The sequence below is a fragment of the Gordionus sp. m RMFG-2023 genome, chromosome 4 (genome assembly GCF_954871325.1).
Source record: "Gordionus sp. m RMFG-2023 chromosome 4, tfGorSpeb1-WG-v2, whole genome shotgun sequence".
Lineage (NCBI taxonomy): Eukaryota > Metazoa > Nematomorpha > Gordioida > Chordodea > Parachordodidae > Gordionus > Gordionus sp. m RMFG-2023.
The window spans coordinates 5,095,066-5,167,154 of NC_088778.1; the positions used below are offsets into that span (position 1 = coordinate 5,095,066).

The 72,089-nt window shown below is 26.9% G+C and overlaps 4 protein-coding genes and 1 long non-coding RNA gene across 5 annotated transcripts in view; 3 read left to right on the forward strand and 2 right to left on the reverse strand.

Moving 5' to 3' along the window:
• Window positions 1-10,048: 10,048 nt before the first annotated feature.
• Window positions 10,049-11,126, reverse strand: LOC135928262 (transcription factor SOX-2-like). The gene has a single exon (XM_065464673.1). It carries the CDS (start codon window positions 10,957-10,959, stop codon window positions 10,150-10,152), a length of 810 nt encoding a protein of 269 aa, XP_065320745.1. The 5' UTR covers window positions 10,960-11,126; the 3' UTR covers window positions 10,049-10,149.
• A 12,416-nt stretch (window positions 11,127-23,542) lies between these two features.
• Window positions 23,543-31,551, forward strand: LOC135928540 (KH domain-containing, RNA-binding, signal transduction-associated protein 3-like). Its single transcript, XM_065464996.1, has 4 exons — window positions 23,543-23,608; window positions 29,763-30,050; window positions 31,019-31,213; window positions 31,507-31,551. Exons 1-4 carry the CDS (start codon window positions 23,543-23,545, stop codon window positions 31,549-31,551), a joined length of 594 nt encoding a protein of 197 aa, XP_065321068.1.
• A 2,516-nt stretch (window positions 31,552-34,067) lies between these two features.
• Window positions 34,068-37,012, reverse strand: LOC135928336 (uncharacterized). The gene is made up of 3 exons (XR_010572295.1): window positions 36,677-37,012; window positions 36,354-36,492; window positions 34,068-34,086 (listed from the first exon to the last, which is right to left on the reverse strand). It is a non-coding gene; the product is annotated as an uncharacterized LOC135928336 (long non-coding RNA).
• Window positions 37,013-45,254: 8,242 nt separating this feature from the next.
• LOC135928541 (arylsulfatase B-like) lies at window positions 45,255-61,790 on the forward strand. The gene is made up of 15 exons (XM_065464997.1): window positions 45,255-45,331; window positions 46,618-46,729; window positions 47,199-47,250; window positions 48,102-48,205; window positions 49,041-49,147; window positions 49,432-49,523; window positions 49,887-49,988; window positions 50,747-50,813; window positions 51,651-51,748; window positions 52,457-52,596; window positions 52,888-53,082; window positions 53,148-53,248; window positions 53,312-53,446; window positions 53,746-53,809; window positions 61,568-61,790. The coding sequence occupies exons 2-15, from the start codon at window positions 46,650-46,652 to the stop codon at window positions 61,788-61,790; spliced, it is 1,560 nt and encodes a 519-aa protein (XP_065321069.1). The 5' UTR covers window positions 45,255-45,331; window positions 46,618-46,649.
• A 4,699-nt stretch (window positions 61,791-66,489) lies between these two features.
• Window positions 66,490-72,089, forward strand: part of LOC135928542 (arylsulfatase B-like) — a 15,661-nt gene continuing 10,061 nt past the window's right edge. Inside the window, exons 1-6 of the mRNA XM_065464998.1 lie at window positions 66,490-66,545; window positions 66,839-67,138; window positions 68,052-68,116; window positions 70,133-70,244; window positions 70,656-70,707; window positions 72,026-72,089. The exon at window positions 72,026-72,089 is cut by the window's right edge and continues 40 nt beyond it. Coding sequence (XP_065321070.1) covers window positions 66,490-66,545; window positions 66,839-67,138; window positions 68,052-68,116; window positions 70,133-70,244; window positions 70,656-70,707; window positions 72,026-72,089 — 649 coding nt within the window. The remainder of the gene's footprint in view (window positions 66,546-66,838; window positions 67,139-68,051; window positions 68,117-70,132; window positions 70,245-70,655; window positions 70,708-72,025) is intronic.

The following is a 72,089-nucleotide window of genomic DNA, read 5'->3' on the forward strand; positions in this document are numbered from 1 at the left end:
ATTGATAGTACAACAACTACACTTAATATTGATACTACAACCTCCACAACTATTACTGAAACCAAAGAAAATCAACTTTCTGTTACAACGGCAATACCTACTAAGGCTACCCCCCAAAAATATTCTACTACTAATATCTTTACAACTATATTTACTAATGATACGACACCAATCGCATTTAGTGCTGATATATTAGCAACAGAATCTACTATAGATATCCAACCAGATCTAATATTGGAAACTGTAACATCCAACGATTATTATATCACAGCAGCCATTAACACCTTTGATGCAATAATCATATCTAACACTGAAACTATAACATCCACATTTACTATTGATGTCACCGCAACTGCATCAACTATTGATATGATAAAGATTTCTCACAAATATATTTTATCCATATAGAGGCTAAATAAACCCAGCTGAAATCCGGTTTTAGCGGGCTGAGGGCCTGTTAAATTGGGGGTCTGGGAGGAAAAATTCCAGTAAGTTTTTAACCCCCTCCCTTGGAAATTGGCTACACCTTGTTAGGTATGTTCTTATTTTTCTTAAAGAAGAAAATATTCTTTTATTGGTGGAAGTATTAATAGTTTTATTTGCCCAAATATATAATATTTTGATATATTAGGAAAATAGTCAAAAATGTGTTAAATTAGGATAATTATACAAAGCATCATAACATTTTATCGAACATTATCAACTGTAATTAACCTTCTATACCATAGTTTGTATTTAGCTAGATGCATCATAGGATACTTTAACTACTTCACAATATATACCAAAATTTAATTTTTCCTTATCAAGATTTGAAATAGATTGGTAGAGGTTCTGCGGCAATAATATTTGCAGAATTGTCGATAATTGAAGAAAGACCTTTAGTTCTTTTGGATAATAAACTTATCCAAGAAGGGGGACACTACTGATTCTATGTAAGTTTTGAATGATAGGCTTTGCTGCGAGATGAGGTTGAAGAATATGAAATTCATCGAATTCTTCTTGCTCAACAATGACACATAGTATATGAAATTCATCATCCGCATTTGCACTAATTTCCTTAAGTGCGTAGTATCAATTTGTAATATACTAAATATCTGTTTAGAATAAAAAAAAAAAAAATAAGTGTAGTGTTATTAAACGGCTCGTTTTGAGCCGATTTTTAAAAACGGCTCACTCAGATCGATGTCATTTTTTTTCAAATATTTTACAGAAACGAGTGTTAAATTATTTTATTACATTCAAATGTAAAAAAAAAGATTTTTGTTGTAATATTTAGCCAATAATCTCTCTGCTCCTGGTGAAATCTCTTTTCCCAGACCATTGGGTTATTTCAGTAAGAACATTTATAATAAGCTCCTCAAACTCCATAATAGCTGTTATTTTTTAAGGTGAAGGTTTCATCTTATTTTTCAAGCATTTTGTAATATTTTTCCTCGTCGGTCAAAGAGTTTCAGTTATATTTCTGTTTAATATATTTTGTTTTATGGGATATCTAAAGTCTATATATTGTTTTTGAATTAATGTAATAATTATCGCGATTATCTTACTTTATTTTTATAAAAATTTTACTGAAAAATAAATCAGCTGTATTAGAAAAAATTGCATATCGGGTTTTAAACAGATAGTAAAATAGGCAATATAAGAAGGCCTCTTAAAAAGATGGATTACATAATATGTTGCATTTTATAGAAAAAAAAAATTTCGTGATAATTAAAATGATAATCTGAGTTTGAACATTGAAAATGATTACCAAACAATAAGTTCGAAGTCTGTATTAAAAATTTTATAATATTTGCCTTGTTATTTTAAATAAATAAAACTTATACCCTAATAGAATACATACTATTTCACTTAACATCAGAATGCATTCAATAATAAATTGATAATTTGAAGTATCCTTTCAAAACTAAAACTGCGATTATAAAGAAATGCACTTAAAGAAAACCGGAACATTTAACTTTAACTATCCATAGCCTATATTATATACGTTAGAGATCTGCAAATCAGGGCCAGCCCATACTCGGCCCGACCGGGTTTTAGGTCAAGCCGGATCGGGTTTCGGGACAAATAAAAAAAAGAGCTCAAGATCGGGCCGGGCTGGACAAATCTTTTAAAAAAAATTTCGGACTGGGCTTGAAAAATTGGGGCCATGCAGATCCTAGCGTATCCAAGGAAGGAGGGCAGGGAAATAAAAATTGTTTTTTTACCCGGTATACTCTCTGCTCTAGTGTTGTTAAACGGCTCATTTTGAGCCGATTTTTAAAACGGCTAACTCAATATTTTAGCCAGAAAAATATTGCTTAAGTCCTCGAGATTTCGATAATATATGCCTAGACCTTTGTTCCTTCTATTAGCAAAATCTTGAGGCTTGCGTAATATTTTTCTGGACGAAATATTGAGTTAGCCGTTTTTAAAAATCGGCTCAAAACGAGCCATTTAACAACACTACTCTGCACCCTCAGTTCCCTAAAAATAAATAAAAGATGTCAATATAAACACTAACTAACGCATTCTTTTTTAATCAAAAGCTTTTAAATAACGGGCCTAAAGCCTCCTTAGTTTCTTGTGAATTAGAATTAAACTTTCTTTCCAAAATATTTATAATAAAAAATATAAAAGATAATAAATACATCATAAATTGCAAAAAAAACAAAATACAGTAAAATCCATCTAGTATTAACGTCGTAGTTTATGAACAGGTAATTTATACCAAGATTTTTTAAAAAAAGATAAAATTATTAGAAACCCTACTGATAAACCGTAAAAAAAATGAGAAGACTTTGAGATTGAAAATACAAAGTTTAATACCCAAAATTTCTAGCAAAAAATCTTTAAAGGAAATTATCTAAAATAGGCCTTAAATGATATGTCGCATACATATTAAATAACTCTATAATTATTTTTATAACCATGACCGTTGAAAGAAAATTAGAACCTAAAATAAAAAATTAGATATTTCATAATTTTGCATTTCATTTGCTCTGTTAAAATATACATTGTTCTTCTATAAATTTAAATATGCATATTTTCTTCTTTTATTATTAGTATATTCCGCGAGTTATAAAGATTGACAGCTGGTCCTTTGAATCCAAATTCGATTTCAGGAAGTTTGAACTCTATTTAGCGGAAGTGTTATCAAAAACTTAATCGTACCCAATTTTTTTTGAAGGTGTCGATCTAGGTTATCCACTGTTTGGCCTGTGTTCTCAAATATTTCTATTAAACAATTTAAAATTTTAAACCCCCTAATTTAGGTTAATAGCAACGATTGACAGTACCATATGATTCAAATAGGATTTAAAAGATTCTCTAAAATATAATATTATCGTAATCTGGTCACTGGGTGTGAATATTTTAGATAGGTCAATTTTTTTAAAAAAGGTTTGTTTATTGATTAGTGTTGTTAAACGGCTCAATTTGAGCCGATTTTAAAAACAGATAACTCAATATTTTATCAAGAAAAATATTTTGAAAACCTAAAGATCTTGTTCTTAGATGGCACAAAGGATTGAACATCTATTGGCGAAATCTCGATGCTTAGGCAATATTTTCCTGACTATAATGTTGAGTTAGCCTTTTTAAAAATTCGGCTCAAATCGAGCCGTTTAACAACACTTTTATTGATGAAAAACATTTAGTTTATCGATAATGATATTATAAGAGTTAGAATTATTTAGCTGAAGCTGGAAGACCCGAAGACCCCCAAATATAATATTTCTTCTGTAAAAATAAGATTTAAATTTATTATCGTTTTTTTTAAAAAAATGTTATTTATATAAAATTATACAAAATGTTTTCTAAAAATAATTTTCCCATATCGGAATAAATTTAAAGTGAATGAAGTATGATGCATAGTTATTATCATTAAAACGGGATGTAATAGAATATTAGAATAAAGATTTGCATCATTATTTTTTTCCGAGGAAGGACATATGTCAGTTTTGACTGATTTTGTCACATTTCAAGATCTTGTATATGGGCTAATTAATATTATAAAAAGAATAAGAAATTTATACTCAAAATGAACATCAGATTTAAATGGTAAGACATTCTATATTCGCACTTAATTTTAACCATTTAAATTGTCTTTATGAATAATGATTGATAACTATAAAAAAAAAATTAATAACATATTTTTATTTACTACAAAACTCGAAAAAGTATACAAAAATATTAAATTATTCACGGTTAATTAAGTATTTTTTTTTATCCTTTGAAAGAATAAAATTTAATTTTTGATGTACAAAAATTAAATATTATACTTTATTTTTTTGTCTTTCTTATTATTTTTTAAAAGAAAAATTATATGGTTTTTCTTTCGCTAATCAAATGCAATTATTGAGTAAACGATTAAAAAGAGAATTATTTATAATTAGTAAGCTAAGCCACTAATTTTCACATCGTTCATCTGAACTGGAAAAAAAAAATTATTAATTTTTTTTGTATTACTACTTTTCTTTTATGAAAACTAATTTATAAATTTATAAGACTATGGAATGACACTGAATGAATATAATTTATTTAAGTCGTGATCATTATATTTTTTTAAAGTTACCAAAAAAAAGGACATATTTTTATTATAATCAAAAAATTGACAAAAATATTTTTTATTAATCATAATTATTCAACTAAATTATTAATATTTTATTTTTTTTAAAAAAAAGAAAAATTTATTAATATAAAATGCAAGAAAGGTATAATAATATGGTATATATAATGAATCTTGAATGCGATGCAGTATATTCATCCATCCTCATTTCGTATTAGAGGTCTGCAAATGGCCAAATTTTAAGCCCAGCGCAGCTGAAATTTAGTTCCTGCCCGCTAGGCCTCCAGGTTCCAATTTTTTTAATAAGGTTTCCCATCTCCCGTTATGTTAAAAATCTGGAAATATATCTTATGGCAAAATAACCTATAATGAAGAGGATGTTTCATGATTTCCTTATCATAGCATTGAACATAAAATGTAGAAAAAGTAAAAAAGATCGTATTTATGAATGAATAATTATAGTAGCAGGGCATTTAAACATATAAATTATTAACAGTTTAACAAAATTAGGCTTTAGAATAATTTTGTTTTCTTCTCCTAATATCTATTAAGCACGGGGGCATCTCTGCTTCTTGCCGCTCGGCCAGGTCTCTTATTCTTTTTGCCGGTCCCCTGCCCAAATAAATTTTTTCCAGACATTTCCCTACCAGTCCTGCTCATGGGGTGAGCATTGTAAATTATATCACATAAATTTTACAAAAATACCTGATATAAGTGAGTTATAAATTTTACGCCAAAATTATCTGATATTCAAAGGGTTATAAATAATTTAACTTTTAAATATTTGCTAAAAAATCCAGATTTGCTAAACACCTGGCGACACATATATAAACAGTAATATTTCCCTAATAAAATATAGTTATCGCCTATTATTATGGCTATATGCATGAACACGGCCACTATTAAAAACACACAATTATTGAAACAGAAACTAACGACTAAATTTTATTGAAGCTGCTCCCCCCCCCCTACTTTTTTATAGGTAATTTTAGAATGTTACCTAAAAAAAGCACAGATCCTATACCTCCTCGATTTTCTCTATTACACAAATAAGAAAGATGTTTTTTCCTTTTGAGTATAGGCCAAAATTTAAAATATCATTTTTAAAATATAATAAAGGAATCATGAGCTAGTTTCCGATCCTAAAGATTGGCTCCAGAAAAAAATCTGTTCTTTCAGGAAGATAGAAGTATAAAGTGATTCCTCAATCAAAGTGGCTATCAAACAATTTGGCGCTACCCGAAAACACTAATTTTTTTAGAATACATTATATATAATCATGTGGTAGTGTCGAATTAGAATATTAAAAATGCTGAAAAAAACCCCTTCATCCAAACTTAAAAACAGCGAGTTTTAACAATAACTCGTGACCTACGGAATATTGTAATATGTTAAAGGAAACATTAAAAAATAACATAAAGTAAAATAAAACATTTTATCAGTCGGAAAACCAACCAAAATTTGATATGATCGATATAATAAATGTTCATTTATATTTTTAAAAAAATCATCGTTTTCTAGAAGCGTGACCCTAGTCGGTTGAGCGTTTGCATCCCAATCCGATAGTTCTGGGTTCGAATCCAGCAAGGACCATATTTTTTTTTACTGAAGCTAACTAGGCGGTCCCTTCCTGGAGGGTTGATATATAAAATAATCTAAGGGAACGATTCATTTCTTACCTGATTTCGAACAAAAAAATTTATCCACAAAATTTTGAGTCATGTCTAATTTATATACTCTCATAATAATGTGAATGAAACATTGATTCAGGCAAATATAAATTAAAAATAGCTCGAAAGTTATTGAATAGTTTGTCAATTTATCAGGACATGTATATGTAATAGGAGCAATTAACCTTGAAAATAAAGGCAATTGGTAATATGAGCAATTGTATTCAACAAATGTGTATGATGATTAATTGGTATATTTATATTGATTTGTAAAAGATATATATATATAACTGAATTTTTTCATGATAGTTCAATGGCTCAGTTTACAAAAGGAAAAAAATTCAATATAAAAGAGTGCGAGATAGAAATTGTATTTATCAAAGATGGAATTCATTTTTTCAATGTCCATAATGGAGGACAGAGAAGTCGTTTTAGCAAATATTGGATTAGAAGTTTATTCAAAATTATTTACTTTCTGTTTACCTAAGACATTAGGTGAAATATCATACGAAGATATAATCAAACTTTTAAAAAATTTATTACTCGAATAAATCTAATTTTATGCTGAAGAGATATTGTTTTTTTTTAAAAAACGGAACTAGGAAAAGGAGGAATTATTACAGAATATATAAATAAAATTAAAGGTAAAAGCAAGCACGTGATTTTTAAAGTAACGTGATAAATTAGTGTCGGGAATTACGAATGAAAAAAATATTAATGAAGTTATTAATCAACGACATGGGAAAAAGGTTCAAATCACGACATACATGGAGACGTGAAAAATGATAACGTATACATAATTATCCTGCAGGAAATGAGATGAATAAAATTTCAAAAACAAGTGACAAGGGAGAAGCATGACAATTATTTGTTATTGTTGTGGATTAGAAAACTATATAAAACCAAAGTGCCCAAAATTAAATGCAATTTGTCATAACTGTGGAATAAAAGGACATTTACAGAAAGTTTGCAGAAGAAATCATGGTAAGAAAGAATATATTCTAACTATAGATATCCTAAAAAAGGGGGAAAGAAAGTTTTGAGGATTGGGATTCGGCAGAGGAGTCGCGGAAAAAATTTGAGGTGAAACTATTGATAGATAAAATATGTGTTAAATTTTTTTAAATGACACAGATTCAGCAGTCTCCATTTTGAATATAGAAGAGGATTTTACCGTTTAGATAATACCAGTAACAAAAATGGATATTTTTAAAAACTTAGAATAATTTAATGATCGATATTCAAGGTAAATGTATATTACCCGTTAATTATAAAAATAAAATTATATATCATGAATTTATAATTGTAAGCAATGATATTAATTTGATAGGTAGAAATTTAATAATAATAAATCAATGTAATACAATTAATGAGGTTGGGGGGGGGGGCATCATTATATATTAAGAAATTAGGTTTACTGAAATATTTTAAAGAAGTTTATCGGTAAAACCCAACCCCAAATTTCAAAGTCTTAAAAGCAGACCGATACCATTTTCCTGGAAGACAAAACTAGAAACGGAATTACAATGAATGGAATCCATAGGAGTTTTAGAAAATCTAAAATATTCGAATATTGCTTTTCTATCCTGCCTGTACTGAAAAAAGATGTATCCTTACGAATTTGCGGTGATTTCCGACAAACGGTTAATGCAAATATTTTAATTTATAAATATGCTATACCCAGAATTAGTGAATTATTAGTCACACTAGGTAGTGGATCCAAATACACGAAATACACGCTATTAGATTTATCAGAAGCGTATATTCAAATAGCACTAGATGAGGAGGCAAAAAATATGTTAGTGATCAACACGCCAAGTGGATTGTATCGTTACACACGACTTCCGTTTGGGGTAGCTTCAGCGCCAGCCATAACAAGCTATGGATTTGTTATCAAAAGGACTGGCGGTAAAACGATCATAGGGAAATGGTCCTCCGCAAATAAACTATGGGGAAAAATCTGTTTAAATCTTGTCGGACTAATTAACGGAGATATATATATCTAGTAATAATAGATAGTTTTAGTAAATGGCCTGAAATACAAAAACTTTCAAAAAATAGTTTTACTGAATTAAGAAAAATATTGTTAAGACTTTTTTGCTATTTTCGGTTACCCCAATATGATTTTTACGAATAATGGACCCCCATTTCAAAGTACAAAATTCAGTATATTTTGCTAACAATTAGCAATTAGAAATATATATGGTACCCCTTGCCACTCAAGAACCAAAGGAGAAGCGGAGCGGTTAGTACAAATTTTTAAGAATTTTTTAAATAAACATAATGATCCTAATAAAATACAAGATTTTCTTTTTAATTATTGAAATACTCCATAAATAACCATAAAATAATTACCAAGTTTATTTATGCTTAGATTTCAACCCATAGGAACCTTACAATTAATAAGACCAATTTATCCTCATCCATATAATTTAAATGAGAAAATATATGTAAAAGATTTCAAAAAAAAGATTAGAGATCTGCAAAGTTAGGCTCGGGGTCTAATTATATTTAAAATAATCGGGTTCGGGTCGGGCCGGGTCTAAATTTTTTTTTAAAATATATCTAAATTTTATCCATTTTATATTGAATTTTTAATGTAAAATAAAAATATATTTGATTTTATTTATTGAAACTAAACGACATATAACATTGTCTCTTATTTTGAGTAATTATAAAAATTAATTTCTATATTTAAAAAATTTCGGGCCAGGCCGTGCTTGAAAAATTAGGCCTGATGCAGATCATTAATTTGGATACCAGGTATCATTGTTAAAAGAACAGGACCAATGAAGTTTTTAGCTGAGACTAAATTATGTTTATGAAGAAGACATTAATTATTTAATTACATAGGTTCGACGATTCCAAATAAAAAAAAATAGAGGAAGGAAGAAAAGGAGAAGCTATGCAAACTATATCATGAATGAATGAAATTGATCTTATACAAAACTCGATAGCCAAAAACATTGTTCCTATAAAAATCTCGATAGCTAAAGACATTGATGTTATATAAGACTCGATAACGAAAGACACCGTCATAAATGAAAAGATTGAAATCGATAATACGGATCAACCCTCAGTGGTGAACGAAAGTACAATTAGCCGTTACCCAAAATGGGTAAGAAAACAATATACACTGTTCCAAATCGAGAGCCCAAAAAAGGAGAGAATAGATGTAACAGAATCAATTATCCTTGAAGATAAAGGGAAATTGGTAATATGAGTAATTATATTCGAATAGATTTGTTAATTGTGTTTGATGATTAATTGATGTATTTGTATTGATTTATAAAAGATATATAAACTAAAGAAGTTAATTAATAATTCATTGTTTTCGTGATGGTTCAGCTTATTACACATGCTTGGAAATGGTACAGCCTACACGTTTTTTAGGCAAAATCAAATCATCTAATTTAAAAAATGCGCTCAGAAAATTTAATTTTAAATTTTACTATCCCCTTATGAATTTCAAACAATTCAAAAAAATACAGATATTTCCTGATTATGCTTAATGTTGGTAACGTCACCCATACAGTACTTTACCCTACTACTCCCCCCTCCCAGTTAAAAATTATCCTAATGATTCATTTAATTACTAAACGAGAGAAAATTAAACTAAATTACTTTATATGTTTTAATTATTAATTAAAAAATTATTATAAAATATACAAATAATTTTATAAGCAACTTTTAAATATTACTTATAAGATAAATATTATTATATACCAAAAAAATGTATGAACCAAAAAAAAAAGCTATTAAATTTATCTTTTTTTGAAAAAAAATAATATTTTTCTTTGTCGTACGAGACGATTTTTATTTTTCCAACACACCTTATAACAATAGGTTCGTCATTTTTGTAAATTCACAATATAATGTTAAACTGCGGGTAATTAAAAAATCATTTATCTATAAAAACGGAGTATTTCTTCAAATATGTATATTGAAAGATAAATTTTTCGCGTAGATGTTATTAAATCTGGAAAAATGATCCCACATATGGTTGCCGTAATTCCCGTCGCACCCATCAAGACAACCAAAATCACTAGCGGGTTTAGAATAATTATAGAATATGGGTAACCAATTAGGTTGCATGCACTGACAGGGATTGACATGGCTGGACATGCGAAGATTGGGTGAAGGATCGCCTTTATAATTTTCTAATTTTATTCCATGTGCCGTGGTGTGATGATGATATGAACTAGCCAGAGGAAAATTCAAATTTTCGTTTTTGATTTCGTTCGATCTACGATGACGAGAATGTAAAGAAGTCGTTGTGTCAGGTTTTTCATTTTGTTTATTATTATTATTATTTTTGTTGTTGCTGCTCAACTGGGCACCGGAAAGATTTACGCGGGCCTGAATGGAAGCGTTTTTCACCAAATGGCCTCTTTGTTTGCGTTTAGGTCTGTACTTGTAATCTGGGTGTTCCTTCATGTGCAGGCACCGTAAACGCTTGGCTTCGTCGATAAAGGGCCTTTTTCCGGTTTCAGAAAGTAATTTCCATTCGATTCCAAGCTTCTTGCTAATCTCCGAGTTATGCATTTTAGGATTATCGAAGGCTATTTTCCTGCGTCTGTCTCTGGACCAAACCATGAAAGCGTTCATGGGTCTTTTAACGTGTTGACTCGATAATCCGGAATATATAGCTCCCCGAGGGCTGCTTATGATGTAATTTTCCTCTTCAACTAGAGATACCTTATCAATAATTGGCACCTTTAGAAGGTACGTTTCACCCATGAATTTATTATTTTGAAAATGTGCACTTGATAGAATTTCAGGAATGTCCAATTTGTAATGACACTTGACAATAATATTTAGATAATTAAATTATAAATTATTTTATGGGAAAAAATTTATTTTAAATATTTTTGAATTGGTAAATTTTATTTTATTTTATTTTTTTTAAAAAATATAATAAAATTGACATTATTATTATTACGATGCAATATACAGTTTTTTTTAAATATTTATATAATGTCTAAAAAAAAGGATGTGTTATTTAATTTATATTATAATTGGTTGAATATATTATTCAAGAAAATATTACATTTTTTTGGTTCAAATGTGAGTAATAAAATGTAAAAAATGATAAGTAAATATAATATAATACTTCTGTTGAATAATGATTGTCAAATTAATTATATCTTTGTTTATAAATACCTTCTTTCTTTTTTTTATACGTCAACTGTTTAATTCTAAAAAAAGCAAACTAATATATATATAACAAATAAATTTATTTTGTACATATCTCGGTACTTAATTAAAACATAATTTACAAATGATTTATTTTAGAAATTATTGCCAAAATTAAATCAAATAATATCGTTATTTTTTTTTGTTTTCGGTAACTCGTTTTAATAAAGATTTGTTTTTAAACATCATTAATATTATAATTAAAATAAGAGACAAGAAAAAAAAGGATGCTTAAAGGTCACTTGTATCAACTTCTGTCATATAGACCTTCAATAGCTCTCTTGTTATGTTGGTTATTTTAAAGAAATACTACAGTTCCATTTAAAAAGAAAGAAAATTTATGAAAATATGAGGTGAAATGTGAGGATAAAACCCCTCCAACATAAAATCTTCCTCCTGCTATACTAAATATAAAAAAAAAATTATATAATCACTTTTAATTGCGGTTTATATGCAGGGTAATAAATTTTTGAAAATAAACGAATTAAATATTCTTCATAAATCAAAATTAGTCATTTTTTATAACATTCTTTAATCTGAACAATTTACTCACAATGATATAATTATGATGTACATTATATTAACTCATATTCCAATAAATGATATTAAATTAGAACCGTACGTCTTAAAAGTTTTTTTGTTAAATTATAATTTAGAACTAATTACTCACATAGTCCTCCCTTTCACCGGTATCTCTATATTTTGAGTGATAATACATAATTACCACTTACCAGGCCTATAAGGGAACATTTTATATAAAGTATACGAAAATTTTATTTTAGAATGATAATTATACGTATATATCTAAAACGAATTATTTGTTATACAATATTCGATACGATATATGAATAAGTTCGAACCGAATATGAATAAGAAAAATATATTATTCCTTAAATTATTATTTTTTTTATCTATATTATTCGATCTACATCTTTAAAATTTTTCGTTTTATTCGAAATCAATCATTATTAAATATTTGAAATTATTCATATATATACTACTATTTTCTTTACCTATTTTTTTAAAATTTATTTCCACTTATATAAATCACTTTTATTTTGAAATATATTTAAAAACCCATTTTTCATTTTTGAAAATATTTTTTTTTTAATATTCGTACGAATACCGGTGATTCAAACAGAACCTAAACCGGTATTACCGTTATTATTTTCCGAATCTAAACGGGGTCTGAACCGTAAAAAATTTGTCACCGAAATCTGAAACGGACCTCTAAAAATGCCCGCAAAGGGGTTTGAATCTTTGATATTTTAACTCGTTTAAAGATGATTAATAATCAATTTTGACTTATAATTAGAAATTATTTTTATACTTTTTAGTAAATAGAAGTGTTCCCTAAAATCTATTCCTCCTCCTTATAAATAGAGAAGATAATATTAAAAAAAAATACTTTATTTTAATAGTACACGGTTAAATTATGTTAGATTTTAAGTGAAAAAAGTTTTAATCCTATTTTTAAAGGTTCGCCCGAATGATACTCCCCGAGAATACGGAATTATTTAACTCATATGAATGGAATAAGAATAATGCAAATATTGGATTTGAATTTTTGTAGGTATAATTATATATTAAATAATGAGGAATCGTCATATATTTTTAAAAAAAGTACACCTAATCAAAAAAAACCAAACTATCCCTTTTCTAATTTAAATATATAGCAAAGACCTGCAGAGTTGTAAGGCCCGGCCCGGATTTTTGAAAAAAAAATAAAATACGGTCCGGCCCGTGTACCTACTCCAGGCCTAGGGCCTGGCCTGCAGGTCTTTGATATATAGTATATAATTAATTATGATTTAATGTATAGAATGCTTTATAATATACGAGTCCGATATATACATGATCTGTAGATATATTATACTTAGTAATCCTTGTTGCGTGTTACATCAATTCTGATAATGGGTCTTTGCGGTGTTGGGCAGTATCGTGGATATTTTTATCTACGATACAAAATATCTTGTTACTTGTATTCAAGATTTAAATTATTTAAAAATATGTGTGTCTTAATCAAAAAAATTATATTAATTAATTTAAATAGTATAGTAAAATTTCAAAGGACATTATTTTTAAAATTTAATTGAAGAATATAATCCGATATTAAAAATTTTAAGATAGGTTAATGATATATGCCATTGATCATTATATAACAATTGGCTAAACAACTAAAATATTTTATTAAAATCGCCATAAATCCATCATAAGTCATAGTCATAAAAATTATTAACCAAGTTATCGAAGATATAAATATAGAAAGGAAAAGTGAAAAAAAATGATGCTAAATATGGAGAATACAATTACAAATATAAATTAAGCATATTAAATAGAAAATTTTTTGAAGTCACCTAACATGAATATATACCAATCATAAAATTATTGTAGAGTTTAAAGAATATTACAAATTTATAAGTGATTCTGCAGACTAGTCATCTAATTCCGCCAGTAGCGTAGGCAAGGGGGAAGGGGGGAATCCCTGCCCTCCCCCCCCCCCCCTTATGAAAAATATGGGAAGTTTTTCATTTTAATTTTACTAAATTGATAATATAAATGCTTAAAATTTAAAAAAACAATTATTTTTATGTTTATTTGATTAATTTTTATATTTTTTAAAATAAATTTAAAATTATCTCGCAAAAAACTTGTATAGTTTGTCATATTCCTTTTTTAAAAAAATCTAGTTCCTCATGAAGAAACAATCATTAATTACAAATGTTAAACACAGATATGCCACAAGTCTATTTGCCTACCATTTTATGCCCCGCTATTAAATATAAAAGTACAAAGCTACTATGACATCAAGTCTCATATAAAAGATGATAGGATTTTTTATAGTGAAAATAATAGTAAAACACTTTAGATATTTTGTTTATTAAATTTTTCTTAAATTGCTTTTATTTTTCTTGAATCTTCGTCCTATCTTGAATCCTGGTATCAATTTTAGAAATTTTCGTATTTTGGCTATAAAAAACTGATCGATGAACTAGTAAGTATGCATTGTATAGTAGTGACCCGGCCGAAGGTCGGGCAAAACGGACCCCCTATTAGGAAAATTCTGGCTACACCACCGAATTTCGCTGAGCATCTAAAATTATATAATTTTATTAAAAAATCACATTTATAAGAATATTTATTTCATATTCAATATCATGTCATTTACATGCTAAATTTAGAAGGTTTTTTAAAGATAAATTTTATAGTAATGATTGATAATGAAATAAGAATGAAAAAATATTGATAAATAAAAGAATAATAGCAAATAAATCTCTAATCTTAAATATTTTTTAACTAGTAGAGACGCCATCTAGAAACATGCAAAGATTACAAGATTCATCACGAAGTATTTCACAAACAAAAAACAAGAAGAAATTGTAAATACTTCAAAAACATTAGCTAAAAAAACCCATAAGAGTGTTCAAATAATAAAAAGAATAATCTATTAACTTTTATTGTTGAAGGAATACATTCATTATCTATAGTTTAATAAAAAGAGTTTGTAAAAATGGTTGAAGGTAAATTATCTTCTCTTATCCATATCCTCTACTTGTTTAAACTATTATATTGTATTATGGATTTCCATTATACCAATAAATATTCTCGAAGATCTTTGCAAAGAAAAATTAATGAAAGCTTCAAATATGAAATAATTTTATAACAGGTATTGAAAGCTTAGACAAAAAATAATTGTAAAAATATTGTAAAATTTTTTGAACTTTATTTTCATTATAATTATGTACAATATATCTAGAGTTAATATTAGTTTAATTGATATAAATATAAATTCTAGCTCCATATATTATAAATTTATATTAAATGCTAATTCGGATTGCAATCTCTTAGGTTTTTTGTAAAATAAGTGGTAAGATATCTGAACAAAATTATTTTTTGTACAAGATTCGGGCCCAATGGATAATGACCATGCATAATAATGACAATCTCTCATAACACAATTTTATTGTAAGATAATTAGCATGTTTGAAATATGTTTCATTTGTGGAAACTTCCACAACCTTCTTCAACTATATTATTTGCTTCTTTTTAATTAAGAAAATAATTATAAATAAAAAATATGTTAATATCATTTCATTCATGTCAAATGTATTAGAGATAATAAATATTTATTTAAATTTTTTTAATTTTAATTATGAACCTAAACGGTTTATAAATATTTGTACTGTAAATACTCTTTTTTTTTAAAAAAAAAATAAACAAAAATATATATTTGTTGTAGTTTACATATTTTTTTTTCACATATATTTTATTTGATAAAGTGATTTATTTTAACTGACGTATTAATTTCTAAATAGCGGTTACATTTAAAAAGAAATTGTAAAGAATCATTCATGAACTTTTTATATTTGAATTTATTTTAGAAAGAATAAAAGATACTAAATTTAGAAAAACGTATCCCTCATTCTCCCATGAATTCTTCATGAGTTTTCCTATCTATTAGTTTCTTTACAATTTTACAATCACAAAAATATTTTTTCGTAATTTTTTCCAAGGATGATGCAATTGCACCCTTTTTGCAACCTGCTGCGGGTGCCCATTATTGTGTCCTGGATACGGCTGGCTTCCCATAAAGATTGATCTTACCAGGTCTTTCATTTATTATAACTTACTCTCAGTTGGGGTCACATGACTCCTTGGCATACAGGCCATTCAAAGGGGAATTCGTACTACCGGGTTTTTCTTTTACATTAAATCCTGATCTTATCGACTCAATAGAAAACTTCATGATCAATAAATGTCCATAATTTTTATACAGAATTCTTCTCTAATTCATTAGGATACTTTTGGGCCATGTTTTCGAAATAAATTTCTACCTATTTGTGAATATAAATTCCTACCTATTTGAATCTATTCAAAATTATCTCATGAACATTGCCCAACACATGGGCCTAGTTAGGGGTCAAACTACATTTATTAAATTTGTTCTCTTAAATACGATTATTAATCCCTATTTTTTGAAAATAACAATATCAAGGTCTTTCTATTACTTTCTTTCTTTCTTTATAGACACTTTTCCCCTGTTCGTAATTATTCTTCACAAGGGCAAAAATTATACGATGTGTATTCAGGGTTCCCAGATCTTCCCCTCCGGTCCGCGGGAGACTCCCGCAATTTAGTTTAGATGTAAGCAACTTACTCCGGCAAAACTCACGCAATAGGAAATCACCCTAAACAATCTCCCGTAATTTTAAAATTTTTCCAGCATTAAAACCTTTAGCATTTTAATATTTTTAACTTATAAGTAATTTTGAGAAACAATATTTTATTATTTTTTTTGTTTTTTTAAACAAATTTTAATTTTAAAAAAAACATGTCTAGTTTGTTAATTTCCTTCTTCCTAATATGTTTTATCCAACAGTAACACAACATATTTACCATGTTGTTGTGTTACTTAATTTTAATAGGATATGAACATTTTATCTGGATTGAACTATATTTCTTTGATGGTTGAATTTCTTTTCTCTTAATTAAACTATCATTATGTTCATTAAAAAGCATAACACAATTATAAACTTATATCGGACTTATTTCTATAAGATATTCATTTTATTTAGTATTGTTCACTTTGAGCAAGAGCAATTCGTTATCATTATAACCAGTTATTTAAAATATAGTATTGCATAATTCCTCAATTTTTATTATGAAGAGAAAATCATTAATTAATTCCTATTTCAACAAATGTTATGCACAAAGCACCACGTATGATATGGAATGGTATGAGTTAGTAGTACGGCATGTCCCTAACAGATGATCCTTACTATTATCAGCCATTGATAGAATTTTAAAATTCTAAAAAGATGTTTTATTAATGGAAATTATAAAAGCTGTCCAAATATTTTGAAAAATTTTTTCGAAAATGAATTTGTGAAAACATATTTAGTAATCTACATGCTGTTAGTATGCAATTGCAATTAGAAGAATCTTAGTTAATAAAAATTAATAAAAATATGTTACAACTATATTAATCTAACAGTTAAAAATTGATAATGAGTTTTACGGCTCTTGAAAATGTTATTTGTTTAAATGTTGCCCTATTGATGACTTTCTAAATGAAGCAGACATTTTTACTAAAATAATTTTAGAGTATTAGGAATCATAATTTGATTTTAATAATTCATTTTACAAATGTATAAATGTTATGACCTTGGAACAAAAAACCATCAAATGATGTATTTTGTAATTTAATAAATATATTAAAAAGATAGCATATCTTGTCTGAAGAGAACGTTATGCTCTCATGATTTCCAAAATAAATGGGACAAAAATATTAGAGAAATGGGTAAAATTTTCTCGTGTCGTAACAACGATAAATCCCTCAAAATATTATCAAAATTTACTGACTTTGTTAGTATCTATATAGAGTAATTATAAGAATTAATAAAGGTGTACCAAGCCACTTCACAAACTCGGACGAAAACCAGGCCTGCAAAAAATTTTCTGCCACAATTTTCATATATCTCTTGCAAAATAAAAATTTTTACCTAATTTCTTCCTCAATTTGAAAATTCTGACCTGACAATCCTTTGTGTATTACCAAAATGTATGCTTTCTTATATTTAAATTTTTTAAGCCTAAATTTGTATTGAATAATTCTTAAATCCTAACTTATATTGATGGTTTTCACAATTAATTATCTAAGTGGATTGAAATATTATAGTTCAGTCCATCAGAGGAAGGGGGGGGGAATAAATCTATCCTTGGTAAAATCTTGGCTACACCCTAAGAGTACAAAGGAACAGAAGGTTATATAGTTATATAATGTAGTGAGTGTTAATATTTTTTAAAAAAATATATATTTAACACAAAAAAAAGAAAGAAAGAACAAACACTCTAGATTTATTATGTTTAGCATATTAACATAATATATTTTAAATTTTTATATTAATTTATAGTCGAGTTATAATGTTAACTTATAATACTTCTTATATTCATATACTAAATGTATTTTTCCCATTTCTTTTTTTTTTGAGTTTAGAAAAGATTATGTCAAATGAAGTTAAAAACAAACAAAAAAGTGAATGTATAAATAAACTAAATTTGTATAATAAATAATGTTCTGTTCATATATAAAAAAAATGACTTGATTATTCAAGAGATTTCTAGTCCATTTCCTATCCTTTAATCAAATTATAATGGATTATAGAAGAAATAGATGGTTTGAAAGAAGATTTATTATGATAAGTGTCGCAAATAAAATTGTTTTTTTTACTATGAAATTTACCAAAAAAAAATAGGTCTTAATATTGAAATTTGGTTCTTATAAAAAATGGTATATAAAAATAAAATCTATCCATTATATTATTTCATTTTTTTTCTATTATTTATTTATTTTTTTCCCCTTCGAAATTCCCTAATTTATGATAGTATATAAATCATCACTTTTTTTAAAAAAAGATATATTTTCATTATAAAAAATATATTCTTCATTGTAATATAATAATAAGGGAATTAATATTGTGATCTCGTTATAAGTTATAGAGAACTAGTAATCAGTTTTTTATAATATAAAATTTTAGGATTTTTTCCTATTTCTAACCCTTAAATCATTATATTTTTATTTTATTTTTTGAAAGAAGATGAGTTTATCTTAAAATAAGTCAATAAATGAAATGAATTTCTTTTATTTTTTTTGCAACTCTTAATTTTATTTTCAATGATTAATATCATCTTTAATTTATTCATTTTAAAAAAAAAATGATAAAATACAAAAATAATATAAAATTCTGGTTTTGCATTAATTTTTCATACAAAACAATAACTTTAAAAAATAACCAAATCTCATAAAAACAAACTAAAAAAATTACAAATTATATTGTTAAATATAATATATTAAATGTATTATTTACTTGTAAAAAAAATATTAAATTTCTTTAATTTATAATATATAATATATAATAATATTTATATTATATTAACTTTTCATAACCTCACTCACACACATTCATCATTTTAAATGTTTTTTTTAAGTTTGTATTTGACAAAATGTTTTTAATTTTCTTCCTTTTTTTAAAAAAAAAATAAAATTAATAAAATTAAATGTCATAATTCATAATTTTATTACTATTTTTATGTAATAAGTAATTCCCTTTTCTTCATACCAAAAAAAAACAAAAATTCTCAGAGATTTTTTGAAGTTAAATAATTCCATATTAAAATAATACATAGATTTATATAGTAAAAGAGAGAAAATTTAAAGGGATCTTACAATGTTGAATTAACTTTTACTTGTTTTTATTAATATTATTGTTATTTAAAAATAAAGTCATTTTCTTACTAAAAAGTGAAACTGGCGAGAACTGATAGAAGAGGGAGAATAAAAAAATTAATAGAAGATTTAAGAAATTTTCATCTTTGAAACCGTAAATATGATAATTTATATAAATATACAAGTCATATTTTAGTGTTCCTAATTCTATAAATTTTAACAAGATAGATTTTTATTTTTAAATAATGAATTATTTGTTTTTAGGGAAAATATTTGGAAGTCAAAAATGTATTAATATGTTAAAAATTGGATTTACTATACATTATGAGAGTGGCGCCAATGATGTGTGTATATATATATATGTCGTATTGGGATTCGAAATCCTTGGGGATTCGGAATCTCTTGATTTAAATCACTTACCGAGAGCGATTTAAAAAATCTTGATTTAACTGGAGATGTATTCTAGAGTGGGTAGAGTATACCCAACCTGTAAATTTCAAACAATTTTGCCATGAACTTTAGAACTACTTCTAATTTATATTAATTTTTATATGGGTTTTTCATATAAATTAAAAAATTACTAAAATGTCTATCGTTGAAATTGGCTGAAATTTATGGGGTAAATACTCTACACATGCTGGAAGAATACAATTCCTGTAAAATCAGATTTTTAAAATCCAAAAATCGCCCTTAGTAAACGATTTAAAATTGAGAGATTCCGAATCCCCACGGATTCCGAAACCCCATACGACATATATACTACTAGATTGGCTATTCATTCGTTAAATGCATTTAAAAGTGTCCATACGTAGGAATTCGTTGGACCTGCCATTTTGTGGTTAGCACGTCGATTAAATTACATTAACTTGCTCTTTTATAATGTTAAATGAAGACAATTCGTCTTAGTGCAAACCACAAAATGGCACTACACCAATCTAGAAGTATATATATACATCACTGTGTGGGGCGCACCACAACTATACTCGGATCATATCTTGTTTGAGAGGTTGCTTATATTTAGGATGTGAAAATTGTCTAACTGCAGATTGAGAAATATTGATCACCTCAAGAGGAAAAGCACGGACTAATTATTCGCATAGTAAAGACCTACACTTAAAAAGACATCTTAATAATGATCACTAGGAGTCTCAGAGTTGCCCCCATACAAAACAATCTAATACATTAATCCATAGTCAGTATAAATGGTTAATTATTTGAGTCATGAGTAAATTTATTTCTACTTCTCTTCAAAGTTGAGCTATATATTTTTTTAAAATGAGGAGATGATCTTTTTTCGCTAAAAGAACTAGAGTTTGCCGACTAGAATTAACCCCAATAAGTAGGAAGAGGACTGTAAAAGACTAATTTACTAAAATTACGTGGGTGTTAGGTGTAATATTTATCTGGAACTTCATTTATACACCCCCCCTTCCACCCCCCCCTACCCCTTCCATCAGACTTGAATATAAACCCATTAACATCGACAAAATATTTTTTTTTTAAATATATAATTAATATAGTAAAACTAAAACTTAATAACTATATTATTTTTAGGACATTTTTTCACACAGATACTTTAAAAAAAGTTTAAAAATTATTAAAGTAACCATAAAAACTTTTGCCTATAAACTAAAACTCCATATATCTCCTTAGTCAGAAAATGCAAATTAAGTATCTTTTCTTTCTTCTCTAAATTTATAATTATTATTTAACAAATAATGTTAAATTATGGGTTATTAGTTAATTTTTAGTGTCATAATTATGAAATGGTCTCTTAATAACTCTGGCAAACTGTAGATACAGACTTTAAAGTTGTCGGGAGTGATGTGGCTTCGTTTGTAGCCTTAAACTTTGGCACAGAAGGAAGCTTTGGGATTTATTAATCGGGATGGGATAAAGGTATCACATCAGAACAAACTTTGAGGAGGGAAAAGAAAGTTTATAAAAAAGTATGTTCATGGTAAGGAGATGATGATCAGAGGATATATAATAGAAAGAATGAAATATATCGGAAACTAGAAGTAATAATTTTTTTCCTCCCTAAAATATTCAAAATTAGTTAGGATATTTTTTTTTATTGCATTTAGTAACTAAAATATATATAATCATAATTTCTACTTGCATAAAATTTAAAGAATTCCTTTATTAGTTCCCCTCGGAACGCATTAAGAATATTAGCATCTAAATCAATAGGAAACTTAGGCCTAAATAGGTTCAACATGAGTCGATTTACAAATTTATTAGCCATTTTACCCAATGGCGTTTTGAAGGAGAAAAAAATAGTTCCATATGTTTATCACTTCTACAAATACTCAATTAGAGTATATCCAAAATTTCTTACGATCTCAAAAATATATACTCAATGCCATTATCTAACTTCTTTCGCCTAGACCCCCCCCCCCCCACCACCATTTAATATGAAATTTTTGTTGAATGCGTTTGCCTAACTCGGCAATTACCGGTTCAAAAGGACAAGGGGCCAGAGATAAGCATATATGAAATTTTTGAATCTAAAAAATAATATATGTAAATATTCCATTTATAAGACTTCATATATAATGATAAAAAAAAATTCAAAAAGAGGGAATATGTAAATTTTGTATATTAATCAATTTATACGAATATTCTATATAAAAATGAAATCCAGGTTTATGGCAAATGTCTGATATTCAAAGTGTTGGTACCAGAGACCTTCATGAGCCTGGCTGGCCCGTGGCCCGCAGACCCATACACGGACCATAGGCCGGATATGGGTCTAATATATTTTCTAGCGGGCTGGGCCGGGCCTGGATTTACAAAAAATTTTTTAATAGGCTTGGGTTGGGCTTGGGTCTAAAATTATTAAATTTAGATTTAGATTAAAACGACTGCTAATTTAAAGAAATATTGCCCTTTTTTTCTTCTAACAATAAATTTCAGTATTATAAACAAAATTATTGCCTGAAATATATTTAAAAATTGTTTATTTATATTGAAATTAAATTTTGGATATGGACTTGGGCCGGGTTTGGGAAATTTTTTTGAAACTTATTATGGGCTTGGGAATTTTTTTACCATTAGATATGGGCCGGGCCGGGCTTGGGCCTAAAAAAATTTACTGTGGGTCTGGGCCGGGTTTGGTCAAAAATTAAAACAAATGAAGTCTCCGGTTGGTACTACATGTAAGCTAGAATTATATTTCCGGTTGAATCTATTTTTAAAATTAAAAATTCGCTTTCAAATAATGATTTAAAAAAATTAAAAGATTTCGAATCCCCACGAATATCCATTTTCCAATATGGCATATATATCTAATCTGGAAGTTTTTTTTAATAGTAAATTTCGAAATTTGAATCATATATAATGGTGCATTGATTTAGAAGGATGGATCAGATTTTGCCAGAATCGTATTCAATCATGTATATAATATAAATCTATGAATTTCAGACAATTTTGCCATAAACCTTTAAACTACACTCTTAATTTGTATTAATGTTACATAGAAAATTTTTCATAAAAAATGGAAAAGAAAAAAAAAATTAAAAATTAAAGGCAAATGTCCTATCTTACCTCTAAACAGAAATCACTTTGAGCCTTCTATATAAATTCCTCTACTATTTAGATTTACTTACATACTTGAAAGAAAAAACAAAAATAGGGTGTTTCCATTTCGAGGAATAAGTTTCAAAAAAAGACTTACCAGGACAAAAACGACGAAATTGGCTAAAATTCACTAGAGAACGATTCTTGTTAAATTTGGATTTTTTAAAAACAGCTGTATTTGATAATTTTCTGAGTTTCTACAAGGTCGATAGCATCGACGTTAAGATAGGGTGAAGTCCCAAACCAGAAGCTGACACCTTGACCCAAGGAATTAAGGGCATTCCATCAGGACGTTCGCCATCGGTTCTTAATGGTGAAATGTCTATGAATTTAAGTGCACGCAAAATGAGTCACACTGAAAAAGGTTTCGACGCGGGAACCAATGTCTACCCTTGCTATCTACTCTAGTTTTATAATGTTTAAATCGGTAAGGTAGAACAAATTTATAGTTGAAGCCATGATCTAATAACAAATCTTAGCTCATCAGTGGAGAGCAGCAAATCGATATTGTTGCTGGTGAAAAACTGAGATTGTCATCGTGAAGGCTCGATTTTAGATAAGGAGTCCTCATTGAGTGGAAAATATCCCAATCTTTCTGTGAACAAGTGGAAGGTATATACAACATTTTTTTGGGTTAACATTTTAAAATTTTATTACGTTTTCCAATCTAAAGTTTTCGTTTTTTTTCAACAGATAAATTATTTCGCAATTATTATTTTTTATTTATGTTAGCTATCGGTTAAAAAATTTGTTATTTTATGGTCTAATTTCTTGTTAGTGAGGGGTTAAAAGAAATATTTCTTTCATCCTTCTGCGAGATTTAAAAAAATCCATACTTTTTGAAATTTTTAGGTTTAAATTGAACTCAGTATTTTTATCAGGAATCTTATTAACATTTAAATTCAATGTAAGAAAATTATTTAAGTTGTTATTTGTTTCAAATGGTATAAAGGGTTTTATTTTTTCTTTAAATAATTTTTATAAATTAAAAGAATAAATATTTATTTTCAACCAAGAATTTGGAGAGCCAGTCTGGGGCCTAAAGATATGATAAAATAAAAGTTTGTAGTGTAAATAAAAATTTTAATTCTTTTTTATCCTACATTTATTCTTTGATATTTTTTTGAAGACTTATTTAGGTAAAAAAAAATCATCAGAAGGTTAAATTCAGGAGGATATTAATATAAAATATCACCTTTTCTACACTTAGGAAAAAAGTCCAGAATTCAGCATGTAAAAATAAGTTAATTGTTATATAAATTATTTGTAAATTATGGTTATATAATTAAAAAATGTTATAAAATTTCAGAATTTTCAATACCTTATCTTGTTTTTAAAAGGTTGATATTTTTTTTAAAAAAATATTTACCATGATCATCCATATTAATTTATGATATTTAGAGCTGATGTAAAAATACAATTAAAAGAAATAATTGGAAAAACTTTCCGAATTAATCTGCTTTAAATCAGAAACCGGTCCGACCTTACAAGCCTGATCCAACTTCGATGTGACACATTTGGGGGTCTCCTTTCGATTCCTATCATCTCTCTGTCAGGAATTTTGTTTGGTTACAGCTTCAAATACCTATATTTCATTAATCTGATTGAAAAACCCTTAAAAGGCTTCTATCCTTACATGTGAAAAGTGTTACTTTTTCTTAAATTTACAGACACACCGCTATAAGTATTCTCTAAGTTAAAAAATAATAATTTTGATATCATGAATATATGGTATAAATTTATTATAAAAATTTTTCTTGTTTTCAATATTGCAGCAAAAAATACAAAAATTTAACTTTCTTGTTTATAATATTAACAAGTTTTCATATTGTTAAGAAGTTAATCCTTAAAGATTATGTATGGGTAAAATAAAAATTAAAGGCTTATTATTTTGACCTCTCATTCTTTTCGCATAATATAATAAATATATATATATATCTATTTCTATTCTATTTACAATTGAATGATTATATGATTGAACAAGATTTTGATAATACATAGCATTATTTAACTGAGGAAATGTTTTATTTTGTTATTACATATAAAAAAAAATATTATATATGCAAAGGATTCAAAAGTTATGAATTTAGATTTTAGTTTAACTTTTTATATGTTAAATTCTTCTTAATATAATCGATTTCTTACCTAATTATATCGCCGTTTATCATCAAAAAATAAAAAATATATATTATTTAAAAAAAAAAATTGATATGTCAATTAATGTTACAAAATGTTTATCATAACCAAACTTTATACTGATATTTGCAACTAGTAATAAATAATTTAATAAAAGTTGTTATCAATACAATGTATAAAATTTAGTTTTGCTATATATCCTGATTCTTAGCTAGACGGGCTTGGAATTTCTAATGATTTACCATAACTATCCCTCAAAGTCAAAGCAAACTGTTATGTATATTTTTTAAATGTTTCGCTTCATAGAAAAAAAAAATTTTTTTTTCTAAATAAATGTGGGTTATATTTAATGACGGTCAACGGTCCAATTTTTTAGGTTATGTCCAAACTTAGTCTTTGTACCCGGTATTCGGTTTTTGTAAACCGAAAATTGTATATTTTTATAATATTATTCTTATCTGAAGAATGTTAAGCTTTTATTTATCCAAGTTTCTATTCGTGCAAAATTCGACTTTATTTTATATTAAAATTTTTTCCAATGGATCTGCTGACGGGTAATTTTTAATCTTTTGTTGATTACTTTTTCAGAATCCTTCTATTCTAAAAAAAAACATTATTTTATTTTTTTAGAGTAGAATCATTCTTGACTACAGGAGTATTCCCTACGATATTGCAATCAAAATGACTGTAGCAACTCTGAAACAGTAAAAGATTTATATCGGATATTATTTAGGGAATCTTGATTTTTATTACAACAAATTATAAATTTTAATAGTTAATTATTCGAATTATTTTACAGTAAATTTCCATCAGGTCCCGCTATGAACTTATTGTTAAATTCAAATCTAATAAATGATTTAATAGATCGACTGGTTAATCTCGATCTCAAACAATTTACAGTGCTGAGCAATTCGTTGTCACTGAAGATTGCTCTATGAGGGTTAATCATAAATTACATATAAACATTAAACCAACTTGTGGTTTCATTGCTTTCTATTACTTATTTCGAAATTAAATGATAATTATTGCTATTCATTCAAAATTTAAACTTTTTTTTAAAAAAACTCTTTTATACCAAGTATAAACAAATTTTTTAAAAAATGTATCAAGATATAAATGAAAAACTTAATGAAGTGTTAATACAAATTAAATAGAAAAATTTTATATTATGGAAATTTCGCTTTTGTAATATTAAATAAAAACATTAAAAAGAGAAGTTTAGGTTAATTACCACAGAAAATTTTATTTTTTTAAAAATATATATATATATATAAATTTTTGAAAGCTTTTCAATTTAATTGCTTCAAATATTTTTGACAAAATACATAATTTCATTTTTGTTTGATAAATATTTTTTTTTACATGCAAATTATTTATTATCTATATTAATAGATCAAACAATTAAGTTTTATTTGAGCTTTAATGTGATGCTGATTTGTATAAAGTAAATTTGTAATCTTTTGTAGCGCATTATATTCGATACTGTTAACTACTAGCTAATGCAATGACTTGTCTTAATCCTATTTGCTTACCTAACTGGCATATATCTCAAGATATAATGTACACATTAATCACTACCAGCGCCTTAATCATAAATTTTATTTGGGGATGTGGAGGGGGGGGGGGGGGGGTGGCATTGGAAGAAGCAATTTATTTTGGTTATGTCAGAAATTGCATATTACATTCATATTCGACCGGAAGTGGCATGTGCTTTTGGTAATTTTTTTAAAATGAAAATTATAGAATTAGTAGGTTAAAAAATTCCATGAAGCTTATGATGATATAATAAAAGGGCTAAGATTATTGCAGGATAGTGATAATCGTATCATTTATATAATAGGTAATAAATGATAATAAAAAATGTGCATTATATTATAGGAAAATATAAATAATTATTAAATGATTAAATTAGTTCGTTTTATAAATCATGATTTATGTATTAAGTAAAAATTATCAAATAGGATAATTTATGATTTCTTGTATATTTTTTTTTTAATTACAATTCCTCTTCTAAATGTTTAGAAAATGGTTAATAAACCCCAAAATTTGCAATATTTCGTTGGGAATAGCCAAATTTTTCTTCTCCAAAGTCAATCCGTAATCTTGATAACTAACCACGAAAAGCTTTACACCCTGAGGAAATTGAGCAATATAAGCTATCTAACCTTAAAATTTAAGGATTCCACTTTTTCCCACATTTTGTAAATAAATCTATATTGAAAAAAAAAAGATCATTTTAAAGCAAAACTCTCTTCTTTTAAAGTATGATATGAATAAATAATATTCTTATCAATCATCAAATTTTTATGTCTATAAATTCTAAATTTGATTCAAATACAAGTGTCCAAAACATAAAAAAAAAATTTTAATTCAAGAACTAACTTAAATAGGGCTAAAACATATTTGTGAAATTTTCAAAAGATTTCCTTAAAGTTTTATAACTTATTTGGAATAGAAATTTATTCATATAATTCATCCAGCTTCCTGTACTACAAATTTTAATCATCATGTTGCATTTAAGTTTTGACATATCTCCAATTAATAAATAAGATATCCTACATATAATTTTCTTCAATATGCCCAATGTCATGTTTGGGTAAATAATATTTTATGGAAAAATATATAATTTAAACGGGATTAGTCGGCTCAATTGTTTTCTCTCAGCTAACTGGCAATAAAACTGTACAAAATGAAGTTAAGAATTGAGTTTAATATAATAAAAATGTATTTATTGCTCAATCCTTAATCTATAAAATAAAATTTGAATCAAAGCTCTTACATATTTCTTAAGGTAAATGAGTTTAGAGTTATTTTTTCGGGTCAATATACGTGGCATGTTTTGACTGGTCATAGAAATATTTTATTTTTTTCTTTGATAATTAGTTTCAGATATTTTTCTTTATTGTTTTCAACTTTATCATTATAAATATGAAATAGTAAGAATATGGGTATATAAAAAGCTAACTTTCATATTTTAATTAATTTAAGTATTCAAAAAACCGAATTGTAAGCTAATTTAATACTAACATCAGTTTATCACTAGACTTCATCTATTTAACGATAATATTTTTACTTCGATTATCCTAAAAGCCTTTAATATTTGTATAAAATATTAGTAATTTGAAATGAGTAATTTTTTCACCAAGCGAAAAATGAATAATGTGATTTTTCTAGGAGGTGCTAAAATCTATATCTTTTTAAAAAATATTTTTTGGATTGCTTAATGGAATAGATGAACATATGTAGAAACATCTTAACTATTTTTGAGAGCTATTGGTTCAATTAGATAAAAATATAGATGGAATGCTCAATCTATGCATATGGTCATTTACGGCACTACATCTCTTAAACTGGCTAATTAAACCTTTTAGAAATTACTAGACTGAAAACTTACATTAGTTGGAAAATATCTGAACGAGCGCTACTCACTTGCTGCCTTAAATTAAACAAATTTAATTTTTTTTTTAACCAAATTTACAATATAAAATATGTTGGGAACTGGCTCTTTTTTCTTTTTTAACCCTTTATATAACTAGCTAATTTATACAGATTAGTGAGGTAGCCAGAATTTATTTATGGGGGGTGGAGGGGGGTTGGTAAAATTTTTTAAACCCCCATTTTCCCGGACTTCTGCCAGATCCCTCCTATAAATAATTATGATTATATACTGATTTCTCCATGGTCCTCTTTATATCATAATTGGCTGAATAATTGGAAGCATTCATTCTAGACATAGGGAATATTAAATTACCAAGATTATTTTAAAAAAAAATTAATGCATATTTGTCATTCAAAAACAATTAGGCAAACTGCAAATAAAATATTTTTAGCCGGTTTGTTAGGCAGTTTGGAATACGAATAAGTGAATCCATAATTATGATAATAAATTATCATTTCAACGATCAATACTGCACTCGTTCCGTTTATCTCAGAATCTTCATATATTCTAAGTGTTGGATCTTAAAATTAACCTAAATACACTTGAATCAATCCTTAATCTTACATTTTCATTTCTCCCTTGGATACCTCAATCCCATCTAAATCCGTCCGTTCACCATTATCACTCTATATCAACTTTCCTTTCGCCTCGTGTAATATTTAATGAAACCCTGGGGGATTCTCACATTGTTAATTCTCATAAGGCCAACACGCCTGGCATCTGGAATGTAAACGCCTGCCCCAAATAGTTCATACCTTATAATTTAATCATTTTAGAAAATTATTTGTGGCGCATGGTGAAATTCTATTTTATTTTTTAAAAAATCAAGAACAAAATGGAGTTATAATAAATTCTAGAAACCTTTTTAATATAAATTGCCGCTTAATAAAATTTAAAATCTAAAAATTATATGCAAGTCAATATATAAATAATTTTACAATTTAATAAATCTAATTTTTTCAGGAAAATAGCGAATTATTAACTAATCAAATGATGGCGGAAGGCGCCAATTTGCTCCAATTAATCGAGGAAAATACTCTGTCAGTCAAACCTAACCATACTTTGAGGCTTTTAAAAGAGGCCATTGAACATGTGTCGGAAGGTAAACCCTTAGATGATAATATCGATTCGAAAGCGAAAGGTTCGATCAAATTGGTAGAAAAGATTTTGATTCCTCAGAAAGAATTTCCTTTCATAAACTTCAAAGGTCATCTACTTGGAGCTGGTGGCAAAATTTTGAGAAAGATTCAAGTTATTTCGATACTTTCTTAATGAATCCCATTTATTTTACCTACCATGAAAACGTCTTGTTCTAGAAGCCGTTAGGACTTGCTTCTTTCACTCTGCGTTTAAGACCTCATTTATAGTAAACGCGTTATGTTTAAGCGTTGCTTTATTTAAAGCAGCGTTATTACAAAATTAAGTCAATAAATCGGTTTAAATGCATAAATATGAAGCGTTATGATGATAAGGCTATGATAAAATTTTAAAACATAAGTTGCTATGCGTTGATAAAAAATAAGCGATACGTTTATAAAAATATTTATCTAGCTTAATCTTAAATTAGTTCCCAAAACTGAACCAGCTGTAAATAACGCGAAGCTTGAAGATAGCGCGTTTACCATAAATTCAGCGTAAAACCTATTTTTATATATTTTTGTAAAATTACTTTTTTTTAAAAAAATGTTTTTGCATTTTCCTGCGTTATGATTATGTGAAATAATTTAAATGTACTAAAATTATAATAATTTATAGCTTGATTCAAATTTTTACTCCTTAGAATAATATTATTAGGCTTAAAAAAACATAGAATTTTATTACCTTTAGACCTCATTTATAGTAAAAGTATGTTCAAGCGGTGGATTATTTATAAAATCAAGCCAATAAATATGTATAAATTAAATATGGAGTATGATGATGACGCTGATAAAATTTTAAAACATATGTTTCAAGGCAAATTTCATATTAACGCTATTAAGAATCAGCTCTGATTTCGATAGCGTTAAATAACGCAAGACTTGAACATAACGCTTACTAAAAATGAGGATTTAGTCACATATATAGGCAAAATAAAATTAATAGGATTATATAATATTTGCTCGAAAATCTAACAGTCTTGGCTTTTAACCGATTTGAAAGAAGTGAAAAAATTTAGCCTAGAACGAGTTTTGATGTTAAATTTCATCTGATATAAATTCATACTTTTTTAAAAAAAATAGGATGAAACGGAAAGCAAAATCATGATATTAGGCGCTGGTTCAATGAAGGATAACGCGATCGAAGAGGAATTAAAGAGGAGCGGAAATTCCATGTACAAACATTTAGAAGAGCCATTGCATATATGCGTAGTCTCGGAAGGGCCACCCATGATTGCCTTTACAAAAATGGGCTTATCTTTAAAAGAAATAACTAAAGTAATTTGGCCAATTTTATCCATTCATTAAAAATGATAGTTTTGAGCCGATTTTTCAAAAGGGTTAACTCATTATTTTAGCCAAAAAATAATGCTTAACTTGAGATTTTGATAATATATGACTAAGGCCGCATTCATAGTGGATCCGATCAGACACGATTTAACAGCTGGTCGATTTTTAAAATCGGATTATGAGAATAAATTTTTCTTTATTAAAACCAATATTTCTTAAGTAAAATTAATGTTATTTTTTTAAAAAATTGATCTCATAAACATATGTTAAAAATCGATCAGCTGTTAATTCGTGTCGGAATCGGATCCACTATGAATGCGGCCTAAACCTTTGTTCATTCTATGAGCAAATTCTTCAGGCTTGCGTAATATTTTCCTGGATGAAATATTGAGTTAGCCGTTTTTAAAAATTGTCTCAAAACGAGCCGTTTAACAACACTAGTTTGATATGTAAGTGAATATTTCATTAGAGACCTCACTTCACAACCCCAAATCCATTTCGTAAATAAAAATTGTTAAATCTGGGCCCAGAGAGATTTTATTATAACTGGAATTAAGAAATATATCTGAAACTCTATTTAGTGCCAAATCTTCTGTTTTTTTTCCATATTTTTAAATGACATTTAATTAGGAAAGAAGAATTGGGATATGTAAAAATTAATATTTTTTGGGACTAAAAAGGTTACACTAATATTTTTTTTGTGTTGAGGTCAGGGTTGCCAGATATTTGTCCCCCTAAAAGTGAGTTCTTCTTTCGCCTCCATACTCCCCAATATGCGGGTCGTCGGCCCACTTTTGCCCGGCATTCGGCCAGGTTTATCGAGATAGCATACTTATCTTACTTAATATGTTATATTTAATACATCAAGATTTTTAAGATATTAAATTTATTTTTCTTATTGTTTAACTATTAACAATTATCATGATATATAATTATCCCATGTTTAAATATAGCATAATATTAATTAATATAATTTATGGAGGATTTTGAAAGAGGCAATAACCATTTTACATTGGCGCTATGGAAATAGACTGAAAACTTTTTGAATAAATCATTAAAATTTTGTTTAATCATAAGTTCAGCTTTTACATTCTTTTCGCCAAGCAATAGTCAGTAGGCTGAATATTCTCTCTGAGCATTTGAGTCTGGAATGGAAAATTAAAAATATAAAATTGCATATTTTCTCTATTTAAGGAGTGTTATTGTTTGAAAGGACATCCATTCCATTTTTCTTGCGCATTCATGTGATTGTTTTTGGATAATTTGTCGCAGTAAAGGAATAAAAATGTGAATATTTCTCAAAAAGAATATCTGAATCCGCATTTGGTATTTTATAATTAATAATGATTTTTTGAAATTCATCTACTGCTGGAACATTTTTCTAATTAAATTATCTATAATATTAGAGCGTTTTTTTCTACTTTTTCGTGATCATTATTACACTGTAAAATGTTTATGGAAATGCAAAATTTTGTTGAATTTTTAAATTAAAAAAATTATTAAGTTTACTGACAAGTCCAGACATCTTCAGATTGTAGTTGTAAATAGGGCTGCGCCGATATTAAATATCGGATAGGCACCGATATTTTTTAAAATACCGATCATTTTTATAGTTTTGGGTTATTTTAGGATTGTATATAAATAATTATTTTGATTTAAATTATATAAATTATTTTATAATAAAAAATTAATGAAAGGAACTGAAATACTATTTATTTGTTGTAATGTTTAAAAAAGTAGTTAAAATGGTGCAATATTTTTTGTTATATTATCTGCAACAATAAAATGATTTAGTGGCTAATAAGTCACATTCATCTAGTGTTGTTAAACGGCTCGAATTTAGCCAATTTTTTAAAATGTTTAACTCAAGATTTTGGCCAAAAAGTAAATTTACTCAAGCTTATTGATTTTGCCCACATATGGCAGAAAGGTATTGGCGAAATTTCGAGGTTTAGGTAATAATATTTTAGCGAAAATATTCATTTAGCTCTTCTTAAAAATCGGTCAAATGGAGCTAAACATTGCAAGTCTTTTAAATGAGATTTAACTTTTGGAGAATAAAAAAAATAAAATACACTTAATCATTCGTGAAAGTTAGTTGGTTTTTTTTAAAATAGAACAAAAAAATATAAAAACAAACAAAAATCCCTTACTCTCAACCTTTCCTAAACTTAACCGGTAATATATAGTGCTGTAAACATTTTTAAAAAAATCGAACGCGTTCGCGTTCAACGTTCATTGACAAAAATCGAACGCGTTCACGTTCAAATTCAAAAAAAGGAACGCGTTTAAGTTCATGAACGCGTTCATGCGTTCAAAATTTTATGATAAATTTTTTTTAAAATTTAATTTAATATAAATAAATGCCTTATATTTTTCAAAACAATATATTAGCCATGATAAAAAATAATAGTTTTATTTTGATAATATAATTATAAATACAATATAATAGAGCGATAAAAAAATAAATTTATAAAAAAATTTTCTTATTAATTTTTAATAATAATTGCTTTTCAAAATTTTCAAACGCTTGGTTAATACAGCGTTAGCTATACTAAAAACTCGCTCAACAGGGGCGGATGAAGGGATTGCGGTGTTATACTTGATAAACAATTCCTTTAAAAGGGGGAATTTATTAAAAACATTTAATGTTTTATCCATTGTTTCAAAAAATTGAGCTATGTTATCATCCTCCAATCTGCCCTCTTCTTCCTCGTCAAATAAAAAGGATATCTCGGAATTGATTTTAAAACAGTGAAATATTTTTGATATTTGGGCCATGGTAATTCTAATTCATCTAATATTGAATTTTGATTTTCAGAATCTGATGATGAAATATTTATATCCATGCAAATGCTAATCTAATAAATTAAAATATAAAATATTCAAATTAATAAACTTTAATCTTATCTTCTCTAGCAGTAGCACTATAGTACGTTAATTGCAATATGAAAAAGGAAAAAGTAAAAACAGCTGATTAAAAAATATAAGACTTTTTTGTTAAAAAATTGGATTAAATATTAATTTTTCAAATAAATAAAAATATAAAACTTTTTTGTTAAAAAATGCGGATTAATATTAATTGTTCAAATAAATAAAAAGTGTTTTTTAAAATTGAACGAACATAAAATTGAACGCGTTCATCAAAGAAAAGGAACGCGTTCACGTTCAAAGTTCGTCAAAAAAAAGGAACGCCGTTCATCACCTTTTTTCAAAAAAACGAACTTCGTTCACGAACGCGTTCATTTTGAACGCGTTCGTTTACAACACTAGTAATTTATAATTGGATATTTTTATGACATGAAAAATTTGTGGATTGGCACAGCCCTAATTGTAAATTTATGTTATTTAATTAAGTGCCAACGTTAAGGATAATGCCTAAAAGCCTTTTAAATTAAAAATTTATCAATGAATAAGATTGATTGGTTGGACATTAACAAATACTATAATTTTTTTAAATATTAAATTTTATATTTGTTACTAAAAATATTTTGAAAAAATTTAAATAATTTGATAATATTTCAATTTGATCAAAAAACCTGAGTGTAAGAAAATGTGATTGGGTAAAAAATTGGGAATGAAATTGTGAGTCACGGCTATACCTAAAACGAATTATTTGTTATTCGATATTCGATTCGTATTTTACGAATACGAATAACACAATTATTCGATTCGAAAATTCGAATCGAATTCGAATAAGAAAAATATATTATTCGTTGAATAATTTTTTGATCGAATTATTCGAGATTATTCGACTAAAATAATTTATAGTATTAATATATAATGGAAAATAATCATATATAAATCATATATTATTATTAGGAATTATTTGAAATTATTTCAATTTAATAAAATCTCCTAGTGGAATTATGAAAATTGCGCCAAATTTTGAAACTCCATTTTAATTTATCTCATAATACACCATTACTTTAGAAATTTCTTTTATGATAGAGATGGACGAAGAAGGTAATTTATATAACACATAACATATACAATTATAATAAACTGTTAATCCCATCACATCAAGAATGACGGGCAAACCTGATATTTCTCTTTCATTTGATGATGGAGAAATCATAAATTTGACTTTTTGCCTAAAGTTTTTACCACTTTATTTGTAAAATATTGCTAATGCCGTGTTATCTAAAATGGCGAGGGACATATTGTCGATACAGGGATCTTCAACCCCATGTGAGTGACTCTTTTCTGTGGGAGCTCATATGGTTACAAAATACAGAATGCCGTTAAAGGAGGAAACAACCGAAAAACTTTATGTTTGAAAAATTGGCTGTTGTCAGATTTATCTTCTACATTATAGATATGAATATCATATTGATTTTTCCACATTGTATATAAATATATTATATATGTATGCTTCTATTTTGTCTCACTGATAAAATTTGTTTGTCTTTATCCTTAGTTAAATTTTACAAAATAAATTTTATAATAGATCTTTTTTAATTCATGGTAAATAAAATTCGAATTGAATCAAATAATCATTTTATTATTCATACGAATACAAATAATAAATTATTTGATTTATTCGTATTTTTGTAGGTATAGTCACGGCTAAATTGTGACATCTGACAACCCTGGTTATGACTCTATTTCTATAGTAAAATTTTATGCATTTTATAGGAATTATAAGTTAAATGGGTTCTCGTCAAAATAATTTGTTTTTGATAATATTGATGTTATATATTAATTTTTTTAAATTATAATTATGGCAAGATTCTATTTTCAGCTTTACTAGATGATATGCCCATACAAGAGAAGCCATTAGTGGAACAAGTCTGCAAAAACATTGAAACAATGGATAACCAAAGAGAATTACTTTTTAGTTGGAATATTATAAAATAATAATGATTACAAAAAAATATTAAACATTTTCATATTATCTTGTAATGATAAATTAATACTAATCTTAACCATGTTATCTATTTTTCACTTTATGGAAAAATGAAATCAACGAAATTTATAAAACTTATATTACATTAAAAATTTTTAGATGACTAACATAAAAAATGTATATCACAATATTCTGAAAAATTTGCTCTTGTGCATAATCATGACTTATATGTTATAATGAATGGCAATTAAAATAAATATATATTACAATAAATTATACTTAATTTTTATTTGAGTTTTTCAGTGCTAATATAATTGTATTGTCATTTTATTAAAACAGTAACAGATTAATTGAAAAGTGTTTCTATGAATCTTTGTAAGATACTGAAAGTTTGTGTGTGTATTTCTTTTCTTGAGATCTAAAATATGTTTATTGGTGTTTTTTTAGATAATAAACCTAATATTATGTCTCAATAAAAAAGTTTTAATATTTTGAATTTCACATTTGTTTTTTAATAAAACTATTAAATTATTATGCATATGAATTCTAACTAAAAATGGTATGTGCATATATTTATAAATAGCTTAAAATTAAATGTAAACCCATCATAGAGTTCCTCATCTCTAGCTCTTTGAGAATCATCAACATATACAGAATTTTTTGAAAAATAATCAGACATGCGTCTTGCATTGTTAACCAGTCTTTCTGAGTAAGTTGGTAAGCCTAATTTCTTCTTTTCATGATCATCAAAATATGTTCCAATTGCACCCAACAACACAGAAGCACTGGCAAAAAGAGCATAGTAAAGAGCTAACTTACCTTTTCTTTGCAAGGCTTTACTTGTCAAATCGCGTCTAAGCATTTGCAGTTAATACCCAGAAATAATAAATTCAGAATAGAAATATTAAATTTTGTATCAAATCCATTCATAAATGTGAATGATATTAACATTGAGTGACATGGTCACGTTTAGATCAATCATCTAATTAGATATGATACTCTAATATATTAAATTTATTATAGCTACAACCTACATGTTCTCATCACATTAATGGTTTCTAGGAATATTTGACAATTTGATATCTCACTAAGTAAATCCTCCATAAAAGGTTCTAAAATCGTATACCACCAAAGAAATATTATAATCTTGCTCAAATTTTTGAACTAGATCTCGCTCAAAAATCTTCAAAGAAGATCTGTACAACTCTGGTGACTCCTACACTTTCTGAGCAATGAAGCAGAATACCCCACTGAAAAGTACCCCCCCCCCCTCGAAAATGATAATTATTTTATGACACCCATAAATTCCAAAAATATTTTTATTGCATCAATTTTTAATATATAATAATAAAAAAAATTTACTTTATAAATATTATATTTAAATTAATAATTTAGATAAATTAGGGGAAGAGAAAGGGAATTTATAATTTTATCAATATTTAATTGTTAAATAAATTTTTTTCCATTGATAATATGGTTAAATTATTGAGAAATTAATCTTTCATGGTACTACGAAGTCTTGTTTTAATTAATTTAATTTTACTCATGACTCTTTCGGCAGTACATGAGGTTGTAGGAAGTGCAGCATATAACACACCTATTTTAAAGTTAAAAAAAATTTTTATATTTAATGATGAAAGTATATATACCTCTCCTTTTTGGAATGTAATGTTTGAAGTCTAAAACTTTCAAAATCAAAAGGTAAATTTCTCTCCTTCATAAAATCTTTTGCCTTTGAAATAACATCCAAAAATTTAGTGTTATTATATATTAGATTAAAAAATAATTAAGTCAATAATTTATATTATACTTTTCAAATTAATCAAGCAATCTTTTGCCAATTGAATTTGATTTATTGCAAACCCATATCCTTCAAAATGGTTTGCAATTTTGTACAAGCCAAACTTGTTATCAATATTATTTATCCAAAACACAAAGTGATAAGATAAAATCAAATTTTTCTATTCTAAAGACTATAGCACTAGCCATAGTGGAAGTGGCAGGATCTTCAGAATCCTTTAAATTTGTTAAAGCTGCCCTCAACTCATCTAGTATTCCTAGAACATTTCGAAACTCTTTAATTGATTGGCATAATGGAACAATGATTAAATTTAATCGATGACAATAACACCAAATAAAAGCTGCCTTTGGGGCCTCTGCTCTAATCAAGGCCTGCAGACCATTGATTCTTCCACTCATGTTTGAGGCGCCATCATAACCTTGCCCAACTAGAAATGCAAGGGGTAAATTCATCGAGCCGACTTTGGATATTATATTATGCTTAATACCGAACCTGTGGTATTTCCCGTACAATATATGCCAATCGGTCTTTCAACAGGTTCGGCGTCTCACTATTTTCAACATATCTTACTATCAAAGCTATTGCTTCTGATTTCGAAACATCATATGTGCCACCAACTATGATTGAAAAGCACCTGTTAAATGTAATCTCATTTTGAATTTTTTTTATAACCATATTTTTCTTGGTTTCAATGAGAATATTTATGTTATTATATGATAATAGATTTGAATATAATTTCGTTTTTAATCCATTATTTTTTTTATCAATTTTTCTTTCTTCATTTTGTTGTATATACATTTTTAGTACAGGTTCAGATCTGCAATAAGCTTAATAAGGGTCATCATATTAGAAGGCTTGGTTAGGAGATATTAAATAATCTAAACATCTTATTATAATTCTTATGATAGAACGGTTATTATCTACACATTCTTTCTGGGGTGTTATAAATTTTAATATCAAATTTTTATTGTGAGAAAGCCTTCCATATTCGGCCATCATATGTGCCTGTGAAGATTCATGCAGAATAATTTCACGATTAATATTCTACCATTTATCTAGACCTTCACATGTCCATTTTTAATTTGTGTGTGGACCTCCAAATAAGAGACATGTTAAGCAAAAGACTTTATTCATTTTAATACTATAAGTAATCCAATTTCTAGCAATTTTGCTATTGTCAATATTAGTTTTTTCATAAAAGCTTTCATTAAAGGATCTGTTTCTATTATTATTATCTTTGGGGAATAAATAATGTGTAGGTTGAGCTTTTAATTCTAGATATTTATCAATTATAAATTTGTCAATTCTTTTTCCAACAATATTGATGGGATCATTTGATTCCTAAGAAAAGAGAGGGAGGGAAGTTAAGATATTTAAATTAAAATATGAATACTACTATCTATTCATATTATGCTTAAAAAAAATTAGAAAAATTTCCGTCAATATATATTAAATTAAATATTAAGTTGGGGGGGGGGGGGGTCTTATTATTACATTTATAAACCATTAATAACTTGATCATGTTGGATGTAACAAAACAGTAAAAGAATTAAATAATAAAGAAAATTTAAAAAAAAATTTTTTTAAAAAGGTACCCCCACTCAAGTTTACTGAAGCAGTTGCTTCGGATCACCCCCCCCCCGTTGTAGAGGCCATTGGACATATATGCCATATCTGGGTGTTTATGATTTGTAAAAGCAAACCAGATCTCTCTAATTATGAACTGTTGTTTTTAAATTTTTAGTGTTATGTTAATTTACATATAAAATTATTTAATTTATACTAAGGTATTATATAGCATAAATTATAGATCAAGTTATTTTGTATTAAACTATTAATTTATAAATGTATTAAAGATGTTTAAATTCATAGATAGTTAGTTGTTAAAATTTAAAATTAAATAAATAAAAATAAATTTCATACCACTTTCGTATTTTTATCTTAGGCCCTATCTTAACATGTAGAATGATCTATATTTAGAAAATTTGCCCGATATCTAGTTTTAGAGGGAAGATCGAATACTATTAACTTTAGAGCAGAATGTCAACTTTTTCCCCATTTAAGTGGAAATGCAATTGAGCAGTTAAATGGGATTCCTAATTGGAGAGATATAGAATTTCCATCAAAGATTTTAGATTTTTGAAGTAATTTATTTATTTGTATATACACATCAGTGAAGTATTTAAAAATTTGTTGGGGGAGGGGGGGGGTACGATTTTTATTTTATGTTTTATTAAAAATTATTATAATACATATAATCTAGTTATTTTATTACGAATGAATAAATTCTTTATTTATATTATATGTTAACAAGATAATAAAATCCACCGATATTAATAGAATTAAAAAATATATGAATTAAAAATTTCCTTGTTTTCTCTGGGCTGTATTCTTTTCTGAAAAGATTTCATTTTTTCGAGATGATTCATCCATATTTTGATAAATAGATCTGGAATCCATTATGATACTGAAGGTCTTTAATATTTATAAAAATTAAATCAGACATATTGTATTCTTAACCGCTCGATTATCTACCATGATCTATCATAAGATGAAAGCCTCTTTTACATTAGACAGTACCACAGGATAAATATTCATAGAGTTAAGTTATTTTCAAATTTATGATTAGAAATATCTTTATCGATATATTATCGAACCCCGGCAATCGTTTTATATTCATTTACTTTAAATTTTTGCTAGATTATTTATTTGTTTGCTAAATCTGCATTTAAATTCTTAGGCCTATTTTCTTTCTGAATAAAGAATATATCGGAAACAATTTCTAAACTAGAAAAGATAATTTGTTTCAAATTTATTCAAATCATCTTACCCTCACAAAACTATTCATTAAACGGAACTACGTGTATTTTCTGAGTAATTATAATTAGGTCCATTTTTTATCATATACAATTTTAGATATTAATAAAAATGTAATTTCTGAATCGAACCACATTTGTAAATATTTACTTATACATATGGTTTACATCAATGACATATAATAATACCTAGCCTGACGATTCATTCATTAAAATGCATTTTTAAGCGTCGTTAAAAGCAAATCAGCTGGACCCGCCATTTTGGTAACCTTTATAATAATTATTTTCATGTTAAAAACTAATATTAAATTGATAACTTACTTTCTTATTATCTCGATGATCAGGCAATTCTTTAATAAAGTTTGCATCAGATATAATATAAAATTAGGCTCTCGTTTAAAATTTTAATATTTATTACAGTAACCAAGATGGCGTCTCTAGCTGATTTGTATTGATGTACACTTTTAATGAATGAATCGTCAGTAAAGGTATTATTATATGTCATTGATTTACATGGAATAGTGGGTAGGAGTGATATGATTTAATTTTTATGAAGAGGGTAGGGGATAAATATCAAAGATGGGTAGGGAAACAATTTTGTAGATTATAGATATAAAAAAATGAATTAATTTATTAATAGATTTTTATTTCTTATTTATTTACAGATAATATATTATTGTACAGGTTTAAATTGTAAACTCACATGGCTAATGGGTTAACAACAGCTATAATCACCAATTAATGTTTATTTCTTATTCCTTGGCTTAAATTATCAAAGGGCCTAAAAAACCTTAATTAAAATCTTTTAGGTTAATAATGATGGTTCATTATAAGATTTTTCAATTGAGGGTTGTTATAGTAAAATGGGTAGATAATTATTGAGGTCGGAGGCCGCGATTTTTTTAGTGGGGAGGTTTATTTTGGAGGGAATTTTCTTCCAATAAATTGGCTCTCATGTAGATGCTGCCTACATAATTTTTATTATTGTCAACAAGTTCCTAGTCATTTATTTTTTTATAGATTAGTCAAGCAAAAATGATTCGCCGAAAATATCTATATTTGTTATTTCCTTCAAAATTTATTAATCTTAACAACTAATAACCTTCTTCAGCATCTAAATGACAATATATTCACTGGGAGTTTCATTAACCTTTCTATTCCCCCCCCTCCTCCTCTTATAAATTTCCTACGCCCTTGCCAATATTCTTACTTTATGACTTACATTTTTTTTAATTATAAAATGGTACCACGCTCGTTCTATATTTTAAAAAGAATAACTTAAATTATCAATACTCTATTACAAACTATCAAAAATTGTGAATGTTGATTATTTTTTAAACAAGCATTTTAAAAAACTTCATTTAAGTTTAGTTTATTATGTGGCATGAATGTGAATTTGCTGATTGAATTTCAAACCCTCTAAGTTACATTTATAAAATTAGTAGAAAAAGTTACTCAGAAATAAGTTTAATTTGAAAAAAAATGTCTATGATTGTATGCTATATAGATTTGGTTGATGCAATATAACATTATTATAATAGGTCTATAATAGACGGCCTTAGAAAAAAGTTTTTAATATATAAGATAGATTAGAAGAGTTAGTTCACACACAAAGCGAAAGTATATGGGTATGCGGAAATGTTCCCTAAATAAATTTTTTATGCTTGTATTATATGTTTGTAATATTATAAGTAAACGCTTTCCATGTATTGCAGGTTTGATATAAGGTAATTCATAGAAAGAATACTCAAAGGTAGCATAGTCTTCTCTTTCTGAGAAGTATTGAGAGGACTAGTTAAAGTTTAGAGCTTATGCATCTCAGATTTAAAACCTTGGTCGAGTTAGCTATCCGCAAAAAGTGGTAACATTTAAAAAATGTAAATAATTAAATATTCGATTTGTAAGTAAATAAACATAATTAGATCGAATGCCAATATGGCATTTATTTGATATATTTTCGTAAATCTAGTAATAAAGTAACTTATCGATGATTATAAATCTTTTATTTTACATACAAATATTTCGAATCCGTTATTATGGTGAGGGTAAAAACATACGTATGGATAATCAAAAAGTGCTTTATTTTTTAAACCCATTTCTTTGAAGAAAAATAATACTTCATAGCAAAAGTTATCTAACGGGCATGACCATTGTAACAAAAAGTAATATTGGGTTATTCTGACTAGACATTTTTTTGTTAATTTTATGAAATTTTATTTAGCAGGTAAGATATATCCATTTGCAACACTCCTAGTCCTATTACTAGGAAAGGCCTTTCGGGGACCTATTGATAGATCCATACAACAAAATTAGAATGGTTTGCATTCTTTCTCTTATCTCAACACTGCTCCAATACTATAATATATTTTTTACTTCTATTTTTTGGACAACTAACTCGACCAAGGCCTTTTATCTGAGACGTCTATAAGCTAACTTCATCCTCAATACTTCACAGAAAGAGCAAACACTCCCTTTGAGTACTCGTTCCGTACTTTGCCTTATACCTAACCTGCAATCTATGGAAAGCGTTTAAAAAGTATAAATGGCATTCCAAGCCAGAATTCAGAGGTCTATATATTTGGGAAACATTTTCACATATCCATAAGCTTCCGATTGTAATGTACCGTCTAACTTCCCCACAAGGAACAGACATCATCATATATTTCGTAATTTTTTTCATCATCCATTAACAACGTTACAATGCTTACCCAACCTAAATATAATCAAGTATGAGCAAAAGGTAAGATTTTCTCCTGTATTTAGTAAAGGCAAAAAAGCTTTTGAACTAGAACACCCTATTTTGGTTTGTTTTAAGTATTTGATGGCATTGTTATTTTTTAGGTACTTTATTCTCGCTCTTTTGTTATTTATTTTATACGTGAATAATTTTAAAATATTATAATATGAAATTTTATATAAAAAACGTTAAAAAGGAACATACCCTAGAGAGGAGTAAATGTTAAAAATCTGCTGACGAAAGTAGAATTTTGTTAGGGTCGCCTGTAATCTGTCATTGGATCGATGCCTTTCTAAATCAGTGTAGATCTCAAGGGGTAGAGAATTTTGGGAGTATTAAAATAGTTTTTAATTAAAAAAAAGATTTGCAGGAAGATAATTAAATTTTATGCATAATTTAGAAATTTATTGAGGGATTTGTTTAAAAAAATGTTTCCATAGCCTTTTCTCCCTCTATGGGTGAACCGAGATGTATCATCTCATCCCTGCTGATGACATGGTATCGTAGATAGGGACCCTATCTACCATACCATGCATAGGGTCAATGAAATGGATGTAAGAAATAATATCACACTTAAGGTGGTGAGTTAAGGACTATGTGAGAGTTTCTCGATTAAATAGACAAGATTGAGGATTTTTTTTTTTTAAATTTCTTTTATTTGGCTATTTATTTAAAAAAACAAAAAGAAAGAAAAAAACATAACCAAAAAAAACTAGAATAAAATACGAAAAAAACAATGCCACTAAATACTTGAGACAAACCAAAATACAATTTCCTAGCTCAAAAGCTTTTTAACCTCTACTAAAAAGGAATTAAATATCAAAATTAAGTCGACTCAGGAAACGGGTTAATGGATTTTTTCTATTTTAAAATTGACTAAATAACAATTAAGTTTGCTTATGCGACAATATAACTGGTCCTGTCAAAAAAATTGTGGATAGTATTTCTTAACAATTCTATTATTTTTCCCCTATTCGATTGGAAAAAAGAAAATAGAGCCTTATTCTGTGCCCCATCAAAAAAAAACAAAAAAAACAGGCAATAGATTAAATGGATAAAAATAACATATAAAAAATTTATTTCAAAAAATTAAAAACTCAGTAAAAAAAAGGAATTATCGAATATCTTAAAATATTAAAAGAAAAATAAATGAATAAGAAATTTTTTAATTTGGAATTTTTTTTTTTTTTAAACTTTATTATTTATTCATAATCATTAAATTACAGAGGATTAAAAATATTAAAATGGATATATTAAAAATTAAATATAAAAAAAATAAATATATAATATATATATAATCTATGAAGACATTAAAAAGGACTATAAAAAAATATATATATTTAAAAAAAGGGGGGTATATATCATCCAAGAGAAGAGTGAATACTTAAAAAATTAGACCGGCAAATTTCCAGGGAAATCTGCTGGCGAAGGTAAAATCCTTCATTGGGGTCCCCTGAGACGTTTGCATAATAATAATTCTGACCAAACTTTTAAGAAATTACTAGGGTAAGATAAAGAGAATTTTATATCCCTATAATACATAATATAAAAAAAACAAATATTTATTTAAGAAGTTAATAAAGAATTATTTATACATTTATATAAATTATTATTATAATAATTAAAAATCGAAAATATGCTAGCTACCAATTTCAAGAATTTATAAATTTTAAATTTTTCTTGTATTTTTTTTAAAATTTTTAAATGTATAAAATCATGTATTTTTATAAATTATTCATTTATTCAAAATTTGATATATATTTTTTTAAAATATGCCATGGTTTTCGACATTCAATATTTTACTTTATCCTGGACTATGGATTTTTTTTAATCTCATGTCAAGCTAGTGGTTCTCTAATTGAAAAGAAGAAAAACATTCTCTTTGTTGTTGTGGATGATTTAGGTAAGATAATTGTTATATTTTTAAAAAGGATAATAATACTTCGTAGAATATTCTTAAATATTTAATGATAAAACTTTTTATCTTTTATTTTCCATTAACCGAATATCCATTTTTTTTAAAAAACCCATTCAAATCTATAAATAATAATTTTTTTTTTTAAATTCAACAAATTAATTCATTATATAAATTTATAATTCCTTTCTCTTTTCAATTAATTCAACATAAAAATCAACGGAATATCTAACAGAGTTTGTGTATTTTTATTTTTAAGCACAGACTTGGTCTTAACAACATTTACGGTTGTAAAATCAATGCCCTATTGATAATTTATGAAAAATTGATAATGAATAAATATTTTACAAATTCAATGGCTGCTAAATATAATTTTGAAGCGATGAAAAAATATATAATGAATAAATATTTTACAAAAATAATGGCCACCGATATATTTGAAGCGATGAAAAAAAAATAATATATTATGAATAAATATTTTACAAATTCAATGGCTGCCAAATATAATTTTGAAGTGATGAAAAAATATATAATGAATAAATATTTTACAAAAATAATGGCCACCGATATATTTGAAGCGATGAAAAAAAATATATATTATGAATAAATATTTTATAAAAATAATAATAAATTTGAATCGATAAAAACATGCCACATTAGCAAAATATCACTAAGGGGATCGAATCTACATCGATAATATCACTACGATATTGAAGCTACAATGAGTATTGATTTCACAATACTTCAACTGATCTTCAAAGCTCATTTTTTTTTGAGAAAGTATGTCGATCCAAATATTTTTATAACGAATGGCGTGGGGCACACCTAAAAAATTTGATACTACCCCCCCCCCTCCCCCTTATAAAAGGGAAATAATAATTTAATCAGAAATAAAGATTTAATGTATGGTCGAATTTGTTTTTTTTTCAGAAATATTATTCAAAATTTCCCTATTTTTTTAGCATCACTATTATACGTTTTCCTTTTAAAAATATTGAATAAATTTTCACATAATAATGAGAGTTTAAGACCCACTCCATAGGTTCCCAGCGTGAATTAGGCAGAGGTCCATCCATTGGCTGTTTTTTGGGGTTTATTTATTAAGTAGGGTGCCAGCAAACCGTGTTTTCCCCAGAAAAATAATAAATGGGGAGGCTAAGGATGATAAAGTCCCGTCAGAATTTATAGACTTAAATAATTCATGCAAATTTTTAATATTCAGTTTTAATAAATATTTTATAGCCCCATAAATATCAATCAAAAAAAACTTATAGGTTGGAATGATGTGGGATGGAATAATCCGGCGATGCCAACTCCCAATTTAAACTGGTTAGCAAAAAATGGTATAATACTGAATCAGTCATATGCCTTGCCTATATGCACACCGTAAAATATTTGATATATATATATATAAATATACCTCTCAACCTTAATATAAAGGTGATTTGTTTGTCTATGGGGCATTATAATTTCATTTAAGAGATTTTATATAAAAGGTTTTTTATAATTGAGATTTAAATGACTCATGAAATACACAAAATTGTCTTATAATCGAGAGAAGATATTAACGATATCATAAGTGTAAAATTAAATGAAATATGGGTTTAATTTTGGAATAATTGGACTAAATTTATTTTACAGAAGTTTTTTCTTATTAAATCTCTAATTTTTGGAATTATAAGGAACCAATATTTAATTTTATGTTTTGCGAATTGATTTTTTGCGTAAAGGAGAAATTCGAATTGAAACCGCATAATAACTCGAATTCGCAATTTTACAAAAATAATAAAATAGTTCATCGTTAATTTGTCATGCGCAAAGAATATATTGTTATATTTTTAACTATTAATTACAGATCCAGGGCGGCTTTCTTGACGGGATATCATCCTGTTAAACTTGGATTGCAAGTAATAAATCTAATCCTCATATATATATATATATCATATTTTTAATTTTATAATTTTATAATTTTTACATCCATATTCTATTATTTATTTCTCTTTTTTTTTTACTTAAATTTAACTTTAATTTTGCTTACACCCTCATTTTTTTTTCTATACATTTTTGAGTATTTTACCCGATTTTTAGTAATTTGACTATATACATTTGTGTATATGTATTGTTTTGTACAGAGTTGTGAACGGGCTCAGAAATGTAAACCCGTGTAATGTGGACCCTGGCGGGTTCTGACTTAAGTCCGATTAAGTTCCTTTTATCAAAATTTCCGCTAAAAGGGTTAAAAATTCCTACCCAAATATTGATTGTCAACAAAAAAAAAATTTTTTAAAAAAATGAATTCGTACTTTGTCTAAATGAATTAAGGACTTCATTAGTATTAAGGGCGAGATTTAAAATGGCGACAACTCTGATTTCTCTGAATACTACTAACTCTTTTTTTAAATTCCTTCATATCTCATATCATTTTTGATCAATATTAATATAATGAACTTAGTTGAATAGTTTATTATACCAAAATATATTCGAAATAAACATATTTTTATTAGAAATTTTGCAAATTATTTCCTTTAAAAAATCTTGGATTTTGCATTATATTTTTTTCGATCTTATTAGTGCCCGACAAAAACTCATCATGAAATTTTTTTTAAATTATAAATAAAAATGTATAGTTGAAAAGGATATTTTTATTGAGTATATATATATATATATAAAGAGGAAAATTTCTGATTCATCCTTCATGCTTTTACGGGCCATGTGCTAGTAATTAATAATAATAACTATATAAAAAATTAATAAACAGTCGAATGTTATAAAATCACTTCAACCCAATGCGATCAGCCTAAGACGTACATTGCTTCCAATGATATTAAAGAAAAATGGATATTCGACCCATATGCTTGGAAAGTAATATATATGGTTGTGTTTGTTTTGTTTTTGTTATTACCAAACCCAAATAACTTTTCCTCCATTCATAAACGATGCCAAAGTTTCTGTCATGAAAATAAATTCACTAGAACTTTATTCCCTAGGTTAAACTGAAATATTTCCGGCTTATAACTTAATCAATTATTCTTGTTCGTTATTAGTGTTGTTAAACGGGTCGATTTGAGCCGGAAAACGGCTAACTCAATATTTTCAGCTAGAAAAATATTGTCTGCCTCAAGATTTCGTTAATAGCAGAGTTGTTAAAAGATACTTTTTAAATGGATCTAGATACAGATACATCGTCTTAAATAATATCTAGATACAGATATTTTAATCAAAAATCTATCTAGATACAGATACCAAATTTTTATATCTAGATACAGATACAGATACCAAATTTTTATATCTAGATACAGTATCTAGATCCTTTAACAACTCTGGTTAATAGATTTTCAAACCTTTCTACAACCTATGACCAAAATCTTCAGGCTTGCATAATATTTTTTTATAATAAAATATTGAGTTAGATCTGCTCAAAATGAGCCGTATAACAAACACTGTTAGTTATACGTCAACTTTTACAAAGTTCTGTCTTAAGTGTCGGATATAAAGGAAACCTCGAAAATCATCCATATTATCCACTCGAATTCTAATTATTTAGGTTCCCATGTCTTCTTTCAATTTGGAAACATTATTAAAAAAAAATTTTTTTAAATGTCCTACAAATAAATTATGAAAGTTATAATAATTATTCGCTGAGGGATTGAATTCATTATTTTTAATTTATATAACGCAAACATTTCATGATAAATAGATGGCATTTAGGGTATTGCAATAAAGATTTTGTTCCAAATTCTAGAGGGTTCGATACCTTTTTCGGATATTACTCGGGAGGTCAGGATCATATCAACCATAAAGCTGGTATAATCTATCATTTATTTTATATTTTATCTAACATATTGCATTCCCATAATCTTTTAACTTCCATTAATCCACTCCTTTCAGGCAGAATGCAGGATTTTCTTTAAAGAATTTTATTCATGTATAGGATTATTTTTTTAAGAGAAGCATGTGAGTTGATGAATACTAATCTAATTTTAATTTAATTCCCCCCTAATATAATATGGAAAGTGTGTTATCATTAATTGATATTTATATTTTAATCTTACACCATCATACTAATGCTATTATATATATTTTACTAGGGGGTGTACTAGATAATGGAACTAAATTCACAGGATATGATTTTCACGAGAATTACGAACCCTACCGTAAGGCCATTGGAGTTTATTCATCAGTTTAGTATTCAAAAAAAATACCACTTCATATTTAAAATAAATAATGACTTATAAGCCTCATTTATAATAAGCGAACTTCGTTAGATATTTTTTCAAAAGCAAGCAAATAATAGGTAAAATTTATAATGACTGCGCGATCACACGGAATAATGCACATCTCTATAGATATAAATTTTACCTTATATCTGCTTGCTGTTGAAAAATACTCAGCGATGCACCTTTTCAATAAACGATACCTTATTGACATTGACAATCAATCGTGATCTTTCAATCTGTAAATTTTTATTAAAATAATGATAATATAAAATAGTTTAATAATTATACAACTATTATAATAATAATGTTTATAAAAAAAAATTAAGGATCTTTACACCAATAGAACGATAGACTTAATAGAGAAGCATGATAACGTGAAGCCTTTTTTCATATATCTATCTTACCAAAATGTTCACAGTCCTTTAAAGGTTAATTAATTTTTCGTAAAACAATATTATTTATTAAATAATTTGTATATATAATTGAGGAATGTTGACTATATATTTAATAAATAAAGAAAGAAAGAAAGTATGTTGCAGCTGGAATGAAAATTTTGCTATGTACAAACTAGCTAGATGTTTAGCTAGTATACAAACTAGCTAGAGTTTTAGCTAGTATATAAGCTTACAAAGGAAAGCTTAAACTAGGTTGTAGCATAGCTATTATATATTAGCTGTAACATATTAATAATATGTCTTTTAATTAAAAAAAAATTCGGCATTTAAGATTAGAATCTTAAATTTTCCTGATCTTACTTTACATATCTGCGATTATTATCTTTGAATATTTTCTTCTGGGATATATCATGGACACTTCAGGCCTACTATATTCATATCAGTCTTTTCCCCAATCTATCTCTTCTGGGGGTTATAGGGTAGCTTGTATCGACTGTTTATCATTCTTCTCTCAGAAAATCCTAAATTTTTGTGAAATTAGAGATCCGCTCTTAAATAAATTTAATTTTTTTTATTAATATTTTTTAAAAAACAATACGACTATCATCATTGTGTTTTTCGCCAGTAGGTTATTCCTACATAAACTATCAAAAAAAAATCATAAATTTATATTTTACATTACTGTAGGTCTAGAAATTAAGGTGGAGATTCACATATCTCTTAGTCATGTACACATTATACAAACTAAAAATTTTAACAAAATAACAATACATAATTTATCATTGTTATAGATTCCAAAGGAACGTATTGTGCCTAGATGTCAACATATTAAAGATAAAAAAAGACAAATATACTGCAGTAATTTTCTTAAATATAAAATATATATATATTATTGATAACTGAAAGTCTTACTGTGCATAAGAAGAAATAAAAAATACGAGGTTAAGAATGATTATTAGAAAATATAAATGCAAATTGACGCTAATGTTAAGGACAAGATATGTTAAGGGTCAGATTTGCTAGACATTTATAAAGGATTAATATTTAAAGAAATATACGTTAACATTATTTAAATTAATGTCATAATTTGATTTTGACCTTCGAAATAATTATTATGGATATATATAACATGTTACTGTAATTAGAAAAAATATAGCGATCCTAGAGCTTTAAAGTTATTTCTGATCAACAGGATCCCATGAGCATTAATAAGAAATGACATGTACAGATATAAATTATTTCATAGAAAATTTAAGGGGAGAGTTTAGAAATGATGCGTAGGTAATAAAAAAAAAATAGATGTAGTCATTGCTCATAACTTTTCCTACCGAGTAAACGTGTATTCACAATTAACAAGATATAGTGTGGACTTTTACTGTAATTTTATGACGCGATGATAAATACAAAATCAATTTTTGAATTTGTATTCGTCGCGCTGGTGTTCGTAAAACATAGGGAATGTCGTGCTACCTTTTGTTAGCTGCGAATGCGAGGTAAGATTTATTCTTAGTGGTTAGTTATTATCAGACAGGATCAGACCGATATTTATATACTGCCTTAAATATATATATTCTTTTAAATTTACTAACCTTTTAGAAAATAAATGAAAGAAAAATATAATTTGTGTCATTTTGTATAACAATTTGTATAACAATTTGTGATTTAATTATTTTATTTTAAAACAATAAACTCTAGGTATGGTAGCACATGTTGATAGCTCGATGGGAGAAATCGTGGGTGTATTAAAAAAGAAAAAACTTTATCGGGACACTCTGATAGTTTTTACATCTGATGTAACAATTATTTATATATTATTTATTACTTCAATAAAATTTGAATAAAACTTTCATGGGGTCTAATGCAAGAAACAGTTACCTTATATGGGAAATATTATTAATAACAAATTTCAAAGTTTAATTATTTACTTTAAAGATATTTATCATACTAGTGCAATAATGATATTAAAAATGAAGCATTACAAACTAACCTTTATTTTAAATATGATCTATAATTAATTAACCCTTTTTCATGTGCGACAATAAAACCAATTGAAAAAGATAAATTTTAAAATACTAAACTTAAAAATTAATGCTCAGAAAATTTATTTTTAAATATTTTAAAGAAAGAATAACCATATTACTTATTTACGCAAATTAAATATATTATTTATACAAATATTATATTTGAAACAGGAATTAATCCGTGATTTTATTTTAATTTATCAATATTAAAAAAAATTTTAAGATTTTATATTTTGACTATAGAATTATTAAAAATAAATTATTCTGCTGATTTCCATAAAATATATTTAAAAAATTTTTTTTTAAAATAAACTTTTTTTTTTGCTAAACAAAAACCAAAAAATTATTCGCCATTTTTTTTCACGAACCGGAAATGTCTTGAAAGACCCCCCATAAATATTTTCGAGACCTAAAGAGGAATTTTAATAATTAATTAATTAAATTGGTAAAAACATATATATTTTTTTACAAAATAATTAGAATGGTGGTCAAGTGTTGCAAGGTGCTAGTAACTATCCGCTAAGAGGTAGCAAAGGTACATTATGGGAAGGCGGAATACGAGTTGCTAGTTTTATTCATGCCGGATTTCTAAAATTGAAAAAGGGATACGTTAGCAATAAGTTAAATTCATTTTATAATTCTTATATATATATATATCCATCCATTACAATATTGTTGTAAACATATTTATTTTTTTGGGATGGGAAATAATTTGTCTAATTTTCTTTCTTTCAAAATTTTAAACTCAAAAATCCTAATATTTTCTACCCCAGGAGCAATATAGGGTGATCATAAAGTTTATATGATGTTTAGTTTATGGCATTCTTATAAATTTGTATTATTTTTATCCACACATTTTTCCTCTTTTTTAAACAAATTTTTTTTCAAAAACAATTCGATTATCAAAATAGATTAATTCACGCTGTTGACTGGTACCCTACCTTTGTCGAATTAGCTGGGGGTTCCAAAGTAACTCCAGGAAAAAAATTATCGAAAAGCGATGGCATATCTCAGTGGAAAAGTATAATTGATAAAAATGTCCCGGCACCCAGAAATCATTTTTTGATCAATATGGTGTTGCAAAATAAATATTTCGTCGGTATAAGGTAACAATAAAAATAATTAATTCTCTTCTAATTAATATATAATTATTGAATAAAAATTATTAAAGATATGGAAATTTTAAACTCTTATTGGGTAATCCTGGAGATATGGATGATTGGTATGATATACCCAACACATTGCATATTCGTAGTATAACAAATTCTCCAAGTAAAAAAAAAAGAAATATTATAATCTAATATATTATTATTTATTTTTTTTTAAATCTCTTAGATGAATCTGGAGGACCTATCTCACATACGATCAAAAAAAATAATTGCAAATATAAAATGGGAAACCCAGAGTTAGATAAATGTAGGAAAGAAATGATAACAAATAGCACGAATATTTGGTATTTCAACATCAAAGGTAACCTTTTCTTTTTTACAATTATATTTTTTATTAATATTAAATACTTGACGATTAAATACCCGATATATACGGAATTGGACAAATCGCTAATATTTTAATCTTTTTTGAACATTTTTCAATAATCATGTGCTCAGGGATAAAAAAATTTTAAAATGTACTTTTATTTTAATCGACATGTATTTCAAAAAGATATAGATATTTTTTTTTAAAATTTACATATTATTTAATAATCCCAATATAATTTTTTGGTATACTAAAAGTTAAAAATATCATTTATAAAAATTTATTTTAAAAAGATAGGCTAAAATTTATAGAGGCTGTCGAAAAGACTTTAGATACAATTAGTTGGGCTACACATAAGTAATACTACATTGTATCAAAAAATAGATTAATTCTTAAATTAAAAAGATATTAAAAATAGCTAAAGAATAGTATAAAAATAAGATTTTATGCAATAGATAGCTTCATATGTATTTTTATGGTAGGAATTATCATAGTTATACCTTAGGTGAAGAATTTTTACTATAAGAACGTGATATTATTGTCAAAAATCTAGAAAAAACAGCAAAATCAAGATTTTAGTTAAATAATTTTTACCTATGCCTCGAGATTTCGCATATAGATGGCATGAAGATCTAACCCTCTTTTGACCAAATTTAAGTATTTTTTGTGTAAAATCTTGAAGCGCCTATAAACCTTGGTGGTATTTGGCAACAATAGACGTGATAATGTAGAAAAATGCGTTCTTTGACACTAGCCATTTAAAGATCATTGTCAAACTAATTCTCACTATAGAGAGTTTTCTTCTTATATAAAATTATATTTAAAAAAAAGAGTAATTGAAAAATATATTTTTCTGAAAAATTCCCAAATAAAGTATTAAAAATTTGTGATATAATAAGCGATGGGCGGATAATAATGAATAGAGGGAGAAGAAAAAAATACCCTTGCAATTTCTAGCATGGTAATGAATGAATTTTATTTAATTGGTGTAAATCTAATTATTCGATAAGTAAATATTATTTTTTTTTTATTCTTCTAAAAGCTCTCGTGTTTATATCTCTTCGAAATGTTTACTTATATATCTTCATTTAATAAAAATTTTTAAAAATTGGCTCAAACCTGAAAATGCAAACATTAAAACCCTCATTTAAAAAATAATATATATTAACCCCCATAATATATGCATTTTGGGGTTAAAATCAATTAAAATCAAGCAAGATGAGATTAAATAATTCTTTTATTAGTAAAATTTAAAATTTCCATTATTAGATCTTTCTAATTATATTATAAGTAATACGTTAATAACAACTAAACTAGGCGATATCAAACCTTTTTTTCTCATTTATTTTAATCTAAGCACTTCTAAGATTATACACATGTTAATAATTAGTACGATTAAATATTAAACAATTTTAATAAAAATGATAGTTTGTTTATATGTTTTAGGTTTATATATATTTTCCTATATCATAACTACATAATCTGGAAGAATAATTCTGAGAGTTCTTATTGTATTTAGTATTCGCACAAAATATTACGATATAATATAATTTAATAACGAAGTAGGAGGTTAATTTTTAATTGAATATCATTGTTTTTTACTATCAAAGAATTTACTCAGTAAGATTATAAAAGTATTCGAGAGAAATTTTAAGCGATATACACAAAAAAAAGAAGAGTTTTTTAATAGAATTTTAATTTAATTTGTTATTTTATTATCATCCAGAGGATCCTTACGAAAAAAACAATATGATTCTAAGAGATGCAACATTCTTTAAAATGCTAAATCTACTAGTTGACTACACAAAATTTTATAAAAGTCCGACTCATAAGAAACAAGACCCTAAAGGACACCCTATTCACTTCAATGGAGTTTTCAATTTTGGTTGGTGTGATGCATTTTAAATAATTTTATTCTTTTTGAATCACAATAAAATGTCATATGATGTTTGTATCATTTATATATAGTTTTGCTATTTTGATATTGTGAATTTAGAAATTGTAGTTTTTTTATAATATTTTTTATAAATTTAATTTATCAATTTATAAAATATTTTTGTAAATAGTCATTTTTTTTTAAATAATAAATTATATAGGAATTTTTTTTATACTTTTATATTTATTATTTTTTTGATAAATTTAATTTATTTATATAAAATATTTTAACAATCATTAAATTCCTATTTAAATTTAGACGCAAATTTAATTTTATTTTATTTTATAAATCCTACAATGATGCTTAATTTATTTTATAACATGGAAGCTTTGTTACTAGGGAATGAGATTTAAACAATAAATTTTTTTATGTATTTCAATGGCATTCAATAATAATTTAATTAATAAATACTGAATTAAAAAAAAATGGATTATTAAATATTAAAGAAGTGATTTATAGATTGTAGAAATAAGGTTTGAAAGAAAAATGAAAATTTCAGCAAGGAACATTTAATACTTAAGATTAATTTTAAATATTTACGAAATTTCCAATATTTACGAATAATTTTATATATATAATTTCGAAAAATTCCATCTAATAATTGATAATATTCGACGAAAAATATATTTTCGTACTCTTCATATTTTTTTTATTCTAATAATTTTATTTATTTTTGCTGTGTTTTAGAAAAAATTCATTTTATCCAAAAAAAAAACTTGAATTATATGTAATTGTAAAAATATATTAAAACATTGTTTCTGGTGAATTTTTTTATCTATCTAAATTTATTATCATGCATATCTAAAAAAGTGCACTAAACCATCCCTAAATAAATGACGCTGATATCCTTTGATTACTAAAATATAAAATGAATCACTAGGCAGTGTTCCAAAACCTAAGAACGGTGAAACTGATAACAGCTGTTATTATCTAGAGAACCTAAACCGAACCTGAGCCCTTAAAAGGCCCTTTAATATTTTATAGGAAAAAAATCTTGAAAATATTTTAATTAGATTCAATCATAATTTTTAGGAATTCAAACCAGGTTTTAGAAGTTCAAGTTGACTAACCCGATATTTGTTAAAGTTAGGATTACTGATAGTCAACTGAAATTTCAATGATTGCATTGTAACATACCCAACATCGTGTTAGGGGGCACACTGGCATCTAAAGTAGTGTTGTTAAACAGCTCGTTTTGCGCCGATTTTTAAAAATGGCGAACTCAATGTTTCATCCAGAAAAATATAACGCAAGCCTGAAGATTTTACTCATAGAAGGGACAAAGGTTTAGACATATTTCGAAATCTTGAGGCTTAGGCAATATTTATCTGGCTAAAAATTGACTTAGCCGTTTTGAAAAATAGGCTCAAAACGAGCCGTTTAACAACACTAATCTGAAGTGAAAATCGGAAAGTAATTAATAAGTTATTCAGTAAAAATTTTTCCAAGTGGCTTAGTTTTATAGTGCCCACACTATATATTTATCATAAATGTACGTTAAATATTTTTATTTTATTGGGTATAAAACAAAAACATCAGGTGCTCATGATAATGTCTATTACCATTCCTGGCTCTACCCATCAAAATACAATCTTACATGTTATAAAATTAACAAAATCTTTTTTATTTCATTCATAATTTTAAATTTTAATTTCACGAGTAATCTATATTTACTTATAAATGCAATATCACAAACAAATTATTTGTTGTGAGTTTCATCAATGATTTGTTCCCAAATGTGGTTAACAAATTTTGAATATTAATAATTCCTCAACCAGTTATAGAAAACTTTTAGAAAACTATTAATATCTTAAACCTTCAAAAAGATGTCTACCACAATGTTTTAACCATTTCTCCTTTTTTTACTAAACCCAAATATAAGTTCTTGAATAATGATATAGTTTCAATTAACAATAGCCCTATTGATAACAACATTATTGTAATTCCTACCTGATAATATTTCTTCCCTCAGGTCTAATGATATTACTCTAATTCCTAAAGGTGCTCGATTACTGGTGGTTAAAAGCTTCTCTGATTGAATATCCACCTTTTCACAAAATTTTAATTGTGGAATTCAGGTTTTTTTTAATGGCCTTAATATTCTAAAGGTACCCGACAAATCTTTAACTCAACAAATTAAGGATGCTGTTCTTAACAAAATTCATACCTTCTGGGTGACTTTTTATCCTCTAATTATTCTGCAAAACAAAATCCAATGCACCCATTCTTCAATCCTAACCATGCTCACCAACTTCTGAAATAAAATCTAAGGCGGTGATGTTTCAGGCTTTGCGTCTCCTATACTTTTTGGCGCACGACACATTGCTTTACACTTAATAATGATATCAGGACAATTTCTATAGGCTTAACCTTTAGTGGACTTTCCGCCAAAATGCTTTCCTTAAGAATTGTATGATGCATTTTTCATTTTGAGTCCCTTTCAACTTGACATGGGAGACGCGGGTGGTTGCTAGGATACGGTATATTTAAATCGTGTTGATTTAGAAAACAATCCCTCAAATGAAATCTTGATTAAAATCGACTTTGTCAATGCCTCTAATACCCTGTCTTGGGATTCTTTCTTAAATACCTAGAGCACTCTTTTTCCCGGATATAGCAAATTTCCCCATTCAATCAATATCCCTCCACTTTACAATTTGATTCTTATAAAATTCCCTCTATAGAAGAGATGCAACAGGGTGATCATCTTGGACCATTGCTATTTAACTTGGAATCAACGATATGATCAAGGCAATCAGTGTCTTCTACTCCCTTTCTCTCCATGTTTGGTACATAGATGATGGTATAATCTGTGGCTCATGCAATGAGGTCAATAAAGCGATTGATATAATCCTAAAGATCCGCTCTTATTTAGGGTTAATTCTCAATCAGAGCAAATCAGAATCCATCCAAGCAAACAATTCCGAAACCAACACACACAATTTTGAGATCATTAATCAAGATAAACTAATATGCTTAGGATCCCGGTTGGAAACAATTCGGTCGTTCGCACTGAATTGAACTCTTGTGACTCTTAGAAGTTGGGTAATATCCTTTCCCTACTTTCCTCGCATAAATCGTTTTTTCTTTTGAAAACTTTTATAACCGTTCTTCACGAACTTAGGACTACATCTGATTTTAAATATCTTACTTCTTTAAGTGTATATAAAACCGGAATCAAGACACATACTAAGAAAGATCCTAAATCTTATGTTTGGAAAAATTGCTTGGGGCCCAAGCTTTTCTCCCTATAAAATTTGGGTCTTGGGATTAGGTCTCCTCATTTTGAAACAAAACCTATTGTTATTACTCACTCTCAGGTTGATGATTCGTTGGCTCTATGGAGATCTCGAATTCATAATGACATTGAGTCAAGGAGTTAAGATATGACCCTTTATATATTAAAATAGCTCATAATTTAACATAAATATCATCATATTTATATTTAATGGATACGTAGGTAATAATTTTTATTTAAAAATTATTTCCAAATGAAAGGCCTTACTTCCTTATATAAAATTTATTTGAATGTTTGGAAGGGGGGGGGGGGAATGTGGTTAATTTAACACTTTGGTTAAATTTTCTCTTGAAAATATGTGGCACAATAATTCTAAGCATATATATAACTTTATTTGGCGAAATAATTTCTATAATTACATGTAGTGTACGGCTGGGATGGCTTAGCCCTATAGTCAGCTACTTTTTGAATCGAAAAATAGACTCAGACTTAAGTAACATTTTTTTTGCATTAAAAATCTAATTCATATTTTTTATTTATTTTAATTTTGAATTTGGTTATTTTTTATCGCCTATCTACCAACAAATGTAAATATTTGAATATTTTTTTTAATTATTATTTTATATTAATTATTTAAGGTAATGAAGGGTTGCCATTGCCAAATATTTTTTCACGAAGATGAGTTTTTTTTAAAAAAAAGGTAGTTATAGAATTATCAGGGAAACTATTTTATAAAAATTTCATTTCACAAGGGCTGGCATTAGATTATTATTTAATTTAATATAAAATATTTTATATTTTTGGAGAATTTATGCCCGGAAATAATATAATTATTTTCACAATAATAATAATTATATATATGTCGTAATTTTTAAAGGGATCATGACTATCCGGGATCTTCACGGGTTTTAAAGGGATAACTAAAAAATTAGGGTTTTAAGTTAAGGAATGATAAAACGGTATTATCACGTTTTACCGTGATAAAGAGGAATCTTATTTTAAAAAGCGTTTTAAGCGCGTTACTTTTTATTTCTTTTTAATTTTATTGTTATTTAAAAATTTTCAATGTTGTTTTATTGGTCTTATGAAATAAGTTAGGTCTAACATAGGGTATCAATCGAGAGCTAATAAAAAGATCTATTCAACTAGAGGTCAATCTCTCCGCCGTAATGGGCGAGTCTAGGTCTGGGGGGTCAGGAATATTTTTATAAACATAAAATATCGATATGGGTATCAAACAAAAGCTAATTTAAATATCTTTTGACTGAGAGCATTCATTCTTGGTCTTGATGGATTATGACTTGGTCTTGGGGGGGGGGGGGGGGATAGAGGGGGGGGGGTCAAAAAATAGTTTTTTTGATATCGGTATCAAAAAAAAGTAATTTAAATATCTTTTAACTCTAAGCATTCATTCTTGGTCTCGATTCGATGGGTATGACTAGGTCTGGGGGAGGGGGGGGGGGGTGTATGAAGAGGGGGGGTAAAAAATATAGTTTTTTTGATATGGGTATTAAATAAAAGGTAATTAAAATATTTTTTTATTGTATAATAATAATCATCATTTTAAGCGGGTGGGTCTAGGTCTTAGGGGGTCAGGAATATTTTTATAAACATAAAAATCGATATGGGTATCAAATAAAAGCTAATTTAAATATATTTTGACTCTAAGCATTCATTCTTGGTCTCGATAGGTATGACTTGGCCTGGGGGGTGGATAAAGTGGGGGGGGGGGTAAAAAAAAAGGTTTTTTTGATATGGGTATCAAAAAAAGGTAATTAAAATATTTTTTTTATTGTAATAATAATAATCACTAAAAGCGGGTGGGTTTAGGTCTTGGGGGGTCAGGAATATTTTTATAAACATAAAAATCGATATGGGTGTCAAATAAAAGCTAATTTATATTTCTTATGACTGAAAGTCTTGGCCGTGATGGGTATGACTTTGTCTGGGGGGGGGGGGGGGGTAAAAAAATCATTTTTTTTGATATGGGTATCAAATAAGAGGTAATTAAAAAGTCTTTTTATTGTAATAATAGTAATAATAATAATAATCAGTGGGAGGGTCTAGGTCTTGTGAGGTCAAGAATATTTTTATCAACATAAAATATCGATATGGGTATCAAATAAAAGCTAATTTAAATATCTTTTGACTGAAAGCCTTCATTCTGGTCTTGATGGGTATGACTTGGCCTGGGAGGTGGATTAAAAGAGGGGGGGGGGTAAAAAAAAGGTTTTTTTGATATGGATATCAAATAAAAGGTAATTAAATTATTTTTTTTATTGTAATAATAATAATCACTTAAAGCGGGTGGGTCTAGGTCTTGGGGGTCAGGAATATTTTTATAAACATAAAATATCGATATGGATATCAAATAAAAGCTAATTTAAATTTATTTTGACTGAAAATATTCATTCTTGGTCTTGATGCAGGCGCGTACGCAGCGGGGGGGGCAGGGGAACAAATCCCCCTCCCAAGCCAAAAAATGCAGATGCCGGATATATTTTTCAAAAATATTTTTGTTTATATTTTATAATATTTATTCCTATATCTCTTTCTTTTTAAATATAATTTAATTAATCACATTCATTTACTAAGTTATTTTATCAATTAATTTCGATTTCAAGTTTTCCTTGGCGTAAATTCATCTATTATTTTCAAATTTCTAATGGCGTAATATTTATCCATCATTTTCAAATTTCTAGTCAAATAATAATTATGGACATAAGAAATTTTTTAAACATATTGATCCTAAATCTTACAAAAAAGCAAGAAAGTACAAATACTTTTATAACATTTTATAATTAGCCGAAGAAAGACATATACTTCTTAAAAAGGCATAAAAGATACCTATGATAAATATTTTATTTAATAATAGATATATATTCCACCCCTAATATCCACAAATTATATGTGCTAATCGAAAGTTAAAATTTCAAAACAGCTATTTTACTAGATGGTTATGGCTAGCATCCTCTATCCGAGACAATGGAGCTTATTGCAAGATATGTATCTTGTTTGACCCAAGATATGCTGGAAGAAATTTAGTTATGCTTAACAGTCTTGTTAAGACTCCATTCAACAAGTACAAAGATGCTGGAGAAATCTTTAACAATCATCAAAAAACAAATCACAAAAGCTGTGAACTGATGATTTCTTCAAATTAATTCAAAGTGGGGATATGATTCCCATTTTATCACATATTGACAAAAATAGAAATAAAATAGCAAAAGAAAATAGATGTAAGATCAAACTAAGTAGAGGCCATTCTATATTGTGGATTGCAGGTCATAGCATTACGTAGCCATTTGGATTCAAGAAGCTTGAATTTCAATAATAAAGATAATGAAGATAATTTTCGTGGTCTTGTAAAATTTAAAGCATTAGGGGATTCTGCATTAATGGAAAACCCCAAGCAACATAATATTTTAAACAGAATTATTTCTGAAACTCTTTGTCCAACAATGAGAAAGAAATTGCAAAAAGCTTGTCCAACGAGATGGAGTCCTCGCCATCAAGCAGTAACAGCTTTTATGGAGTAAGAAGAACCGATTATTAATGCTCTTACTGAAATATCACAATGGCCTGAAAGAGATATTTCCTCAGAAGCAAGCAAATTATTGGATTAAATCCTTATACCAAATTATACAAATATTTTATGTAATACTTTTAAAAAACATGACATTGACTTGATTGAGACGATGAGAGCAGCGGAGAGCATTTTTTAGAACTCAAGAAAATTAGGGCTATTGTTGATGAAGAATTTCATATTTTATATATTGTTGAATCAAAGGCAGAGCTATACGAGTTTAATATTTGTCTCCCTCGACTTGCAGCAAGACAAACTCATCGTCCAAACATTAATATAGGGTAAGTAGAAAAGTAATATAAAATAAATGTCTTTATCCCTCTCTTAGATACATTTATAACCCAAATAAATGAACGGTTTTTAATTCATCAGGCAGCACTTACCAATCTGCAGATATAACTTCCACAAAAACCTTCCCAACCTTTTTCAGATGGTTATAGAAAAAAATAATCTATTTAGCAGATTTTTATCATGAAGATGTTAAGTTATCTTATGATGCCTTATTAGCTGAATGCCAACTATGGTATAAAAGATTAACTATGGTTGATACAGTCTCAAAAAATGCTATGAATGCTTGGCATCATTTCAAACATCTTTTTGATTATTTTTCCAATGTATTAAAATTATTAATTCTCGATAAAAAAATTAACACAGGGTATAAATTTTTGCCATAAGATGTGATAGAAGGTTTTATCATCAAACAAGACTAGTAGCTTCAACATAAAAAAACATAACGGTAATATATCAAATAAATTTAATATCAATGTGTAGCTCAATCCTTAATCTCTATAATAAAATTAGAGCATCTATGATAGTTTTTGAGCTAGATGATTTTATATGAAAGTTGATTTTCTGCCCCAGTCTAAACATGATATGTTTCAACTGGCCATGCGATAGCGCTCTTCTTTTTTTGTAAAATAGGTGCGCTATTTTTAAAGTAGTTTTTAACTACACTGATAAAATGCTTCCTTTTTTATTATCTTCCTCTTTCTCCTTCTCTATTTTAAAATATTTTTTAAATTTTTAATAATATTATTAAATGTCATAAAAATTATATATGGGAGGATGTCTGTTATTTTTTAAGGAAATGATTAATGATAAAAATACTAACAAACATATTCTTTCAATTTTGGAATATTTTCTAAAAATATATTTACAAGAAAAATTTTTTTATCATCAAAAAAAGGAAAAGATAAAAAAATGATAAAAAGGGGGGGTGGTGGGGGGGGGGAGTGGGGGGTGGGGGTGAAGATTTAGAATATTTTTTTTTACTTAATTTCAAATTTCATTTTTATATATTTATAAATTCAAAATATTATCATTTTTAATAATGCCCCAATTAGTTTTGCCTGAAAATCAAACCCAATATCAAATTTCTAAAAAAACTAATGACTAACAACTATACAATCATTCCTGGAATAGATGCCAAACTAAAATCTAAAATTAAAGGACTTTTTTTATTTAAAAAATAATATTATAATGTGCTCGAAAAAAAAACAAGCCAATTATTATATTATCCGAATTGGATGAAATATTTAAGAAACATCACAATGATAAAAATCATACAGGTAAATGTTTATTGATTTACTATTTTTCTTAAGTAGTGCACGTGCTTCTAACGATTCAAATTATAATATATACTATTATTTTTATTTGTATTCCAATAACTTCATTTAAATAAATATTCACTAGTATTATTCTCGTAGTTAAAAAATCGAATATTATTCTATTTTCATATACTATTTTGTAGTTTATTTGATATTAGCCAAACCCGACCCAACCTGTTAAATTGTGATTATTTTTTGATCCGGGTTGTCTGAAATTTATTTTTCCATGTGGGTTTTTTTGTACAATTTTAAATTTGATAAATGATATCAAATAGGGATCTGCATCGGAATTAATTTTTTAAGCCGGACCTGGCCCGAAATTTATTTTAAAAAATTTGTTCCACCCTGCCCGATCCTTAATTTTTTCTTATATTTTTCCCAAAAAATGTGACCCTATATAAAAATTATTTGTCCGCCTGGCTCGGTCCGAAATTATTTAAATATAGAAAACATTAATAATTTTTTAATTGTAAAAAAAAATCTAGAAATAAAAAATATTGCGTCTTATTTCTTGCAAGAATTTTAAAATATATTATTTATTTCATAAAATTGAATGATAACAGCCCGACCCAGTCAGAATCTTTTTTAAAAATATTAGGCCTTACCCAGCCCGAACCTAAATTGTTTTGTAAAAATAACACCAGGCAGGGCTGGAAGCGGACCAGGAATTTGCAAATGTCAATAAATCATGGTTTCATTGTATATTATTTTATAATTTGAATGTTAGATAATTTTACAATTTTCATTTAAGATTATTTTACCATTTTTTTTAAAGATTATAAGAATAATTTTTCAATTAGATATTTTTTAATAATATACATAAAAATAAATTAATTTTAGGGTAAATCTATTTTGTCAATTATGTTCGGATTAGGAATTTAAGGGAAAAACTGGTTGCGTCGGATCTTGGAAAATATTTTACTTTCTGCGCATGGTTATAATTTAATCGAAAAGGAAGAGAAACTTTATAAATATCTAAATGTCCTGGTTCGACTTATTGGTAAACAGCCGACTGTTTGGATAGCTATAATAGCTTCGTCTAAACAGCTTCAAAAGTAAGATATAAACAAAAAAACGAAAGAAACAAATCGAAAACACAAAAAAATATGAAAAATAACAATGCCATGAAATACTAAACATATCAAAATAGAGTTTCCTAGTTCAAAAGCTGTCTAGCCTAGGCTAAACAGAAATAAGTATCAAAATGAGTCGAACAAAGACACACCCTTAGGTTTTTAAATTTTATTTATTTATAGTATTAAAAATTAAAAAAGAAATGGGTATTACATTTGTTATTTCTCTTCAAGTTTTATACTAAAATATAACGAAATTCAGCTTATTTTTTTTAGTTTTATTCGGTTTTTATTTTTTCTATATAAAAAAACTTATATAAACCGAAACGAAACAAAAAATAATATCAATTTCCCCAAACCAGAATGAAGATACATGATATATTTCAAAAATGGTTCGGGAAATTAACGGGCCCCTATCACTCTTATGCTGAATTATAAAAATATAGTGTAAAAATCATTTAAAAAAAATAAAATAAAAGGGTATACCTCGTATCGTATTGTAGGATTAAAATAAGATCTTATAGGAATGTGTTGACAGAATTTGCGGATGAATTGAAATATAATTTTTAAAAAAATAATAATAAAAAGTGACAAATTTTAAATCAACAAAAAGTCTATAATTAAAAAAAGAAATGAAGGTTTTTTTTTATTTTGAGGGAACTAGGTTAATTTTTGTAGAAATAATACTAATAAAATGATATATGTAAATTAGTTTTATCAATATAATAGATTATCATCATTACCAAAATGAAATGTAAAAACAAACTCACCGTTTTAAAATTTTGGCCTAATAACTCGAATTCAACTGGAACATGTTATAAATTGGTTCAACATGTGTTCTTATTGACATGTAAAATAGAAAATATTAGCTTAAACTTTAATTTTTTAAAAATATTATTATGATAGTGCGTGTAGCGCTAATAATATAAGCTGAATGCACTTTATTTATATACTTAATGTTTATTTCTTTAAAATGTATGTGTATTGTTATTTTTATGACAATAATATATTCTCGTTTGAAAATACATACTATGTTTATTCTAGTAGTATTTCAAAATTTATAGAATATTAACTGTAATATTATTTATTCAAATTTGTTTAAATTAATATTAATATGAACGAATCGAATATACAAGTACTAAGTATAATTAATAAATATTATGCGAATAAAAAACAAAAATAAAGAAATAAAAATATGTCCACAAGATGGGGTGCATATTGGAAAAAATTTAATTTGTATATTTTTTTATATATGAATATATTTTTTTGATATAAAATTACAAAAATTTAAAATTCATGTAAAAGTTTTTTATTGGTCACTTGTTAAGTTTGAATAAATCAATTATAACATTACATTAAACTAAAAATTAAATTTAAAAAATGTTAACAAACAATATATCTTTAAACATCTATCAATATATATAAAAGCCTTGTAATATATAAAAGCCTTGTAATATATAAAAGCCTTGTAATATATAAAAGCCTTGTAATATATATATAAGCCTTGTCACAAAATCATATCAAACTATTCATGTCCCACTTTACATATCACACTTTATAATATATATTCAAAAATCGTTAATTTTTATAAGTACCTATGGCCCAATCGCGCAAGAACTTCGCTTACAAATCTAGATGGATTATTGGACTTGGGTTCGAACCCCGGCAAATATTTTTTTTCTTAATCAACCTCCCCAAATGTGAGATTTGCTTCTTAAACCCTACAACATCCATCCCTTCAGAAACCACATTCTTCGCCATCAACAGAGAAGAGATGACACATCTTGGATCACCGATAGGGGGTGAAAAAGCAATCGAAACTTTTTTAAACAAATCCCTCGACAATTTATCTAATTAAACTCACTTTTTAATTACCTACCCGCTCATCAATCCTTTTTTTTAATCAAAAACTATTTTAATATACCCAAAATCCTCTATGCCCTGAGATCCTCACCGATCTTCAAATGCAGCCATTTGCTAGTTTCCCACGAAACCCAAATTAAGGATCTCCTAGAAAACATATTAAACCTTAAATTCTCCAATTCATCTTGGCTCCAGGCCACCCTTCCATGCAAGTCTGGTGGTATTGGTATTCGATCCCCCTTACAACTTTCCCTTTCAGCCTTTATCTCATCTCGTCTTGCTGCTCAATCTATTATCGACAATGGATCTACTCCTTCAGATACTGACCTCTCACAGGCCCTCACCTTGGCCAGGCTTGGGAAAATTTTTATAGGTTGGGCTGGGTTTGAAAAATATTTTTATAAATTATATTAGGCTGGGCTTGGGGAAAATTTTTCAAAAATATTATGAGCTAGAATGCTCGAGAATTTTTTTATTATTAACTATGAGTCATACATTGGCCGAAAAAAAAATTTTACAGGCCTGGGCTCGACCTGATCAAAAAACCTAGGCTCATGAAAATCTGATTTTGATTGTAATTTTAACATTATGATTATTTAAATATTTTATTTCAGTTCTCAACTACCAAAATTATTATATTCATTGGGCTTGGAAGAATTTTTCAAAATTATTATGGCTTTGTACTTTGCCTGGGAATTTCTTTAATATTAAATTTTAGGTATAAATGATTATTTAACAAATAATATTGGTATAATCAAGTCAAAGCTTTAAATTTAATTTTACTAAACCATAGTATTTACACTTAGTTTTAATGGATTAAACCTGGCCTGAAGGGGGGGGGGAGGGATTAAAAGAATAATAATTGGATATTATTTTCAAATAAGAGGTAACAACTATCATAAAGGTAAGAAAAAAATTCTCATTCCCCGTCATTTATGACGGGCTATCTTCTAGTTACTAAATAAATAATATGGATTTAAGATTGAGGCAAATTATATATTCCTATACTAGGAAGGTAAATATTATTTTAAGAAGAATAAATATTTCCAATACAATAACTATTTAAATCACAGCAAATAGAAAATAAATTGTTTATTTACCGAGATCCCAATGAATTGATTAAATAGTATTTTTATATATTTTTTTAAAATTCAGATTTAAATGATATAATATATTTTTCATAAAATATAATATACATTCATCCAAATTGATATTGATATTTTTGAAAAAAAAAATGCTGTGGTTTTTAACATTCAACATTATATTTTATCCAGGACTATACTCTTTTATCTCAAGTCAACCTAGTTATTCTTCCATTGAAAGGAAGAAAAACATACTCTTTGTTGTCGTAGATGATTTAGGTTAGATAAATGACATTATCTGTTTTTTTACAATCAAACTTGAGTTTATAGACTATGATTTGAATTTTTTTAAAAAAAGAATCATCTAGTAGGATTTTTAAAATTTTTGCTATTTCATATAATTTGAATTTGTATTTTGTAAATTATAAATATTTTAAAAGAGAAATTAAAAAAAAATTAGAGAATATTAAATGATTCATTTATATGATTTTTCAATTGATTATTTGATGTAATTTAAAACAATTTTAAAAACCCGGCCAGAAATTTGTAAAAAAAAATGAATATATTTTTATCATCCAGGTTTGTATACTTTTAAAATATGACTGGTTTTTTTTAGTCCCACCAATTTACAGACCGGCTTTGTGCCACCGGATGGGTCAAACCTCTAGGTCTCTGATTAATATTTTGTTGAAATATATAGAGCCTCCTGCAATCACCTTAAACCCCATTACTAGGACTATGATGTTTCACTAATGTTTGCTCCCTGAGTAGGTACACAGATATAAGTAGGAGGTGAATAGAGGAAAATTTGGGACTAAATTTTTTAATAGTCATTTACCAATTTTTTCTAACTTGCAGTGAAAATTGTCAATATTTATCTTTATTTTTTTTTCAGTAGCATTATTCTAAACTTATCTATTTTTTAGAGCCCAAAGAACTTATTTAATATGTTCTTCAAACCGTGTATATAATGATAAGAAAGCATAGGTTTGCTGCGATTTAAAACAAACAATCCAACATTAAATTCTAAAAGCTTAAACGATTGTAAAAATCTAGGATGCATTGTTTTTTCGGCGGCTAAACTAATGTCTCTTGCAGAAGCCTTAAAGATAAATTGAATTCCCAGAACAGCACAGGCAAAATCTGATAAGAAACTCGGAGCTTTCTAACAGGATGGATAGACTTTTAAATTTTGTACGGTTTCAATCAGTTTGACTTTTGTATCTAGGACTTCCTTATCACTTAAAAGCTACTAGATTCTTACATCTTTGATTTTTTATATTATAATAAAACAAATAGCTTCTTGATAGATTTTTTCCATTCATAAAAATGAGGCAATCACCTACAGGGTCTACATAACAAGATTTTCACTGGATGCTAACCCTCCTCAAAAACCTAACCACCCCCTAAAAAATTCCCGCCTAACCCTTTTAAATCTAGCAGAAATTTTTATTTGGAAAATAGTGTTTATGATTGCTTCTAAATGATAGATTTGGTTGATGATCAGCAATATTAATTTTTGCAGCAATATATTTTGTCCTATTTCATCTAAAAATTTAAGATAACCCACCAATAAAACTTATCCTAACCCCCCCCTTAAAAGCTCTTATCCCCTACCCCTCCCCCCTCATAATTGGATGTAAACTGTTCTTACTACCCCCCCCCCTTCCCATCTCTACCCCGCTCATGTAGACGCCGATCTCCGACGAAAAAAAAATTCCAAAAATTTAGAAAATTCTATTTTTCCTAATAGCCTTCCATAAATATTCTTTTAGGAAAAAAAACAACTGCTATGTAAAATTAGAAATATATTTGCATGGCTCTCTCTTTTTTAATTTAAATCTTGTTATCAAGGCCTAATTGGTAAAAACATCGTTCCTAAACGAATATAGATTTTTGTTACTTGTCCGAACAGTAAGTTGTACCTAAAAGGTGAATTATTCTTGAGCTATGATATTGCACTTCTTTTAATATCATTTTAAAATATATAATATAACAATGTAAAATTTTTAATTTTATGACCTCCCAGTGGAAGGATTTGTGGCTACGGTTAGGATTATATTAATAATGATAAGCTCTTGAATGGCCATTTTTTTTTTAATTTTTACTAAATTTCTTTATTTTACCTAAAACTAATATAACATGGATAAGTCTTAAGGGGACCAGGGTTAGTATATATATATTATATCAATATTATACAATGTATATTTATTATAAAATATTTTTGGCAGCAAATGCTAAAACTGAAAGAGTAATTTATTTAATAACTGAATTATCTCAAAAAAAAACAATTAGGTTGGAATGATGTAGGATGGAATAATCCGGATATGCCAACTCCCACTTTAAACTTGTTAGCGAACAATGGTATAATATTAAATCAGTCATACGCCTTGCCTCTATGCACACCGTAAAATATTACATGTTTTATTATTAACTGAATATAAATATAACCTTTAAAACCTATTTGTTCCATAGAGACATTATATATTTTCATTTATGACATTTATATATCAAAAACAGTTTTTTATTATCAATTTAAATGACTCCTTAACGATAATTATCTCACTTATCGAGGAATATTATCGATATTATAAGTGTAAAAGATATAATAGGGTTTGATTAAGTCGAGATCGTGCTTTATTTTTGGTTTTGTGCATGCTTTGAATTTTAAGATTATATTTACAAATTTTGAAATGTAAAGAACAACTTACCTACATTTCAAATCTTTTGTTCGGGAAAGAGCTTGTTAATCAAATGTAAATAATATATTTATTATTAATATTACTATATTTTTTTTTAAAATACTATTAATTTACAGGTCAAGGGCGGCGTTCATGACAGGATATTATCCTTATAAATTGGGATTACAAGTGATATATCTAATTTTGCTATATTATTATTTATTAATATTATTTGCAATTAGAGTGTAAATTTTCGAAAACATTAAGGACAAAGCTGAGTTGGGTTTTCGCCAGGTTTGGCAGAAATTTATCTTATAAAAAAAAAATTTGATTGTCAGATGCGAAGAATATTTATTAAATTTAAAAGATCATCTTCCCATTCCTTCCGATCAAATCTTCCATCCTCACCCGAAAACTTTATTCCCCTCATACGATTATAAAATTAACACTTTCCTCTCGAATCATGCATATGTTAAATTCATTTAGTAATTTTTCTGTAATAATCGAGATTAAATTTATAGGATTTTCTTAAATTACTACTCTCTACCCCCCCCCCTTCTTTACTATTTTTAACTTATATACACCCTTTTCATTTATTTTTAAATAAAACTTTTCCCCAAGACCCCAAGTCACTAGATTTTTAATACTATCTTTATGATTTTTTTGTAATATATCATAAACCGAGTTATAGCGAGGAAATTATTAATTCAATTCATACAAGTATAATTCTTAAAGGCGGGCTAGATGAGTTTAGGCCATCTTTTTACAATATCTTATCATACTCAAAAATTAGCCCACATAATTTTTATCATCATCATCATAGACTAGACATTCTCTTTACAATAATAATTTAAGCTACCAGATAGCCCGTAAAATAAATGATGTGTGAATTATACATTTTCCCTTCATTCGATAAAGCATGAATCAGAAATTTACCCTATTTTTGTGAAATGAATTAGAAATACCTGTATATTGGATGAGAGGTAATTCAAAAAATTTCCTATTTTGATAAAAATATGTAAGTGAAATTATATATTTAGTACTTTCAACTATATGCAAATTATTTGTAAATTATTTTGTAAAATTGTTTTAAAAATAATGAAAATATCTTTCAACTATATTTTCATTTGAACAATTTGAGTGATCTATGCTAAATAAGGGTTTAGTATTATGTTTTCTAAAAAAAATTTGTTATCCTACAAAAACCAAAGAAAATTATTGCGATATATATTTTTAAAAATAATGTGATTTACAAAAATGGTGTTACAAATAATTTGTTTGTAAATAGAAAGTATACAAAATATATAATTTCATTAACTCATTATCATAAAAACGAAAAATTTCCGAACTATCTCTCAACAAAATGTAGGCACACATTATATTCATATCTCAAGAAAATATGGGCAAATTTCCGCCGATACAACTGCCATCAAATAAAAGAAAAATTTATGATTTCCCCGTCATTCTGCTAGTTATTATTAATAACTATAAATAAAACAACTTTCAGTCAAATGTTATAGAACCACTTCAACCCAACGCAATCAGTCTAAAACGAACACTACTTCCATCGA

Coding starts and splice junctions, on each gene's coding strand:
- LOC135928541 (XM_065464997.1), top strand. CDS start 46,650: ATGCCAACTCCCAATTTAAACTGGTTAGCAAAAAATGGTATAATACTG. Junction 49,524..49,886: donor CCATTGGAGTTTATTCATCA/GTTTAGTATTCA, acceptor AAAAAAATTAAG/GATCTTTACACCAATAGAAC. Junction 50,814..51,650: donor AAAAAGACAAATATACTGCA/GTAATTTTCTTA, acceptor AATAAACTCTAG/GTATGGTAGCACATGTTGAT.
- LOC135928262 (XM_065464673.1), bottom strand. CDS start 10,959: ATGGGTGAAACGTACCTTCTAAAGGTGCCAATTATTGATAAGGTATCT.
- LOC135928540 (XM_065464996.1), top strand. CDS start 23,543: ATGTCTATGAATTTAAGTGCACGCAAAATGAGTCACACTGAAAAAGGT. Junction 30,051..31,018: donor AAATTTTGAGAAAGATTCAA/GTTATTTCGATA, acceptor TAAAAAAAATAG/GATGAAACGGAAAGCAAAAT. Junction 31,214..31,506: donor CTTTAAAAGAAATAACTAAA/GTAATTTGGCCA, acceptor AAAATCGATCAG/CTGTTAATTCGTGTCGGAAT.